Raw genomic sequence first — 72,089 nt, 5'->3', positions numbered from 1 at the left:
GGGATCTGCTCTTGGTTAACATATCTGCTTCATACTTTTGTACTGCTTTGTTATACTGGATGCTTACTTCTTTATATATGTGTCACTTAAAAGCATGATGTCATCAAAATGCACCTATATGTGCTTAAAATAAGAATACTCTGTAATCTGTATACCATGAACACTTTAAAAGACTCTGATACAGTACACAATACATCACATACATCACATCACTGTTTTTTTTCCATTGTATTGTATGGACAGCACCACCTCTGATACAGAATGCCAGCTGACTTCCATCTTCATATATATTTATATATATATATCATATATCATACCATATATCATGGTATATGTCCTTCCTTTTGGGGGGGGGGATGTAATCCTTGGGATAGTAAAGGCAAATAAAAGGTTCCATAAGAGAAGCCATAGAGGTAGATATTTTGGGATGTAATGTGTCCATTGTGATGTGTCGTTTCCTCCTTGTTATCACAAGGTAGTGCTGATTCCAGTGGGGGAGGGGGACTTCCTAAGCTATGCAGCCCCATGATCCCGAGCCCCGCCATCTGGGCTGTACAGTCACTGGCCTCTTCCTGTGTGACCTGAGGTTCAGAGTTGGAATTCTCTTGTAACTTATTGCAGCGACTATTCAGTGCGGCTCTATTCCCGATCACTGGGGATCAGCGCTGTGTCAGTCAGCGCTGGGATGTGCAGCACTAGCCCCAGGGGTAATACACTGTACATGCCACAACTACTCCATCACTGGTCCCTTCCCTACAGAGGATGCATCATCATCATCATCATCATCGTGATTAGTAGTATTAGTAGTAGTACAAGTGTTTCCTTAGAGTTCCCCAACACTCCCTATAAGCAGTCAGGTAGGCTGTAAGTATGAGTAATCTGCTGGCAGTATACTTCTTATAACATTCCAAGGAGTCCCAGTACTAGTCAGACACAATAATGCTGTCAGTCCCCATTGCCATCACTCACCCACAGCCTCTGGGAGCAGCACGGCCACCAGGAGCAGAGACAGCCCAGGCAGCCTTAAAGTGGCAGCTGCCGACATGACCCACACAGAAGCTGAGACCATCACATCACATCAGTGCTGCTGCTGCTGCTCCCCTCCTCCTGCTCGGTGTAGCCAGGGTCCCCTCTTGCTTCCTTCCTTCTCCTCCTCCTCTTCCACTTCCCCTCACTCCTCCTCTCAGTCTGGATTTCTTCCTACCCACCCCCTCTTCTCCCCCTTCATCTCTACATCCACCCTTCCTTCTCCTTAAATCCCAGTCAGTTCCAAAAGTTTGTCACAAGGCTCTTTCCCTGCATCTTACCTCTACAGCTTTTCTTATAACACAACACTTCATTTTAAAATATAACTTTTAAAACATAGGCCCTAAAAGTGATATAACCATCACTAAAATATTTAACCCCTTGAAGAGTTGTCCATTTTGGCTATAAGGACCTAAAGATTTTTTTTTCTTCGTTTTACCCTCTCAGCATGCTGGTAATCAATCAGAACAGTTTTTTTTTTTTTACATTTTTTAGAGTGACATATGTAGCATTTATATATAGATAGATAGATAATATTTTGATGGTCATCGTGAAAAGTACATAAATAAATACTATTATTATTATTATTATTATTATTATTATTATTATTATTATTATTATTATTTTCCATAGCAATCGCCTGATTTAGAAAACAGGTTGTTATGGTGTGGTGTTACCCAATCATTTGTAACTGTAATATAATAAAATGTATTTCTGCTTATGATTTTACATAAAAGTGCACTTGCATATGCCAAGTATAAAAAAAAAATGAAGTTCAGCATTCTGAGGATTCCCTATAAAAACTTGATCTCCATTATTTAAAAAATACATAAATCATGCTTGGAACAACATTATAGTCTGCATAATGCATATGTTGTTCCAAGCATGAAGAAGATCATGTTTTCATGGGCAATCAATGTGCCGGACTTTGTTTTTGCATACTTGGCATCTGGATTACTGCTGTAACTCCGAGTAGATATTTTCATGCATGGAAGAGTATGTCCACACTACGGAATCCTGGCGGATCAACCGCCACAGATTCTGCAGCTTGCCCCCGCTCACAGCCGCTGGCAGCCACACGCATCTCCGCTGGTCCCATAGGCTTCATTCTATGGTTTGGCAGATTCCGCTGTCCGCTCGAAGGATGAGTGGGATTATTGTTCGGCGGAATCTGCCAATCCATAGAAAGAAGCCTATGGGACCAGCGGAGATGTGCACAGCTGCCAGCGCCCATGAGCGGGCTGCTTCCATACCCTAAGACTTGTTTACTGTGTCTAACCTGTCATAGTTGTGTGGCTACTACATGTGTACATTCAAATATACAAATAGCAAGGAAAACTAACAGCGGGTTAGATACATCACTAACCTGCTGTTATGTCCTAACAGCGCATGGGGTTCTGAGGATGAGGGTAGCTTTTTACCTTGATCCTCAGTGCTGTTCTCTTTAAGTTTGTAGTTTGTTCTCTATGCAAATGAGTCCGTTTAATGCATTGGGAGTGGGATCATCCCCTTTAGTGCACCGAAAGGCTGCACCACCCCTACTAATGATTATTCATCTGGCGTTCTGCAGAGATGAGTGCTGGAGTGACGTCACTGCAGAGCGCCGTCCCAATATTAATTAGAAGAGGTGGTGCGGCTGGGGCAAGTAGGTGCATTGAGAGTGGTAGTTCCGAGGCAGTGCACGAAACTGCCTCATTAGCATAAGGATTAAACTACAAACTTAACACTGAGAACCAGGGTAAGGAAACGACCTTCATCCTCAGGGCACAGTACCCTATTGGGACATAACAGCAGGTTAGATGCATGTCACCTGCTGTTAGGTTCCCTTTAAGGTGGTTTTATATACACTATTTTTGGGGGGAATGTGCAACTGCAGTTTATAATACAGAGCCAAAACCAGAAGTTGATCCAGCAGGAACAAGAAGTATAAGCTCTTCCCTTCTATTGCTCATTCTAATCCACTTCTGGATACATCTGCCGGACAAACAGCACCATTTTTGTACATGCTATATATGTGGACCAACTCCTCCCTTACCCCATGATCATAGTGGCATAGAGAAAGTCCTCTGTTGTCTCCTGCCTGCAATATACTATCATTTTTTAGGGTCATGAATTGGGTCAATAAAATGCAGAGAAAATAAGAAAGTAAGAAACTACTGGTCAAAATTAAAGGGGTAGTTCACCAAAAAAATGCCAGGAAGTGCCAGAGATTTGTAATTTACTTTATTAAAAAATCTCAAGTCTTCAGTACTTATCAGCTGCTGCATGTCCTACAGAAAGTGGTGTTTTCTTTCCAGTCTGACACAACACTTTTTCAGATTTGCCCTGTTCTCAGTGGTGACATCCTGTTCAGCCAGTTACTGAGCGGGCTGTAACTGCAGAGACAGGTTCATCTACAGAAGTGTCTTCGGTGGCTGTGGTCAGTGGCAGATCCAGAGACACAACCAGAGGACACCAGAGGACCATGGGAAGGTTAGCATAACATGTTTAATATTTCTATATACAGACGCCATTGTACCTCTTTACGGGAAATGCCAAATGAGTCATTTATACAGAAGAAAATGTCAGATTTTGATGTGTAGAAGGTAAAGCCCTCCCCAATAACATCAGTTACATATTAAATATAGACGACACATAGAAACATAGAAGATTGTCCTTATATTGTTTACCTTCTTATTATCTTAGGATAGAAATATGTTTATCCCAGGCAGGTTTACATTCTGTTATTGTATATTTACCAACCACGTCTGCTGAAAGTTTGTTCCAAGCATCTACTACTCTTTCAGTAAAGTAGTATTTTCTCATGTTGCTTATGATCTTTCTTCCAACTAACCTCAGATCATGTTCTCTTGTTCTTGTGTTCAGTTTCTAATTAAAAACACTTCCCTCCTGAACTGTATTTAGCTGTTTAGCATACTTAGGTTTTGATTATTTCCCTTTTTTCTATTCTTTCCTTTCCGAGTATACAGATTTGGATTCTTAAAGGAGAATTTTTTTAATACATTGCTTTAGAAAAATTGCATTACTTTGTAATATAGTTGCATTAAAATAAATGTGTACTTTTTGGTATATAACATCCGTTGCAGTTGCCATCAAGGTAGAAAGCTACCGCCATTTTTGTAGCCCGTCTTTGGACATGTTATATTTTCTCATATCTTTATGTAGGTGAGTTCTCCAGAACTGGACACAGTATTCCAGGTGTAATCTCACTAGAGCTCTATACAGTGGGATCACAATCTTATTCTTTCTACTGGTTGTACCTATGTTTTTGTAAACAAGTTGAAAAAAAAAATGATAAAAGTAAGAATATAAAAAATATATTAGTAGATAAGTGATCAGGCAGGCTGTTTGCATCTGAAATTCACAACCCTGTTTACAATGGCCATGAAATTAAACTGTTGTGCACTTTTTAGACAAGTAATGAAAAGGAGAAATCCTGCCAGGGGCGTTTCTAATGATGAGGAGGGGAAGAAAGGAGAGGCGTTGCAGGCATAGAGCACAGACACTCTAAGCCACGTCACATTGACTTGGCTTCTGCATATTAATCCTTAGAGGACCGGGCCAATTTAAAGGAGAAGTCCGGCCAAAATTAATTTTTGATATGTTGTTACTTATGAAAAGTTATACAAATTTCTAATGTACATTAATTATGGGAAATGCACATATAGAGCTATTTCCCTTAATTTAGTAGATCAGGAAGTGTTAGAAATATCTCTGAAGAAGTGACGTCACGACCCAGGGTGTAATTCCTATGGAGTGTCCAGCAGGGGGCGCTCTCTATATAGAAGTCTATGGGACTTTATTGTTTCTATGGGTTTCTATGTAATGTAATGTAATGTAATGTAATGTAGTGTACAGTGCTTTATTGAATGAATACATCTATGGAATACTTTGGGGAGCAAGTGTCCTTGCTCCCCAAAGTATTGCATAAATGTATTCATTCAATACACAGTAAGCCCGCCGATCCGCCGCATTTCCGCCGATCCGCCACACGCTGATCCGCCGCATTCCCGCCAATCCGGACCATATACATTGAACTACAGCTCCCATCATCTGCTTATAGTATGAACAGGTGATGGGAGCTGTAGCTGGGTAATGGATATGACATGCCGCCGGGCGCAGGGGGGAGCCGCTCAGTACACAGCAGCTCTCTCCCCTCCTCCTTCCGGGATAACTTCCGCCTATACCAATGCTGAGTCCCTGCCTGGCCGCCGCTCTACTGCAGTCACGCTATCAGCACTTCACTGAAATGGAGTGCCGCTCTCCGCTCTCCCCCCCCCATACATACCGGCTCCCGATGCATCCTGGTGTCCGCGCTGATGCCGGGAGCCGGTATATGTGAGCGGAGAGCGGCGGCCAGGCAGGGAGTCAGCATTGGTATAGGCGGAAGTTATCCCGGAAGGAGGAGGAGGAGGGGGGAGCGCTCCTGTGTACTGAGCGGCTCCCCCTGCGCCCGGCGGCATGTCATATCCATTACCCAGCTACAGCTCCCATCACTTGTTCATACTAGAAGCAGATGATGGGAGCTGTAGTTCAATGTATATGGTCCGGATCGGCGGGAATGCGGCGGATCAGCGTGTGGCGGATCGGCGGGAATGCGGCGGATCGGCGGGCTTACTGTGTATTGAATGTATTGAATGAATACATTTATGCAATACTTTGGGGAGCAAGGACACTTGCTCCCCAAAGTATTCCATAGATGTATTCATTCAATAAAGCACTGTACACTACATTACATTACATTACATTACATAAAAACCCATAGAAACAATAAAGTCCCATAGACTTCTATATAGAGAGCGCCCCCTGCTGGACACTCCATAGGAATTACACCCTGGGTCGTGACGTCACTTCTTCAGAGATATTTCTAACACTTCCTGATCTACTAAATTAAGGGAAATAGCAGTATATGAGCATTTCCCATAATTAATGTACATTAGAAATTTGTATAACTTTTCATAAGTAACAACATATCAAAAATTAATTTTGGCCGGACTTCTCCTTTAAGTTTTTGTGTTTTCATTTTTTCCTCCTTATGCCTAAAAGGCCATAGCACTTGCATTTTTTCACCTAGAAACCCACATGAGCCCTTATTTTTTGCGCCACTAATTGTACTTTGCAATGACAGGCTGAATCTGATTATAAAGTACATTGCAAAAGCAGGAAAAAAATAAATGTGCGGTGAAATTGGAAAAAAACAAACAAACACTTTTTTTTTATTTGGAGTTTTTGTTTTTACACTGTTCGCCCTGGGGTAAAACTGTCTCGTTATATATGTTCCTCAAGTTGTTACGATTATAATGATATGTAACATATAACTTTTATATTATATGATGTCTTGTAAAAAAATTCAAACCATTGTTAACAAATATATGTTCCTTAAAATCGCTCTATTCCCAGGCTTATAGCGCTTTTATCCTTTGGTCTATGGGGGTGTGTGAGGTGCCATTTTTTGCGCCATGATGTGTTTCTATCGGTACCTGGATAGCGCATATTGCGATTACGCACGCGGCGATACCAAACATGTTTCTTTATTTATTTATTTTTATTTATAACATGGCAAAATAGGGGTGATTCAAACTTTTATTAGGGGAGGGGGCTTTTTATTAATAATAAAAAAAAAATTTTTACACTTATACTAGAAGCCCCCCTGGGGGACTTCTAGTATAGCCACGCTGATCTCTCATTTAGATCTATGCAGTATAGTTATACTGCATAGATCAATGAGATCGGCACTCGATTGCTTTCGGCGGCGATCCCCCCCCACTAGACACCACGAATGAGGCTGCATATAGTAATCAGATGCAGCTGTCAACTTTGACAGCTGCATCTCATTACTTAATTAGCGGGCATGGTCCCGGGCTACATGCGGCACCCGGTACCGCGGCGGTTCAGAGCGGGGACGGCGCGCGGCCCCGCTCTTAACACCCTTAGGCGTACGGGTACGCCTAGGGTCATCTAGGAGTTAAAAGAACATTTTTTACCCTAACCAAGGCAATGGGCATATTTTAAAAGACATGGCCAGGAGGAACTTACTCTCATCAAATGGATGGTACCAGCGGTTTGGGGGGGGGGGGGGCTGGTAGATACATTATAACTTTAAAAGTGCTCTATTCTGACTCCTAGCACTTTTTTTTCTGTCTTAGACTGTAGGCCTGTGTGAGGGATCATTTTTTGCACCATAATCTGTAACTCTCATTGGTATCTCACCTGTATGTATGTGACTTTTTGATCACTTTTCATTCAAATTTTTCTGGGATGCAATGTGACCAAAAATCATCAGTTGGCAGTTTTTTGCACTTAGGCCTTTTACCATGCAAGGTAGGATCAGGAATGTGATAATTTAATTGTTCAGGCGATTCTGCGTACAGCAATAGTTTACACCAGTGTATATTTTACACCCTTTAATAAATCTCCCCACACATGTTTTTTTCTTATTTACATTTTTTTAGATAGAAAAAGGAGGATTGTCTATTTATTTTGAAGGGAACTCAAAAAGTCACCACGTCCTAGATCTCAATAAATGAAATATTCCAGTTGCAAATCTATATTCATTACATAGTGGAATGCATTGAGAGCCATAAAACATTTACAATGATCATTGTAAATCAAAATGAATATTTCAAGGAGGTCTGAATTTGGAATAATACTCAAAATTAAAGTGGAATTTCAAATTACAGCCTGATTACACGTCAGTGGTAATGCCTCGTGACAAGGAAATGAGGCTCAGCAGTGTGTGTGACCTCCACATGCCTTGATGTGCTCCTGATTAAGTGGCAGGTGTTCTCCTGAGGGATCTCCTACCAGAGGTGGATTTAGGGTAGCTCCACACGTACCGGATCCGCAGCGGTCTGCAGCAAAATCCTGTAGTGTGAAGCTGAATGGGTCCCATACACGTAGTGGATCCGCTGCGTGTATGGGACCCGGCCCCTTTAACCCACTCGCCAACATACAAACATATCCATGTTTTCCACATAGTCTTAGGGCTTTATCCAACTTCAGCAGCCACTGCTAATCAAATGCCGAACGATTGGGTTCGAATGGACTCGAGCATGGTCAAGGTTCACTCATCTCTGTTCACAACTATTTTTGTTTCATAGCTGGACAGGTTGATTTCACAGAAGTGTGATTAACTTGAAGTTACATTGTGTTGTTCAAATGTTCCTTAAGTGTTGTTTAAAGGGGTTATCCAGCATTTCAAATGTTATTATATATTGCTGGCGTGTTGGTTAACATAATAAACATGTTGGGGGAGATCAAAGGGTGTAAAATTTAGACTGGTGCAAACAGCCCCCAGCAACCAATCACAGTTCAGCTTTCATTTTAGCAGAGCTGAAAGCAGAGCTGCAATTTGTTGTTGTGTGCAATTTGCACCAGTCTAAATTTTACACCCTGTGATAAATCTTCCCCGTTATGCTTACCTCTCTGTGCTCCCCTGGTGTCCCGATGTGGTGTCGCCGGTGTCCCATGCTGACTGCAGCCTGGCTTCTTCTGAGACAAACTTGTCTGAGGAGTTACAGCCCACTCACTCACTCACTCACTCACTGGCTGAGATGGGACAGCCCCATGGCCAGTGATTGGCTGAGTAGGCTGTCACTCCTGAGATGAATCTGTCTTTAGGGTGCCTTCCCACGTAACAACTCACAGCGCAAATCGAGCCAAGGTCCTGGCAGGTCCAAGTAACTACATACTCACAGCGGTCTGAAAGACCGCTGTGAGTATGTAATGCAACCGCCCCCTTAACCCCTTCATCTGCTCCCGCCCAGCTCCCACTCCGCAGCGTATATACATTACCTGTCTCTTGCTGCATGGGGTCCTGGCGTCCTGCTCTGCCGCCCAGCCAATCAGTGGCTGCGGCTGGGCAACACACTGATTGGCTGGGTGGCAGAGCAGGATGCCAGGACCCTGTGCAACAAGAGACAGGTAATGTATATACGCTGCAGAGCGGGAGCAGATGAAGGGGTTAAGGGGGTGGCTGCATTACATACTCGCAGCGGTCTTTCTGACCGCTGTGAGTATGTAGTTACTTGGACCTGCCAGGACTTCGGCTCGTAGCGGGTCTCGCTGCAAAAGTCGCAGCGAGATTTGCGCTGCGAGTCATTACGTGTGCAGGCAGCCTTAAAGTAGCGGAGCTGCAGTCAGCCGGGGACACTGCAGAGGTAAGCATAACAGGTTTATTATGTTTAACAACAGGCCAGCTGTAATGATTGTACCTGTTGGGACCCTGGCGTGGTCCTCTGTGCTTAAGGTATGACCAAGACTGCACTTTTGTCAATAATATTGTACTTTTTTTGTGTTTCTTTTGCTTTAGTCTGAGCACTGTCCTATTCTTTCTGTTGGTTAATTGGTTCCTCTGACACACCCTGCTGAATTCTGTCTGGTCACTTCAGAAGCGTAACTGTCATGTTTTTTTTTTTATTGCAGAAATCAGTAGTATAAGCGATTTTAAGAAACTCTGTAATAGGTTTTATCAGCCAAAAAAGCCTCCTTCTGTACTCAAGAAGCAATCTCCCAGCCTCCCCCCCGACTTCTTATCTGTGCATTATCAGGCAAACACGTCTTCATTACAGAGAAGCCAGTGAAGACGGGTTCTGCTCTCTCCATTGTAAGCCTATGAAGGGGGGAGGGGCTGAGGGAGATGAGGGAGCAGGAAGAGGTGACATGAAGGTCAGCTGTTTGTAGACTCTCTGGGCACCTAAAACAGGTGTCAGAAAGGTCAGTGCTTATCTATGAACTTACTGAGACAAGATTGCAGGGTGTTGTGCTTTGCAGGACTGCTCCGTACTCAGTCACTCCTAACAGCCCCTCCCCTCTCCATAGCCACATAATGGAGACAGAAATCCTGCTTCATCTGCTGTGAGGGGGGAGGCTGGGAGATTGCTTTTTCAGTCCAGAAGGAAACTCTTTTAGTTCATAAAACCTATTACAGAGTTTCTTAAAATCGCTTGTACTGTTGATATTTAATGTTTTCAGAAAAATGACCCTGAAATGACAGTTACGCTTTAACTTTGCTCTGGTTCTGTGACTGGCAGGACTTTCTGCCAGTCTGTGTGTTTTGTTGTCAGGTGTCTGTAGTTGGAAATCAAGGGGATGGTCCAATTACATTCTGGACTAGACCCCTGATCTTCTGTATAACACCCCCAGCCAGTTAACTGCTCGCTGGCTATTGAGTTTTGGCTCTAGCAAGCTTAGCATTCTTTTGCCATTATTTAGGCATTCAGCTGCGGGAATCCAATCCAGCCACTGCACTACTAATTACATGCATTTATAGCATTTACACAGAAAGATTATCTGACAGGTAATCTGCCAAAGATTTGAAGCCAAAGCCAGAAACAGACTATAAACAAAGATCAGGTCATAAAGGAAGGCCTGAGATTTCTCCTCTTTTCAAATCCATTCCTGGCTTTGACTTCAAATCTTTGGCAGATAATCTGTCAGATAACCTTTCTGTGTATTTCTGTGTGTTTGGTTCTTTGGGCCAGCTGCTACCCATACTGGGAGTATGCTGGTGGAGCAAACAGGTGTTCTAGAAGATGAAGTCTAATGGTCCTTTTACACGGGACGATTGATCGTTCGTTTTTTCACGATAACGGTCAAATTCGAACGATAATTGTACGTGTAAACGCAGCGAACGATCAAACGACGAGCAAAAAATCGTTCATTTTGATCTTTCAACATGTTCTCAAATCATCGTTGATCGTTTGCAAAAAATTCGCAGATCGTTCCGTGTAAACATTCTTTCAGCGATTTCACCTATGTGTGATAGGCTTAAATGATCGCAAAACGATCGCATAGCGAATTTTCCGTACGATGTATCGTTCCGTCTAAACGCTGATCGTTATAAAAAAAACATAGTTCATTCAAAATCGTTAATCGTGCGATCGGGCGAATTATCGCACCGTGTAAAAGTACCATAACTTTTGCATCATGGAGCGAAGAGTTGAAGAGTAAAGTCTGCTCCCTGGCATGGCCCAAAGTCAAACCAATTCGGTAGCATAGCAGCTCCACATCTCGTGCCCATTTCACTATATCTAGGTCAGTGATTTTTAACTAGTGTGCCGCGACACATGGTCGGGTGTGCCGCGGGGAAAGTTCCCTAAACTATGGTGCCCCTGTGAAACAGGAGAAAACAATGGGGGAGAGAAACCTGGGGATGGGGGAGAAACAGGGGAGAGAAGCAGGGGGGAGAGAAACATGGGGATGGGGGAGAGAAACAGCGGAGAGAAGCAGGGGGGACAGAAGCACAGGAGAGAAGCATGGGGGGGAGAAGTAGGGGGGAGAGAAGCACAGGAGAGAAGCAGGGAGGAGAGAAGCAGGGGGGAGAGAAGCACAGGAGAGAAGCAGGGGGGAGAGAAGCACAGGAGAGAAGCACAGGGGGGAGAGAAGCAGGGGGGAGAGAAGCACAGGAGAGAAGTAGGGGGGAGAAGTATGGTGGAGAGAAGCACAGGAGAGAAGCACAGGGGAGAAGAAAACAGGCCCAGGTTTCTCACTGAGTGAGTATACATACATTTAGAATCTATATTATTAACTATATGTATAATATGTACTGTTTTAGTGTCATTTTGTGCCATTTTGGTTGGTGGTGTGCCCCGGGATTTTTTAAGTATAAAAAGTGCGCCGCGGCTCAAAAAAGGTTGAAAATCACTGATCTAGGTGACCCAACCCTTTTTCCACGTGGAATCTGGGGTAGGGTGACTTCTACCTTTTTCCACGGATGTAAAGTCACAATTCTGCATCTGAAGAATCTGTCCTTTATAATCTATGATGCAGATTCCCATTGAAAACACTAAAATGGACTAAAAGGATTTAATTTTGGAATCCGTGCATAATTTTAACTGTCTAAACATATTTATAAGATATATTCATTCTTCAAATCTGCTGTACAATTTTTATATACTTCATATTAATTTATATACTGACCTGTATTGGAAATACTGCAAGCTAAATTAGAATAAACTTGTGATGCTGTAATGCCATCTTTTGGAGAAAGCTGCAAACTGAAATGTTTGTGTATTTTTGTAACACATTGACAATCTCAAGTTATTTTATGAATTGTTTACATGAATTGTAACCATTTTTATACCGGGTTTACGTTGGGATCTGTTCATGAATGTGTCTGTCCATATACACAACGGATCACCACAAATGGTCTTAAACAGAAAACCATTCTGTTCATATTTGTTACCCATGACTGTTATGTAAAAAAATTAAAACAGATATGTATTTTCGATTCGCATAGGTACAAATTTTTTTGTCCATCCAATTAAATGGAACACAAATAGGTGAAGTTAATAACTCATATTATCTTGTGACACTGGCTTCTGACAAGTTCCACTGTCACAAGCCTAAGCTAATATACTAGAAGCAGTAAAAAAAATGTACAAGAATGGCTGACTAGGGCTAAATTGGTATGCCTAAACTGGTTCAGAGCATCTCCAAACGGCAGGTTTTTAGAGGTACTGTCAGGAATGTGCAGTAGCCTGGTGTGAACTGGGCCTGGTGTTTGCTTTTGTGTGCCACACTCAATTGCTTCTCAGCTTCCGGCAATGCAGAAGTTAAGCTGAGAAGCTACTGGACTTGATTATGCAGCTGTGTTGTTGGTGTGATTGTCTGGTTTCTCTGCCTGTCTGCAACCTGGAAGATCAGAGCGCCGGTCCAATGGGGATCAGGACCGCTGGCTATTTAGGTTAATACCCTAGTCCCAGCTCCCCCTGTCTGCTTCTGTGATCCCCGTCCTAACTCCCTCTGCTTGCTCGACTGTGTTACCTGACCCCTGGCTTTGACTTTTGACTATCCAACTGTTACTTGTTTTCGTACTGCGCTGCCCGTTTGGTTCTGACCCTGCCTGTTTGACGATCCCATATTGTGTTTGTTTGTCTGTCTTGTTCTGTGTGCACATATCTAGCGCAGGGAACATCTTCATGGTTGTCCACGGCCGCCTAGGGCCAGTTGAGCCAAGTAGGTAGGGACAGTTGGTGGGTTCAGCGTCAGGGCTCACTGTGGTGTCTGGTCCCTACCTGCCCTGACAGGTACTGCTCAAAATGGTCCAAGGAAAGAAGAATGGCAAACTAGCCAAAGGTCAAAGATGCCCAAGCCTCCCTGAGGCACCTTTAGGAGGGGAAAAGGTTAAAAAAAAATCTGGTCCTATCCCATACTGTAGCGCAAATTGCTGAAAAAGTTAATAATGGCTATATTGTGCTGCATAGCCGCAGACAGGCCAGAGTGGCCATGCTGACCTTTGTACATTACCTACAATTGCCAAATCAGAGTTGTGAAGCAATGGATAAAAGTGAAATAGTTTGCTTAAATCATATTTTCCTTTACATCATGTGGATAACAGCGTGTGCATCACCTACCTGGGAAAGATATGGCATCGGGATGTCTTATGAAAAGAAAGCAGTGTGATGCTCTGTGCAGTGTGCTGAGATATCTTGGTTTCTGGAATTCATATGGATGATACTTTGACATATAGTAATGACCACTTACATCCCTTCATGGAAACAGTATCCCCTAATGGCAGTGTCTTTGATTGCAGATCAGTCCTCTGTAGGCAGTTTCTGTCTAAAAGAAACTCTCAGATGTAGCTGAATCTCTGAACCCAAATGTGTTGGAGTTGTGGTCTAAGGGTAACTCACCTGTCTAGAGATGTGCCAGCAGGTCCTTCTTTGGTTCAAATCCCCTAATTGGAATAAAATATATTTTTCTTTTTTCATTATTGTATCATTTTTAAGGCTGTTCCCACACAGTATTTTTGCTCAGCATTTTGGTCAGTATTTTGCAATCAAAACCAGGAAAGGAAACAAAACACAGGTTATGTTTACACGCTGTTTAATTTAATAGCAAATAACGGCCATTATTTCAAAACTACAGTAGTTGTTTTAAAATAACAGCAATTATTTGCAATTATTATTTTGCAACCGAAACCAAGAGTGGATTCAAAACACAGAAAGGCTATGTTCCCACATTGTTGAAATTTAGTAGATGGCCCCCATTTAATGGGAAATACAGACGTTCTTTCAAAACTACAGCCACTGTTTTAAAATAAAAGCAATTATTTGCCACTCAATTTCAACAGTGTGTGTGAGCATAGTCTTTCTTTGTTTTCAATTTACTCTGGGTTTTGGTTAAAAAATACTGACCAAAATACTGAGCAAAAATACTGTGTGGGAACATAGCCTTAGGCTATGTTCTCACACTGTTGATTTTTAGTGGAAGGCTGCCGTTTAATGGCAAATAATTGCTGTTATTTTAAAACAACAGCCGTTATTTAGCATAGCATAGATCAGTGTTATCTGCGATCTATGCATAGAGCCTGCCTGAGAGCAGACCCTATGCATGGATGGCCGATCCGAGAGCATGGAGGTAAGAGACTTAACTGCCCGTCGGTACCAGCATTCGGGACCCCCCGCACCGAGTACCTTAAACACTGCGATCGCTATAGATCGTGGTGTTTAAGGGGTTAATGAGAGGCAGCTGTGGGATCGCAGCTGTCTCTCATTATCCTCAGCCCCGGACACACTGATGTGTGTGGGACTGCTCTCATTGCAGCGGTCCCACACACATCAATAAGCCCTTGAAGTCAGGAACGTATATATACATTTCTACTGCAGATTTCTACAGATTACTGTTGTGAAGGGGTTAAGCACTGCGCCAAATGTCACTTTTGCGTTTTTTCCTCCTCGCCTTCTAAGACCCATAACTCTTTTATTTTTCCACCTACAGGGCCATGTGAGGGCTTGTTTTTTTTTCAGGAGCAGGTCTACTTTGTAATGGCATCTTTTAATCAGCCATAAAATGAATGACGGAACCCCCAAAATATCATTTATGGGGTGAATTTGGGATCAATGTTATCTGTGATCTTCTGCTAAAGCTTGCCTGTGGCAGACTCTATCAGAAGACTAAAGACCGGACTGCACAGAAGAAGGTAAGAGACGTCCGGCAGTCAGGCCATGCGATCGGGGGTCTGCGGGGGTCCCAATCGGTAAGCAACAGGAGATACTCCTGTCACTTACACTTAAACGCCATGGTCGCAATGCAGTCGTGGCATTTACGGGGTTAACCGTGGGCTGCTGCACGATTGCGGCCACCTGCTGTTAACGGTGAGGGCCTGGCTGCAGATAGCAGCCAGTCCTCACTTACTATGGAGCGAGCTCAGCTCCTGAGCCCGGTCCATAGCCGGGACCCCAGCAGGGCGTACATTTACGTCCTCCTGCGCCAAGGCCTAGGCTGCTGGGGTGTAAATGTACGCCTGTAGTCGTTAAGAGGTTAAGTTTAGGTTGAATGATGGCCGCTTTCAACACCCTATTGTTAAAGGTCCATTGAATTTTGTTGAAAAGAAGGTAAAGGGATGGTGAAAAAAAAAGTGTGTGAACAACTTAAAATAAGGGAAATTGTTTGCTAAATAATGGCCGCCAATAAATGTCGTAAACATTTATTTGATGGGTGCTGCAAACAATGGCCGATATTCTATGCATTGTGTGAACATACGGCCGTTGTTTCCAAAGACTTCAATGAGAATCATTGAAGACTAAAAATTATTTTGAGTATCAAATAACAGCCGTTAATTTACTAAAAAAGACAGTGTGTGAACATAGGCTTAAGATGTTCCAGATTTTAAACTGCCTGTCAGTTAGCGTCCCTGTCATTAGAAAAAAGACATTATTGGGCTTTGTTCACACTATTTTAAAAACAATGCCCATATTTCATAACAACTTTGTGGCATCAGTTGATTTGATTTTTTGTTCCTAGAGTACCCCTTTAAGTAAATTGGATCCATGTCAATCAGAACACTTTCTAATTCTACTGACATATTCATGTCTGTCTCAGCCAGAAATCCTGTGAAAGTTAAGAGTAAAGGTCTGCATACAAATTAGGGCTCCAGGCAGGTTTGGCTGTTAAAGGGGAACTCCAGGTAGAGAGTAAAGACAGCATAAACATCCCCTATTTATACATTTAGACACTCTTCCCATTAATTTTGATCCAGATTTGGCTGGTCTTTTTTCTTTTATTCTACTGGGAGCTAGGATGTTTTTTTAAGGTTTTCCCTCTTCTAAACGTAATTCTGGGTTTTTCGGGAATGGTAGTCTTAAGGATGGGATCCTTAAGAAGAATTTTCCAGTTGCGCTCAAGTGCTTTCCTTATCTCTCTATTATGGGAATTGAAACTCGTGATGAAATTAGACTTATAGTCAGTCTTGCTATTTTTAGTTCTTTTTTTCTCTCTTTGAAAATAAAATTTCTTTTTGTGCCTCTCTTAAGTTAGATTTATAGGCTGCGGACAAAAGGGCTTTGGGGTAGCCCTTTTGTTTGAATCTATTATTCAAGGTTTTGGCTTGTTTTTTAAAAACATTAGTGGAGCTACAATTCTTACGGATACGTCTATACTGGTTAAACGGGATATTATAGATCCACTTCTTATAATGAGCGCTATGGAAGTCAAGATAGCTATTTGTATCTACCTTTTTAAAGTAGGTGCTTGTTAGAATTTTTACGTGTTCAATTATCACCTCTATATCTAAAAACACCATTTTGGGGGGGTCTATATGGGCCGTAAATTCCAGCCCCCAATTGTTCTAGTTAGTATACTCCACAAATGATTCTGCAGATGATCTATCCCCCTTCCATATGACAAAGAGGTCATCTATATACCTCTTGTAATAGATGACATGGTCACGATACCACGGGGAACCATATAGATACAGGGAGTCAAACCCGTCCATGAAGATGTTAGCATAACTGGGGGCGGCTCGAGTCCCCATTGCGGTCCCCCGCGTTTGATGGTAAACGGCCCCTGCCTGTTTATGCTGTCTTAGCATAAAAGACCAGGAACAACATTTTAAATCCAATGTTACAGGTGAGGTTTTTCAAATCTATTCCGATTTAAACTGTGGCTTGGACTTTGTGATTTATCTCCTCGAGTGTGAGTGTGGTCTTCAATATGTTGGGAGGACAATGCAAGCGCTGAGAAGAAGACTCACAGGCCATCGTTTCTATGCTAATTCCCACTTTTTGAAACATAGTGTGTCTAGACACCTCCATGAATTCCATCAGGGGAACTTCAGTTGCATCAGTTTGATGCCCTTAGAGCAACTACAGACCAGTGAGACAAATAGATACAATCCTCTGAACAGAAGAGAAGCATTCTGGATTTTTAAGCTGAAAACGTTAGTTTCTGATGGTCTATATGAAGCTTTGGAATCAGGGATTTGAGATTTTATTATCTGCAGATAAATTTTCATATTGTGAGCATCTTAATTTATTTATTTAAGTGCAATTATTGATTCCTTATATACATTTTAATTTTTATTGTATAATTGTATGCAACATTTTAAATCCATCATTTTAGGTTCCATGAAACACTGAATTTTATGAAATTGCATTTGATTATAGACAATAGTACACATTGTCTCCCGTCACTCATCAATTAGATGTGCTTGATTTGTCCAGGTCGGCAAGTCCAGAATTCATCGGGCGGCGGCGTGGGTGGATTTCCCTTGATCAGCTGACTTGCTGTGAGATTTGATGCGGTGATGTCTGTCTGGGGATGAGCCAATGATCCAGCTGCACCCATTGGCCCAGGCTACGTGTAACCATCCAGCTCAGAGTAAGCTAACAACTCGGGATTCCACCTACTGACATCAGCAGATGTGACGTCTCGGAACTGAACGGCCCGGCGTACGGCTACCGGCACCATGTGAGGAGTCACGGAGAACAACTTGTAAGTTCTGAATATCTTTTTATCACTTGGTCTGCCATGACATGATTTTTGTAGCACTGGACAACCCTTTTAAAGTGACTGTACCACCAGGCCCAGGCTGAAGCACTGGAGGCGGCCGACCCACCCTTAGTGGGAGGAAACCCTAGCCCCTCCATGACGTGACTCCATTAGAATCAATGGAACCCTATCATAGACGGGCGGGGGTTTCCTCCCACTAAGGGTGGGTCGGCTCGCCTCCAGTGCTTCAGCCTGGGCCTGGTGGTACAGTCACTTTAAGTGGCCCTATAAGTCAAAGTAATGTGACAAGGAAAAAACCAAGGCCAGGTATCTATCCACACACAGCAGTTAAAGGAGAAGTCAGGGAAAAATAATTTGCAAGAAGGTAGAGGGGAACATATTTAACAAGGACTACTTACCTCTCCCCATGCTTCCAAAGCGCTGCATCACAGGCTCTAAGATTCCTGTCAGATCTCATTTCCCCCCCCAAGTTGCGATGACTTGGGGGAAAGTGCCTGGCCTGGCGTGATGGATTGCCTGCTCAGCCAGTCAGTGACTGCAGCAGTGTCCTGCCCCTGTCACTGATTGGCTGAGCGGGCAGTCCATTAGCCAGGTCCTGACAGGCCAAGTGGGGGTCCTGGAGCAGTGAGACAGTGCCACAGAAGCACTGGGAGAGATAAGTATTGCTTGTTTATAATGCTCCTTTCTGCTGGAAAATTGTTTACTCCAGAATTTCCCTTTACATTAAAGAAAAAAAAGGAAGTGGCTTGTGTGACTACAGCCTTACAATGCCATTCAGTCCCCGGTGACGAACAGTGAGTAAAAAGCGCACTGTGTGATCAGGGAAGGATGACAACACGGAGTCTCGTTATGTCCGCCTCTCTAAGCCTCCACAACAAAGCCACAGCCGCACAGGACTTGTCCCTCCACACAAACAGGGCGCGCTCGGCAGCAGCAGTGACGGCGGAGAGGAGACGTTGTGACGTCAGCGCAGAGGAGGCGTGTCCACACTGAGGTAAAAGAGGGGGAGGGTGTTAGGGGGGCAACAGGGCTTACGTCACGACGTGTGTTTTGGAAGGCGAGGACGGCTGGAGAGTTGGCCTGGCCCTACTCGTCCAATAGGAAACAGACCAAGAGGGAGGGGCGGCCCCAATAGCGGAAAAGTCGTGATAGGCAGTAAAACGGAGCTAGAGACGGAGACAACAGCGAGGGAGGAAGCGAGCGCAGGGGTGATGTGATGGTCACGGTTATTGTCCGGGGGATGGCTGGGGCCGCTCACTTCGTGCTGCCCGGGCTCTGCCTGCTCCTGCTGGCTCTGCGGCTTCCCGACGCTGCGGGTGAGTAGACTGGGATGTGTTGTCCCATGCCAACAACATGGCCGGGGGACAGGAAGGGATGAGCTGTGTGTCTGGGCTGCGGGGCTGGGTGCGCCGTCCGCGCTGGGCAGGGGGCTGCATCCTCCTGGGGCCGCGCTCTGCATGTGCTCCCCTGGCTGCTAGGCTGTGTGCGCTCCCCGGGCTGCTAGGCTGTGTGTGCCACCAAGGAGATGCACGCCTCTAAGGCGAAGTCTGTACAAAGTAGGAGCTGTCTCCCTAAGAACTGCCCCTCCATGAAAGTAGCGCTGGGTGGGTGACCTAGTAGGGGGCTGAGGGGGCTGGTAGCTAACTATGGGGTAATATGTCTCCACATCCTGTTCTGACTGGTTAGTGACCCTGATCTCTATGGAGGAATCAGGCTGTGATGGCTGTCATGTAGGATCAGGCTTTGCAGTATCTGCATCCCTCTCCTGACATATAAGCTCATGAGAATGACAGGCAAAGTGATTCCCCCAACTCTTTGTGCTCTATGGGTGTACCAGTTACCCAACCCCCACCACATATAATAAAGTCTTTGCTGCCTTATATCCCCCACTATATAGCCTCTTCCACCAACACTTTATCAGTGGACAAGTAGATCCTCTTCTGCCAGGCGTGAGCTGTCCTTTTATTTGTTGATGGACATTCATCTGAATAGCTGCCATGTAATGCTACATTTGACCTGCAGCCCTCAGGGTAATGCCCTGGCAACATAAGCTGCTCATCCAGGGGGCCTCATTTTAAGAGGGGTTGTCTTTAATATGACATCCCTTTTAAGCCGTTGACTTCCATTATATAAAAAATAAAAGGATCAAAACACATCCCCTTTTTACACAGTGTGGTGATACTTTTTGTGTACACTAAAAGAAATCACTACATTTTGTGTATGCTAAAAAGGGATGTTTTTTGGACTTTTTTTTTTTTTATTTGATCGAAGTCGGTGGAAAAATGGATCAAACCGAATGCACACAAATGCATCTATTCCCCCCCCCCCCCCATTAGACGGACAGCAAAAACCCAGGCTTACATAGTTAAAGGGAAGCAATCATCCCATATTTCCAAATGTAGCTCATAATCTTTCCTAATAAAGCTCCTAACATATCTTATCTGTTTGAACGGGCCAGCTATCAGGCAAAAACATACTTCGGGGTGCCTTACATGTCCCAAGTAGTCACATCTTGTGGCTGTAATCTGTTATAATCATGCCACTCAGCGTGATGCACAGAGAGGCTAGCCCGACATCAATGTTTTTACTCGACCGGACATGTGTCTCTGGAGCAGGAAGCCCCTATGCTGTATATTACGCCCAGAGGCGTGATTACAATGAAATGGGTCACTGCCCACCTGCCGTGACTATTTGGGACATGTCAGACTGCCCTGAAGCCTAAATAAAGTAAATATGCATATGGCACCAGAACTAATAAAAGTATGTTTTTTCCTGATAGCTGGCCTGGTCAAACAGAGGAAAAATATTTTGAGAGCTTTATTGGGTATGAATTTCCGCTGCAACTTGAAATATGTGGTTGTTGGTTTCCCTTTAGGTTAGCTTCACACGTACTGGATTCATAGCGGATCTTGCTGCAAACACGCATCGTGAATTATTCGAGTTTGTACTGCCAGCCCCTTTAACCCCCTGCCGCGCGCAGCAAATGTTACCTGGTCTGCGCTCTGGCTGCATCTGAGGCTCCTTGCTCCCATAGGTCCCGCTCAGCCAATCAGTGCACAGCCTCACCGCAGTCACTGAAGTGCGGACCAGGTAACATATCCTGCAGGTGGTTAAATGGGCTGGCAGTACAATCTTGCAGCGGGTATGTAACCCCATTGAAGATCACAGTACCAGGATTCGCAGTGAAATCCACTGCAAATCTGGTACGTGGGAAGCTACCCTTATGGTGCATTCACACCTACAGGATCTGCAGCAGATTTCATTTAAATAACTGTACACAGCATCAAATCTGCTGCAGATCTTCTGCAGATCCTGTAGGTGTGAATGCACCCTTAAAGTGAATCTGTCATCTGCAATTTATGTTCTAAACTGCTGACACTGAGCTGGTAGTCTAGGAGACACATAGCACCTTTCATATATCCACCTGTGCTTCCATAATGTTAAAAAAGTTCAGTTATTCTCCTGAGCAAGTGTCGGAGAGGTTTTCTCAAGCCCCTGAATTGCTTCCTTTATTCCCCTTCAATCCCCATCCATTCTGAAGTGACAGTCACCAGAAAGCTAAGGGTGGGGGGGGGGGGGGCTGGGGGGGTGTTGGTGTAGTCATTCCAGCTTGCAGCGACTTTGCACTGGGGAGTAATTTTTCTAAGTCCTGGAAGCACAGATGGATGTGTGAAAGGTGTGCCTCCTTGATTTAACAGCTATCAAACAGAGTAAGTAGTTGCAAGTGGCAGATACACTTTAAAGATGATGACCATTGGATCTTTCCCTAAAATTAGAGTATATTCCTTTAGTCATACGATCACTTAAATATATTTACTAGACACTTTTTTTTTTTCCTGTGCGTTAATTGGAGAAGCAATCACAGAGCATTCCTTCTGTCAAGGCCCTATTACACACACAGATTTATATGACACATCATTGAAGCCAAAGCCAGGAACAGACTGTGAACAGACAACAGGTCATAAAGGAAAGACTGAGATTTCTCCTTAAATCAATTTCTGGCTTTGGCTTCAAGAATCTTTCAGATAAATCTGACTGTATAAGGCTGCATTCACATGTTCCGCACGGAACACGGTCGTGGAATGCCTGTAACACACTCTTCCCCCTGTCCGGGCAGCATCTGTAATTAGATGCTGGAAGCGGGGGAACTGTACAGATATGCACCGCACTGTAATGAATCAGCCGTGCGGCTATGTCATTACAGCGCGGCGCATATCTATACAGTTCCCCCGCTCCCAGCATTTTATCACAGATGCTGCTCGGGCGGGGGGGGGGGGGGGGGTAGTCCGTTACAGGCATTCCACGTCCGTGTTCTGTACGGAACCTGTGAATGCATCCTTATTGAGTTTTATATAAGAATAGAAGATACGTGAGATGTAGTGATAGACAAAAAATGTGCTGGTATTTTTATGTAACACTGCTTTGTTGTTTGTGGAAAACTAGATTCTTAAGAATTTTTCACATCTATTTAATCTGGAGTTCCTCATTATTAAAGTGACTGTACCACCAGGCCCAGGCTGAAGCACTGAAGGCGGGCGACCCACCCTTAGTGGGAGGAAACCCTAGCCCCTCTATGATAGGGTTCCATTGATTCTAATGGAGTCACGTCATGGAGGGGCTGGGGTTTCTTCCCACTAAGGGCCCTATTCCACCGGACGATTATCGTTTGCATAATCGTTAATGATTCACAATCTCAAACGACCACTATTGCGAAAGACCTTTCGGCGTTCACTCATTTCCATGGAACGATATTTGTTACTTAAGATCGTAATTGCGATAGTTTTTCTTCGCTATTTATTCGCTATTGCGTTCATATCTATTGCAAACGACCAAACAATGTCTTATTCAATGTGAACGATTTGCGAACGAGCAACGATAAAAATAGGTCCAGGTCTTATAAAGCGATCAACGATTTCTTCTTCGGTCGTTAATCATTAACTGCATTTCAACCAAACGATTATTGTTTAGATTCGAACGATTTAACGATAATCTGAACGATAATCGTCCGGTGGAATAGGGCCTTTAGTGTGGGTGGGCCCGCCTCCAGTGCTTCAGCCTGGGCCTGGTGGTACAGTCACTTTAATAATTACTTGCTTTTTTAAATATTAGCGTGACTACTGTATATCTGGTTTTCCCTTTGTGCGTCATATCTCGCATTGTCATTTGAGATGAGGATCAGTACTTGACCAGTAAGATCTTCTCCTTTTTATGGTTGCTTTTTGCCTACAAAGCATAAAATACTGTTCTGTTTAGTTTTCCTCAGAGCTGTCTGATTTCTAGAGGAAGCTGCTCTTACTAATGTATATAGTACATCTGGTTACATACATCTGTTGTAATTTCTTTAGACTTTTTTGTTGGTGTAAGTGGTGGTAAAATGTTGATGGTTCAGTTGGTAGACTGTGGCAGACTCAATACACTGATCGCGGAACCAGTGAGGACCTGGTTGCTGCAAGCAGCCAGTCCCCATGTGCTATGAAGTTAGCTCCGCTCCTGAGTTCACTTCATCTGCCACCGGACCCACTGGCGTACTGTTATGTCATGGGTCCTTAAGGGGTTAATACATTGCATTTCATGAAAAGTATAAACAAAGGTAAATGTCTTAAAGGGGTAGTGCGGCGGTAAAAAATTATTCACAGAATAACACATTACAAAGTTATACAGCTTTGTAATGTATGTTATGTCTGTGAATGGCCCCCTTCCCCGTGTCCCACCACCCCCACCCGTGTACCCGGAAGGGTAGTGCATTATACATACCTGATCCGTGCCGACACGCGTCCGCCATCTTGTGCCAAACGTCATCAGCCGCTGAGCCGCAATTGGCCGAGCACAGTTATGCTCAGCCAATCGCGGCTGAGCAGCTGATGACGCTGCGGGCACTTGGGAAGATCGGAGGTGTTCGGGCCGGCCGGCCGAAGATGACGTTTGGCACAAGATGGCGGACTCGTGTCGGCACGGATCAGGTATGTATAATGCACTACACTTCCGGGTACACGGGTGGGGAAGGGGGCCATTCACAGACATAACATACATTACAAAGTTGTATAACTTTGTAATGTGTGTTATTCTGTGAATAATTTTTACCGCCGCACTACCCCTTTAAGACAGTAAAAAAAGCCAGTTTGGTTTTGAATGCACTGAAGGCTACAGTATTTGGCTATTAGGCTAGGTTCACACTGCTTGTTAAACATATCCCTTTTATGAAGAGAAAAAAAAATGATGCAATTGTGTGTAATCCGTTTTTCCTTTGAATTCCATAAAAAAAAAAAAAAAGAGGATCAAAACATGCTTTGACCACATTTTTGTGCATGTTAAAAGTAACCATTTAAAAACTGATAGGTTAAACAGACTGCAAAAACGCAATGGGACCCAGCCTTACTTGTAACTTTTGTAAAATCACCTTTGCCAGATTCGGCTAGTACTGTCACACTCTTCCTGTACACTAGTAATTTACATACCATCCTGTTGGTGTTGCTGTGTAGAATCAGGTGCTGTGGAGCTTTTATTAATTGGTCTCTCTGTTGCCATTAATTTCCCTGCTACAGCGATATGCTAATGAGCAGTGGGGAAACATTGGAGACCGGCCCGATTCCTGCAATTCAAACTTCTCTCCTCCTCCTATTGTGACACGCGCCTCATTTTCTCACGCTACTAATATTCTAGTTCCAGAACGCCACCTCCTGTTTTCTGCCCAGCCGCCCTGTCCTCCCACTGGGATCTCAAGCGCTGTCATCTGAGCAGGGTATAAGCCTGTGCAGCTCATACCTTGCAGGATTCATACCCCATTCTGGTGACTGCACTCGTGATTCCGGCGGGATGTGAGGGCGCCGGGCAGAAGACAAACAGGAGGTGGAGCTGTGCAGCAGGTGTTCCGGAGTTAGAATAGGAAGCGTTAAGAATTTAGAATAGTAGGCGTGCTAGCATGAGAAGAGGAGGCACGCGTCTTGAAAGGGGGAGGAGTTAAAACTGGTGGGGCAGCCTCTGGTGCTTCACCACTGCTCATTAGCATATCGATGTAGCAGTGAAAATAGCGCCGACTGATTGTATACAGCAGCTCCGACAGGATGGTATGTATATTGGAATATTACTACTTGGTACATTCTCTTTAAAGCGACTCTGTACCCACAATCTGACCCCTCCCCCAAACCACTTGTACCTTCGGATAGCTGCTTTTAATCCAAGATCTGTCCTGGGGTACGTTCGGCAGGTGATGCAGTTATTGTCATAAAAACAACTTTTAATCCGGCAGCGCTGTGTCTAACGGCCGGGGCTTATGGTGCGTTTACACAGGCAGATTTATCTGACAGATTTTTGAAGCCAAAGCCAGGCACAGGCCATAAACAGGGAACAGGTGATAGAGGAAAGACTGAGATTTCTCCTCTTTTTTGAAATCCATTCCTGGTTTTGGCTTCCAAAATCTGTCAGATAAATCTGCCTATGTAAATGCACCATTACACTTGTATATGCATTAGGCTGGCACAACCTCTCTGTCCTTCCTCCCCACCCTCCTCATCATTAGGAATACTCCAGGCAGATTGCTTCCTATTCCCCACCTGTGGCAGCCCGGCACATGGGATGGATCGTTAATACACCTGTGCAAATCTCAAACAGCAGTAAATGTTCCTGGATCATTCCTAATAATGAGGAGGGTAGAGAGGAAGGACGGAGAGGTGATGCCAGCCTAATGCATATACAAATATAAGCCCAGCTGTTAGACACAGTGCTGCCGGATTAAAAGTTGTTTTTATGACAATAACTGCTTCCCCTGCCGAACGGACCCCAGGACAGATCTTGGATTAAAAGCAGCTATCTGAAGGTACAAGTGGTTTGGGGGGGTCAGATTGTGGGTACAGAGTCGCTTTAAATTATGCTACTTTACAAGGTGTTTAATGCGTAGCTGATACAGCATGTATTTTAATAAGCAGCTTTAGCTTTCCAGGAACCTCTCTTCCAACCTACCCACAGTGTTGTGTCTTTCTGTCTGCAAGTGTTTGTGTATGCATGCTGTGGCAGATGTCCCGTATAATTTATCAACAACCCACATAGAAAATAGTTCTGCTAAACACAATATGCTAATAAGACTATATTTGCATTGCTTTAATGGACTTTATGTAACATACATGGAAGGAAAAGCCCTGTGTATGTATGTTTCACAGATGCCATAATAGAGGCATCTGTCACCCATAGACCCCCTGTTGGCCCTGTTTTTCATGTGTGTTGGGAGATTTACTAGTTTACACACTGAACACAGGCCATAAACTGTCACTACAGCCTATTACATATACACATTTTTTTCAGAACTACAAATAACAGGGTGAAGTCTTAAATTCCCTAATTACAGGTATTTTAAAATTCTTTGACTGCCCCATTCATCTACATGAAGGCTGCAGAAAGGTATCTACATAGAACCAATTGCATACAAATATATAGAACACATTTTAGTCACTGAAATCTCTGCAACAGATCTGTGTGTGAACAAAAGTTTATCACAACATAAAGAGTTAGGCTAGGTTCCCATTGCGTTTTTGCTATACGTTTTTTGTAAAAACTGATGCATTTGTGTGCATCCATCTTTCTATTGACTTCCATTATAAAAAAAAAAAAAAAAAAAAAAAAAATCAAAGCGGATCCTTTTTTTTTTTTTTTTTTTTTTTTGACACACAAAAGCAATGTTGACACTATTTTTGTGTCCGTCAAAAAAAGTATCTGTTTTGATCCGTCTTTTTTTTTTTTTATAATGGAAGTCAATGGAAAAACGGATCAGAACAGATGGAAAAAAAAAAAACAGATTGCAAAAACGCAGTGTGAACCTAGCCTTACACTTAAAAGCAATTATGGGCCTAAATTCCATAAAATATATTACTATATTGAATATGCTTTAAAAAGTTAGAAAGAGGTTTGGCACAATTCTCACATGGACAATATGGGTATTGGGTAAGCCATGCAATTTTCTATAATTGCTGTTACTTTAGGATGTTCTTTTACCCAGTGACTGCAGGGCTGTGACAATTAGCTTATGTCTGCTGAAATCATTGGGGAAGTGTCTAATGTTTATTACCTCTATTGGCAAGATGCAATAGTTTGTTATATTGGCTGATTAAGTTCCACACGGCTATCTGAGATTGCTGTATCATTTTAGAGTTTTGTCTTTGCACAGCTTTACCATCTTTGTAACTTTTTAAAGTATATGCAATAAAGTAGTATATTTTATGGAATTTAGGCCCATAATTGCTTTTTTGCTGTAGTTCTGATTTTTGGGTTTCCTTAGTATGGAAACATGCAAAGAATTGTAACAAATTAGCGGGGACAGTAATTATGATAGAAATTTCTTTGTCCGTTGTTACACAGAACAGTGTTTAATCACAACATAAAGAGGGATATGGCACGAAAAAACAATCTCACAGCGATAGTTAAAAGCATCATAAGGTTATTACCACAAAATAGGCCCAAAAAATAAAGGATTTTTTTCACTAAATAACACACATTACAAGGTTATACAACATTGTAATGTGTGTGATTTAAGTGAATGGCCCTTTCCCCATGTTTCCCACCCCCTGACCGCAGACCCAAAAGTGTAATGCACTATATTTACGGAATCACTGTCTACCCCCGGCCACCATCTTGGGACAATCACGTCATCTTCAGGAGGCTGGCCTGACTGCTCAGACAATTGTGGTCGGGGGAGGGGGGACATGGGGAAGGGGGCCATTGACTTAAATGACACATTTTACAATGTTGTTTAACTTTGTATTGTGAGTTATTTAGTGAAAAAATCCTTTAGACCGCACTACCCCTTTAAGGCTATAACAGGCTGCAAAGACAAGGGGTTAATCATTGAATTTTGTTGCTTCATTCTGTCCCAGTGCAACAGGTGTATAACATCCAGCCCCAACCTATGAACTCTGCAGCAAGTAGATTCGTGAAATTTCTTCCTATCTAGATCTTCCACCATCTACTGTGAGTGGTTTTATTGAAATATGGAAGCTTTTATTAACCACAGTTATGCTGGGTTTACACTGAGCGATAATTCGCCCGATCGTACGATTAACTATTTCAAAGCAACGTTTTTTCGTTTTTTTTAAACGTTCAGCGTTTAGACGGAACGATGTATCGTACGGAAAAATTGTTATGCAATAGCTTAAGCCTATCTCGCACATAGGTAAATCGGTTAGCGACTGTTTACACTGAACAATCTGCGAATTTTTGGCCAACGAAGATTTTAGAACATGTTCAAAGATCAAAATGAACGATTTCTCGCTCGTCACTTGATCGTTCGCGGCGTTTACACGTACGATTATCGAATTCGATCGTTATTGTGCAAATTCGCAGGATAATCGTTCAGTGTAAACACAGCATAACTTGCACACAAAGTGGAGACCATGTAATGATACAAGGACAGATTTATCAAAGAGTGTAAAATATCCACTGGTGTAAACTGCCCAGTCTAAATTTTACACCCTTTAATAAATTTCCCCCTCAGAGTGCAATTGTTGAGCGCTGAAGCACATAGTACATAAAAGTTGCTAGAGTTCTGCTGACTAATTTGGCATTGAGGGGGTGGTGTTAGGAAAAAAACTAGGTCTATACTGATGCATTATGTAAATAAAACATAAATGCATCATTAGAAAGCTATTGATTTACTAATCCCTCATGTGCCTGTTTTGATTACCTGTTGCACTTGGTAATCGTGCTCAGTTCAGTTCCAGTTTCCTAATCTGAGAAACAGATCACTGATCTCAGGGAGACCAGTGAAAGTTAACACTGCCGGCTGCTGGTTAAAGTGCTCAATGCAGTGAAATCCTAGGTGCATTGCTCCCTGGGAAACATGAATATGCAAAAAAGAGCCTGTGAAGCCTCATTTAAATGAGGCTCCACAGACTTTTTTTTTTTTTTTTTAATCACTCCCACCTATGCAGAGGCAGAATCCTGCTCCACCCCGATGAGGGTCAACACCCTGAAACAGCTGTATGTGGATGGATACTTGGCCTTGGTTTTTCCCTTGTGATTACATTGACTTATAGGGCCACTTAAAGGAGAAGTCCGGCGAAAATTTTTATTAAAGTAATGTATTGCCCCCCAAAAGTTATACAAATCCCCAATATACACTTATTACGGGAAATTCTTATAAAGTGCTTTTTTTCATTGCATTTACTACTGCATCAAGGCTTCACTTCCTGGATAAAATGGTGATGTCACGACCTGACTCCCAGAGCAGTTCGAGCTGTGGCTGCTGGAGAGGATGAGGGCAGGTGGACACTGAGGGACACAGGGTACTGGAGGGACACTGAGCATCCCTCTGCCATCATCCTCTCCAGCAGCCACAGCCCGCACAACTCTGGGAGAAGAATTTTATTCTGAATAACACAAATGAAACATTTAGAATCAGCTGAATATGTGATATTATAAGTTACTGTACATAATAGCAATCAGCATGTGGAGTATAAGGTATAGTAAGTGCATAAATCTGAAAAAACAGCAGTAGTTTGTAGATACAGAATGGAGGTGCTGAGGTATCCGGGCCCTCACCGTTAATGGCAGGCTGCAGCGAACGCGTTGCAGGCTGTCATTAAAGGGGAACTCCAGGTAAAGGTTAGAAAAGGGAAACTTCTGCAGAAGCATAAAGCATAACTTACCTGTCCATCCCAGTTTTGAAACTACCAAAAATCAATTTGTTCAGGTTTTTTTTTTTTCGTTTTTTTTTTTTGTTCTGTATTGTTTCTGTCCTTCCTAGTTGAGCAGTTCCAAAAATGCAATGCTTTCCTTTAGCTGATCATCACAGTCCCCCACCCATCTCAATCAGCAGCATTAAAGTGTAAGTGACAGTGGCAGTTTCCTGTCCCTTACCGATCGGGACCTCCACAGTGTGACTGCAGAGGTTCCGATCTCTGTGTCGGACCGCCGGAGGTCTCTTACCTTCCTCCGTACGGTCCGATCAGCGATCTGCTCATTCAGTCTGCCACAGGCCTATTACACTGATCAATGCTATGCCATGGACATAACAATAATCAGTTTATGCAATCTGATGAAATGGACTTAAAATGTGTGTTTAAAAAAAAAAAAAGTTTAAATGTTTTTATAAATACCCCAAAGCCCCTCCCCCAATAAAATCACCCCCCCTATGCCATAATATTAATCATATAAAAATAATTAAACATATTACATACAGTAGCATGTAATTGTCCGATCTATCAAAATATATTTTTAATATATTTAGTGATCAAAACTTCCGATCTACACAAATATAGTATTTTTGGTCCCGCTATTTTCATAACGAACCATGTTAAAAAAAAACACAACAGCAGCCTAGTTGTACCAGGGTGGGAAGGGCCCTTTATTTTGGCCCTCCCTAGCCTAATACTAGCCTGCTACCGCCCAGTCCAGGAGTGCTGAATTTGACACTCCGGGACTACTGGTACCTGGCTCTTCCCGCTACTAAGCCTGTAAAAAGAAATAAACACGACACAATTGAAAAAAGTGTTTTATTCAAAAGAATACCACCCACACACCACCGTTAACCATTTTATTTAAAAAAAAAAACAACAAAAAAACACACAACTCTGGTCATCGACGTAGTCCACCGAATCTGTTGCAGGCCTCTGGAGATCGATATCTGAAAAACAAAAGGGAAAAACCACACAGGCAGGAGCAAAACACCCATCATTTAGACAGGTGCTCCACACCTTACAGTATGCAGCATCTTGCCAGATTCTGCTTAATCTGGCACACAAGGTGTTAAGTAAGGATGCATTGCATCCCTTAACCCTTTGGGTGCCAGACTGACCAATGTGACCCTCAGGGGGTTAATGAGGATGCATGGCATCAACACTTAACCCCCTGGGGGCCAGATTGATCTCACACTGTACACATCCCAGCAAGGAAGGGAGTTAAAGGGGTACTCCAGACAAAATGTATTTTTAAATATGTTATTACATTAAGAAAGTAATACAAATCCCTAATATACACGAATTATGGGAAATGCAAATATATTGCGATTTTCCTCAATTTAGTAGATCAGGCAGGCTCACTTCCTCCAAAAAAGTGTGACGTCCCCCCCCCCCCCAAATATGCCTGGTCCCGTGCAGGAGCGCTCACCCGCCGCCCGGTCCCGGCGAGGTAAGCGCTCATGCACCTCCTCACAAGCAGCTGCACCTTCTCCAAAGCAGCTTGCTTCGTGTCAGCCCGTCTCCCCTGTGCCTTAGCGCTCTCCCCGACGCCTGGTCCCTTAAACGAGCGCTCACCCGCCACCCAGTCCCGGTGGGGTGAGAGCTCCTGCACCTTCTTACAAGCAGCTGCACCTTCTCCAAAGCAGCTTGCTTCATGTCAGGTGCAGAGGGGGACGGGCTGACATGAAGCATTCAGCTGCTTTGGAGAAGGTGCTGCTGCTTGTAAGATGGTGCAGGAGCGCTCACCCCGCCAGGACCGGGCGGCAGGTGAGCGCTCGTTCAAGGGACCAGGAGGCGGGGAGAGAGCTGAGGTGCAGAGGGGGGGAGGGGGGTGGGGACAGGCTGACATGAAGCAAACTGATTTGGAGAAGGTGCAGCTGCTTGTAAGAAGGTGCGGGAGCGCTCACCCCGCCGGGACCGGGGGCACTCATGAATGGGACCGGGAAGGGGGGAAAACTGGCTCAGATGAGGGGCGGCTAGTTGGGGGCGAGCATCAGATAAGGAACACTCACCCCGCCGCAGCAGCTGTATGAGGACCGGACAGAGGGACATTACCAGCACAGGGAGGGAGAATAGAAGTCTATTCTAAATCTATACTTTTACATGCGCCCCCTGCTGGACCCTACACTTGAGACGTGACGTCACACTTTTTTTGAGGAAGTGAGCCTGGCTGATCTACTAAATTGAGGGAAATGGCAATATATTTGCATTTCCCATAATTGGTGTACATTAGGGATTTGTATCACTTTCTTTACGTAATAACATATTTAAAAATACATTTTGCCCGGAGTACCCCTTTAAGTTCCCCCTTCCCTTGCTGGGATGGGCATAGTGCTGGGGTGTGAAGGGGCATCTTTATACTCACCACAGACATCTTCGTTCTTCACCAGAGCCTGGCACACTGAGCTAGAAGTGTGTACTGGGCTCTGGCTCTTCAAACGTGTCAAAAAGGAAATTGGCAGCTGCAGCCGTGACATCACTGCAGCTGCTGATTGCCTGAGATGACACCATTACGTGTGTTACATAAAGAATTATTGATTCTTTGCTTTCATGGAGACTGTTCTTAAGCGCACAGGACTGGGTGAAAACCTCTGCTTTGGGTAACCTCTTATTATCAAAATTTGGATAAACTAGTAGTATAGTTGCCAATAGCAACCAAATCTGGTGTATTGGCTGATCAACTGATATGTACAGGGTTGTCCTGATTACCTTTGTTGTTGTCAGAATTGAGTGATCTAAAAGATTTTGACATGCTGGCCTTGGTCAGTCTAGCATTGGTGACCATGCTCCATGCCTATATAAAGAGGATGCGCTTACATAAGAAATGTAGCAAATACATTTTATTCAGGTACCTAGACAAATAAAATACTTAAAAGGGGGGGGGGCATAAAGCCCTCTATCCCTGTGTATATGAAGTCGTTGTGCAACTCCCAGTGCATAAGGAAAGACACCTTTATTATGCCTGTGCAGGAATCCACCAATCTCTCGATGTATATTACGACAAATAAATGTAGTATAATGCACAATTCATAGTTAGCCAAGGCGAAGATGTGTATGTCAAATATCACATTGAGTTTATAAGGATTTGATTGTGGCAAACAATAGGATTACTAAAAATGAATATACACCTGATAGTAATATTGATTTATCACAGAAAAATTATTTTATATTTTTCGCTATGTACAATTGACTTAGGAACCTATTCCACCGGACGATTATCAATCAGATTATCTTTAAATCGTTCGAATCTAAACGATAAATCGTTCGGTTGAAATGCAGTTAACGATTAACGACTGAACGAGAAATCGTTGATCACTTTATAAGACCTGGACCTATTTTATCGTTGCTCGTTCGCATTGAATAAGACGTCGTTCGGTCGTTTGCAATAGATACGAATGCAATAGCGAAGAAAAAAACGATCTCAATTACGATCATAAGTAATGATTATCGTTTCATGGAAATGAGTGAACGTTTTCAGGTCTTTCGCAATAGCGGTCGTTTGAGATAATCGTCCGGTGGAATAGGGCCCTTACTCTGTATAGTATCATTAGTGCTCACTGAATAAATAGGCAAGATTATAACCTCAAAGCACTTTTCACATGTATAATAATGCATAACGTGAAGGTAAATAAAAAAAATCTAAGTAATAATATAGATGGTTTTTGTCATAAAAAAATAAAAGAAAATATAAAAACAATGTTCTGCTGCCTGCAGCATACTCCAGCTCGGCAGGTTTGACAGCCAGTCTGTAATGGTATGGGGAGGTATTTCTTTGGAGGGTCACACAGCCCTCTATGTGCTAGCCAGAGATACCCTGACTGCCATTAGGTATCTGGGTGAGGCCCTATACAGGTACATTCTAAGCAGGGCCGTTTTAATACATTGGTGGGCCCAGTGCACAGCCCTCAAGAGTGGGCCCCCCCTTCCCTTTCGGCACATTGTATAATGTACTGAATTTGCCCCCACACTGTATCAAGAGCCCCAATACATACAGTAGTTACCTTATAACACTATTTCCACCATACAGTGATTACATATTACATAAAAACTGCACTAAACAAAACAGAAAGATATCACCAATGATACCATTACATAATACCGCCACATCATGACCCCTAACACTACAACCCTATAACAGAGTGCAGTTACATCCAGTGACTCACCGGGGGCGTCTTCTCCGATCAGAGTCTGTCACCTTTCCTTTTTCTCTCCATCCAGCCTGGGCCACCTTGAAGTCTTCTCCTGGCTGTGAATCTTCTCTCCAGAATCTGCCAGACAAATATTTTAGGCTCCAACACATCCAGTAGTTAGGTCCCTTGTACCCCTATACAGTAGTTACACCCCTCTGTACCCCTACATAGTTACACCCCTCTGTGCCTCCATAGTTTTAAGGTGTCCCTGAAGTATATAGCCCCTCATGTGCTCCTCCAGTTATATACAGCCCTCCTGTGCGCTCCCCCATTAGTATATAGCCTCCCTGTGCACTCTCCTCAGTAGTATATATCCCCCCTGTGCTCTCCCACAATAGTATATAGCCCCCTGTGCTCTCCCACAATAGTATATAGCCCCCCTGTGCTCTCCAATAGTATATAGCCCCCCTATGCTCTCCCACAATAGTACATAGCCCCCCTGTGCTCTCCCACAATAGTATATAGCCCCCCTGTGCTCTCCCACAATAGTATATAGCCCCCCTGTGCTCTCCCACAATAGTATATAGCCCCCCTGTGCTCTCCCACAATAGTATATAGCCCCCCTGTGCTCTCCCACAATAGTATATAGCCCCCCTGTGCTCTCCCACAATAGTATATAGCCCCCCTGTGCTCTCCCACAATAGTATATAGCCCCCCTGTGCTCTCCCCCAATAGTATATAGCCCCCCTGTGCTCTCCCCAATAGTATATAGCCCCCCTGTGCTCTCCATAATATATAGCCCCCCCTGTGCTCTCCCCCATAGTATATAGACCCCTGTGCTCCCCAATAGTATATAGACCCCTGTGCTCCCCAATAGTATATAGCTCTCTGTGCTCCCCAATAGTATATAGCTCCCCTGTGCTCCCCAATAGTATATAGCCCCCTGTGCTCCCCAATAGTATATAGCCCCCTGTGCTCCCCAATAGTATATAGCTCCCCTGTGCTCCCCCATAGTATATAGCCCCCTGTGCTGCCCAGTAGTATATAGCCCCCTGTGCTCCCCAGTAGTATATAGCTCCCCTGTGCTCCCCCGTAGTATATAGCTCCCCTGTGCTCCCCAGTAGTATATAGCTCCCCTGTGCTCCCCCGTAGTATATAGCTCCCCAGTAGTATATAGCTCCCCTGTGCTCCCCCATAGTATATAGCCCCCTGTGCTCCCCCATAGTATATAGCTCCCCTGTGCTCCCCCATAGTATATAGCTCCCCTGTGCTCCCCCATAGTATATAGCCCCCTGTGCTCCCCCATAGTATATAGCCCCCTGTCCTCCCCCATAGTATATAGCTCCCCCTCCCATACAACATTGAAAAAAACAAACACTGTTACTCACCTAGGTCCACGCGGTCCTCTTCTCTTCCCTCTTGTGGCTGCACTTCCTGCGGTCACTAGAGGCTGCACTCCCCCTTACCCTCGCGCCGACGCTCTAGTGACGTCGGGCGCTAGAGGGAGAGTGCGGCCTCTTGTGACCGCAGGAAGTGCAGCCACAAGAGGGACTGACAGGGAGGGAGCCAATGGCTCTCTCTCTGTCAGTGTTGCTGCTGCTGCAGCGCTGAAGCGCCGCGGCAGCAGCGGGCGAGGGCAGCGGCGGACGGGGGGGCCCTGCAGGGGGCGCCATGGAGGGGTAAGTAGATTACCCATCCATGGCGCTCCCCCCTGACAGGCTGGTGGCCCGAGCCCTGTGCGACCGCATTGGTCGCACATAGCAACGGCCGGCCTGCTTGGGGGGGGCCCCTTTAACCAGTGGGCCCGGTGCACGTGCACCATGTGCCCTCTGGTTAAAGCGGCCCTGATTCTAAGGAACCTCATTGCCTTCTCTTGAGGCATTTCTACTGAAGTCGGATCAGCTTGTAATTTGGTTTTCCACTTTCATTTTGTGTATTGTTCCAAACTAGGATCTGGGATGTGGTATTCTAATTCTATTTGATTTTTGTACAGTGTATATTACGTAAATAAAATTAAAAAAAAATAAAGATATTAACAATATAAAAGAACTCTCACGTCTAATTGGTAGACTCTACAGTTATGGGCTGTACTCCACATGATACCTGTAGATACATGAACATATGTAACTCTTTACACAGACCCTGTCAACCCAGATGTAATTGTTGTGCATGCTACCTGCACCAATTAATTTGCCATATTTAGAGCGTCCCTTCAATTATGCATATTGTCAACCTCCAGAACACAGTGCCACCAGCCACCATTTGGTGATCTAGAAGTATCAGAAATACCCTAGAAATTATGAGCAGAGAGTCACTTTTGTAGATCACATTTTAGTCATTATGAAGTAATCGGATATCCTAGAGTCCGATATCAGACTAAAAAAAAAAAATGAAGGCCATCATTATATGCTCCTCCAATCATCTGAGGTCTTTCAAAGTCCCTTAATGATATATCTAACCAAATCCACCCAGACTTAGCAACTTAGGTCCACGAATGCAACAAACTAAGGGCCCTTTTACACCAACAGATTATCTGACAGATTTTTTTTTAAGCCAAATCCAGGAATGGACTATAAACAGAGAACTGGTTATAAAGGAAAGACTGAGATTTCTCCTCTCTTCAAACCCATTCCCGGCTTTGGCTTAAAGGGAACCAAGCCTACCCTGTGACGCCGCTGGGCATGCGCAGTACCGCCGCTTCCATTCCGGCGGTACTGCGCCTGTGCAGAATAGCCTCGAACTCCGGCTAACACTGAGTTCGAGGCTATTCTGCACAGGCGCAGTACCGCCGGAATGGAAGCGGCTGTACTGCGCATGCGCGGTGGCGTCACAACGTAGGCGCGCCGACGTCGGGCATAACTGTGCTCGGCCAATCGCGGCTCAGCGGCTGATGACGCGGCCGTGTCATCAGCCGCTGAGCCGCGATTGGCCGAGCACAGTTATGCTCAGCCAATCGCGGCTGAGCAGCTGATGACGCGGCCGGAACTCGGGAAGATCGAAGGTATTCGGGCCGGCCGGCCAAAGATGACGTTTGGCACAAGATGGCGGACGCGTGTCGGCACGGATCAGGTATGTATAATGCACTACACTTCCGGGTACACGGGTGGGGGTGGTGGGACACGGGGAAGGGGGCCATTCACAGACATAACATACATTACAAAGTTGTATAACTTTGTAATGTGTGTTATTCTGTGAATAATTTTTTACCGCCGCACTACCCCTTTAACATACCGTCCATTATTCTGTGACTTCAGTGTTCTAAGAGGGTTACCTGTACAGTGTTGCTTTGTGAATGTAGTGAGGAAAACAACCTGTGACTTTGGTCAGTGTCACAGTATGTGTGTTATACCTGTGAGCTTCCTGGTTTTATAACTTTTATTTTTTCTGTTTCCTCATGAATGTGTTTTCTTTTTTCTTTTCTTTCAGCATTAAAATGTCATTGTGAACATTGTATAAAAGACAACCAGACCTGCGAGACTGATGGATTGTGCTTAGCAAATCTAATAATACAAGATGGCAAGGAAACCCATAACAGCATGTGTGCTGCCAGTGCGGATCTTGTTCCTGCCGACAGACCATTTTTGTGTGCTTCCACCTCTAAAAATGGTGTATATAATTCTGCATATTGCTGTAACAAGGATTTTTGCAATACAAGAATACAATCTCCTACAGGTAAGTGTAGGTTAGATTGTATGTCTGAAAAGGCAACAGTCTGCCAATATTTAAAATGTGATTTTGTAGAGATGCAAAGTGACCTGGGGACTACAAAAGCAGTCTGTTGCTTGTCCTGGTTCTGTAAAGTAGTCTTACTGTTTTAAGCCTGCTGTTCACACCCTAAGGCTGGGTTCACACTACGTATATTTCAGTCAGTATTGTGGTCCTCCTATTGCAACCAAAACCAGGAGTGGATTAAAAACACAGAAAGGATCTGTTCACACAATGGTGAAATTGAGTGGATGGCTGCCATTTAATGGCAAATATTTGCTGTTATTTTAAAACAACGGCTGTTATATTGAAATAATGGCAGTTATTTACTGTTATACAGATCCTTTCTGTGTTTTTAATCCACTCCTGGTTTTCGTAGCAATATGAGGACCACAATACTGACTGAAATATACGTAGTGTGAACCCAGCCTCTGGGTGCGTTCACACGTTCAGGATCTGCAGCAGATTTGATGCGGTGTTCAGTTATTTAGATGAAATCTGCTGCTGATCCGCAGCAGAAAATCCGCTGCGGATCCTGTATGTGTGAACGCACCCTAAAATGTGACAGGTGAGTCCAACATGGGCACCATCTTTTCCCTAAAGACATTGAAAAGGGAAAGCTAGTCAGTCATTGGCGAGGCTGTGGCACTTAATGGATACTCAGATTCATCTCTTACAGCGTTGGGAAAGTGCTGCAGGTATCACACAGTAAGGGCAGCTTAAAGTGAACATTTCAACATTTATTTATTATTTGCAATTACCAGTTGTACATTGCAGTGCCATCCAGTGTAGCTATGCACTGATTTGTCTGTATAATGTATAAGTGCTACAGTGGCATTTGTGTGTAAACTTCCTAGAGCTTTACAGTATTTAAAATTGTCAAAACAACTGTTATAACCAGGGCTACGGAAGTCGGTAAGCCACAGCTCCGACTTCTGAATTTTATCAGGACCGATTTAGACTCCTGCTCCTTCATAAATGGCCGGTCATATACCAGGGGAGTTATTTATCACACTGGCTCAGCAGCTTCTCCCTAATGTCCTACATTATCCTGAGGCGACTTCTGAGGGAATAAGGAAAGATATAAAGCAGCTTCTCCTGTGTGTGCAGTGGATGCAGCCAGTCTCCAGCCTTTATGTCCTGAACAACTCAGAACTAGCCTAGATAAGCAGGTGGTCTTTTCCTGATGACAGTCTTCTATGTTTCTCACTAAATATTCATCATACACAAATAAACACTGCTAACAATACCAGACACCTGTAATAGAGAGGGGTCACTGTGGGAGCACGGGGATGGGTAAATGGTACTTCTTTATTATGAACCACCCCCTGTCCCTCCTGCATTTTTCACTGTTGCCCAGAATACCCCTTTATTTTCTGCCTCTTTCTCTCACACACAGCCTGCTGCAGCCTAGCAGACACATTCACAGCCTGCTGCAGCTATAACACACACACACACACACACACACACACACACACACACACACACACACACACACACACACACACACACACACACACACACACACACACACACACACACACACACACTTTTCCCCGACCGCCCTCATCTAATAGGGCCAGCATCCTATTAGAATACTGCTTCTAAAATATATTGATGAGCAAAACTTCATAAAACTTCAATAAAATTCATATCAAAACTCAGTTCATTTTTTTAAAGATTTTTTTTTTTTTTTTTTTTTTTTTTTTTTTTTTTAAAGCTGGAGTCGGTACATTTTTTCCGACTCCAGCCAAAACTTGCTCTGACTCCACAGCTCTGGTTATTACTTTCTAAATCAAAATTATGTGATGCAAAGCATGTCTGCAATTTACATTCTCTCTCTATCTTGAGACCAAACGCAGGAGAAGTCCGTCATCTGCACGCTCACAGAGAAGGCAGTCTTCTGATGAATGCATTGAGCTGTGACACTTTTCACTGGCCAGGGTTTCCTGTGTTTGGTGTTGTGTTTTTGTATTTTATTTTATTTTTTTTGTTCAACCAACAAAATACCAAAGAGCTGCCTACAGAAGATGGATACAAGTACCGTATTTTCCGATGTATAATCCACATCCCCACCGTGTTGCAGTGACTGTATGACAGCAGCCGACGACAGTGGGCCGTACCTGGCTAATTAGCTATTCAGATGCAGCTGTCAAAGCTGACGGCTGCATTTAAATGGCTATAAACAAGCCATCCCTGGTGTCAAGGGTGATGGATTGCTCCAGCACTGATTTCATTGATCATTGAAGTATATGTATTCTTCAATGATTTGTTGAGAAATCGGTTAAATGTATGTTGGCTCCCCCTAGTGGAGCTATGTTATACAGTTAAAGTAATTTTAATAATAAAAAATTCTACTCTTTATTTTAATCTTGTGTCTTTAGTAAAACGAGTGTCCATCCATCATCCCCTTCTCTGCTGATATTGAATTTACTTTGGCATATTAGGCTTCTAGGTTGACAAATTAGGAGCAAAATAACAATTTTTAAAAATTGAAAGGACCTGCCTTCTATTGTTGAATAGGGAACATGTGACTGTGGGGATGTTGTCAGGCACTGAGTGAAGAACCTGCAAGTTTCTATTGGCTGATTCATTTCAGCTATTGGCATGTGTGCTGTGATTGGCTGGGCTGTGTAATTTGAATATCCAAACATTCCACTATCCATTTCTTTGGGAAAATTTTTTGGTCTTTGAATTTAAATTTCTTAAAGACAAATTTGAGTGAATCCAAAAATATATAGCACGCTTGTCACGGCTGAGGGCTTTGAAACGCAGTTTGCACAGTGTCTGTATGCAAAGGGGTTTGGGCTAATAGCAATAAATCCGTCAAAGAAAAAAATGGGATTACAATATAGTACCTTTTTTCAGCACTATAAAAAACCTATTTACCTGCCCTTGTAAATTGTAATGTTTTACATGATATATATTTTTCTTACTGTTTTTGTTTTTAGATACATCACAAAAGTCTTTCACCACCTTTACCCCAGTGGAGTTGGCAGCTATTATTGCTGGTCCTGTATGTTTCATCTGTATTTTACTGATGTTTATCTTGTACGTCTGCCACAACCGTACAGTTATCCATCACCGTGTTCCAAGTGAAGAAGACCCTTCATTGGATCGCCCATTTATATCTGAAGGGACAACTCTTAAGGATTTGATATATGATATGACCACCTCAGGATCTGGCTCAGGTATAATCTGTAACATTAAAGGGGCACATTTGCCTAAACAAAGTATATATTTGGGAAATTGATATTATAATTAGCTTTACGTGTGTGTGTATGTTTGTGTGTTTCGTTTTTTGTTTTTTTGGGGGGGGAGGGGCGTGGTATTTATAAGAAATATTCACATTCACTTAGTTGAGCACCACAGTAGTCCAAAACATGCATTTTAATATAAGCTGATTTTGCTGCAGTAGACACTTTGTATGCGTCACAATTTTTTTTAAATGTAATAATTAAAAGTTAGTACATGTCCTTTTTTCCTAATGTTAAGAAAAAGTAAATAAGTTCATAACTTTTTATATTAACCGGTACAGGCCAGCAGAGGGAGCTAATATGACAAGATGCTGTGCTTGCATAATAGAGGGGTCACGTGCTGTCCCTACTTTCTTACACCCTGTTCATGCTTTGCATAAATACACAAACATACTCTATTTAAAATTAACCCCTTAACGACCGATAACATACCTCGTACGTCACAATGCCGTTAGGGGAGTTCAGAGAGCGGCTGCCCGCTCTGAACCGCTGCAATCCCGGCTGCTTTCTGCAGCCCGCTATTAGTAGGCGCAGTCCATCACTGCGCCCATTAATTAAAACTTTTAAATGCAGCTGTCAAACATCATGCATCTTCTATATCTATCCCAGAAGAGGGGAACAGCTAAACTAATGACCAACAACACAAAAGGACAGGACAGCATACATATAACGGACAGAGACAAGAACAAAAAAAAAGTGGTAGTGGGGAAATGAGAAAAGGGGAAAGAGTCACAGCATCGTATCTCACAATAGTACTTATTTTTGCTCCAATTCAGGTATTAGCTTTGTAAAGGGGCACACTAACTTCTGTTAATTAACCAGGTAGTTGTAATTGCAATACTCCCAAATTGTTACCCAGCAACATGTATCATGTAGTGTTGCAGGACAGCCTTACTAGATTATGAATTTCTTCTGTCGTGTAATGGGCGACAATATGACTTTTTTTCTTTTTTTTTTTTTTTTTTAATATGCCTCTACACCTTTTTCTTTATGCTGCTCAGCATCTGGGATTTGTATTCATTTAAATAGGTTGTTATATGTAAATTTTTTTTGTCCAAGGTCTCCCATTACTTGTGCAAAGAACTATTGCCAGAACAATAGTTTTGCAAGAGAGCATTGGCAAAGGTCGTTTTGGGGAAGTGTGGCGTGGAAAGTGGAGAGGTGAAGAAGTAGCAGTGAAAATATTCTCTTCAAGGGAAGAGCGCTCTTGGTTCCGTGAGGCAGAAATCTACCAAACTGTGATGTTGCGCCATGAAAACATACTTGGCTTTATAGCTGCAGACAACAAAGGTTTGTAAATTTTCTAAATATATTCTTAAGGGTGGGTCCACACGTACAGGATCTGCAGCAGATTTGATGGCGCAGATTTAAAGTTGCAGATTCAAAGCAAATCAAATTTGGGTCACCAAATCTGCTGCAGATTCAAAACTGCGCCAGCAAATCTGCTGCAGATCCTGTATGTGTGAACGCACCCTTAAGGAATTTTCTAACCAAATACAATTATTTCCTGTGCATCTATGACTTTCACCTGTATCCCTGCCTAGCTGGCAGGTGAAGTTTTTCCTTTTATATAATTCTGTTATACAGGGCAAATCTAACAACAAACCACTCCTCCCCCCCCCCCCCTTCAGTGTCAGGGACAGCTAGTGGACAGCTTAAGAGATGAAGAAAGCGTATGCAAGGATTAGTGAAAGGTAGATTGGGACCAATATAATGTGCAGCGCACATCATGTCAAGAGTAATGTATAGGTACACTTTCTGAGCTGTTAGACAGGAAGTGGAAGAGTTTACAGGCAAGACCGGGTTTTCTTTTGTGACAAAAGATGACAAAAAAGGAGGTCAAATGCAGTAGCGTAACTATATAACAGCATTGATATTACAAATTTTGGAAAAGCAATCTTTCTTTGTACACCTGTATTTTGCTTTAAAGTATTGAATTACTGCGCCTTGAGTTCGATAGATTTGCACTAATGTCTGCTGTTGATCAATGTCTCTTAAAGAGGGTGAATCACAAAGTTAGTAAAATTATTTGGCCTAAATATGTTATGTATGTTTGTTTTCCCTTAAATATAAATTCCTTTTTGTGTCCCTCCCCCCCAAACCACTGTTGCACCCATAGTATCACCCCACTTCCTGGTTTTCTTCTCTGGCGTCTGTGACTTGCTAGGACCATGCGCAAACCCCCAACCCCTCACCCGTGTGCTCTGAGGTTTCTCACAGATACCTCTTGTTTAGGGGCACCCTTTTTTAGATAGATAATATCACCAAACAAAGCCCTTAAAGTGCCACTGTCAAAATTTTTATTGCAGAAATCAATAGTACAGGTTTTTTTTTTTTTAAGAAACTTTTTGTAATTGGGTTTATTAGCCGAAAAATGAATTTTTATCATTAAAAAGCAGTTTGAAGCTCTCCCTCCTGTCTTTATTGTTCTCCTATGGAGAGAGAAAGTAAAAGCAGCAAAACAGGACAACAAAGAGTTTACATTCACATCGCGGGCTTTCTCCTCTGACAGTCACCTCTGACCTCTAATGAGGGCTCTGAATAGCTCCCCTGCTAAGCAATCCTTTGTTCTCAGCTCTCAGCTGCCCGCTAATCTCACTCTTTCCCCCTCCCCTCTTCATAGAACAGACAGATCCGACTGATGAAAAAACAGTCGAGATTTCCTGATTCTGAGGAGTGGATGACAAAAAGGAGAGGAGGGGGCGGCTGGGGAAAAAGGCTTTTTACATGCAGATAATGGCAGATTTGGCTAATAAACCCAATTACGAAGTTTCTTAAAATCGCCTGGACTATTAATTTCTGCAAAAAAAAAAAAATTAACAGTGACTCTTTAAATATATGCCCTCAACCTTCTTCCCTCATAGCTATATAGTGCCTCTATTCTACCACTGCAATGTGATTACGGAAGTTTAACCTCTGGGACCCTTTTCCGATGTTACGAATGAAACCTGATCTTCCAACTAAATGGAGCAGCAAGGTTGGCAACTGCACTTAGCCCCTCTATTAGCCAGATGTGGCTGTCTGGGTTCACACTATGTTTTTCTTATCAGTTTAACGTATCCGTTTTTATTTGGGTACTTTTAACGGACAGAAAAACGTGGTCAACCCTATTTTTGTGTGCGATTTAAAAAAAAAAAAAAAAAAAAACATCCGCTTCGAACCATGTTTTTTTTTTTTTTTTTTTATAATGGAAGTCAATGGAAAAACGGATCCAAACGGATGGCATACAATTGCATCTGTTTTTGCATTTTTTTTGCATCAGTTTTTTCATAAAATGTATATGTTAAACGGATAGGAAAAACGCAGTGTGAACCCAGCCTAAATGTAGAGGCAGGGTCAGCAGCTGCTCCCAGACCCTCAATTCCCTCCATATCTTGCTGCTGGAAGTAGCCAAGCACTGTACTGCTTTTTCCAGCTGTAATATTTGGGCTGATTGGAAAGGCTGAGTGCCGTTGCTCTCCCTGCCACTCCATTCAGTGAGAAGCTCAATTCTCTACATTTCAGATGGGCCACAGAGCAGGAAAAAAAGGGGCACTGAAAAAGACAATACAACCACATGGGCAACATGTAGAGAAATATCTTAAAGTAGTGGGTAAAATTATTACTATAGCGAGTACTATGTAATTAAATGCAAACTTAAAGGGGTTGGCCACTTTATAGTAAAATTGCTCAGTGTACAGTATTAGTAAGTGTACTTACTGTATATACTGACAGCAGCTCCCTGTGTACCTCATAGAGCTAATATCAGACTTCCCTCCTCCAGGCTGGGCTGCCCTGCTCTGTGGTGTTTTGGTCCATAAGATGGACGACATGGAGGAGCATGTGACCAGGCCCCTCCCCCCAGTGTCCACCACTGAGCCTGTATATGTCTATGGAGGACACAGTGGACAGGGCCTGGTCACATGCTCCTCCATGTCGGCCATTTTATGGACTGAAACAAAACAGAGCAGGGCAGCCCAGCCTGGTGAAGGGTAGTCTGATATTAGCTCTTTGAGGTACACAGGGAGCTGCTGTCAGTATATACAGTGAGTACACTTACTAATACTTTGTACTGACCTATTTTACTATAAAGTGGCCAACCCATTTAAGCTTAGTGACTTAACAGCTTTAATGGAACATGGTCTGCACTAGTATCTTAATTATGAATTTGTTTCTACAGATAATGGAACATGGACTCAGCTGTGGTTGGTGTCTGACTATCATGAGCATGGTTCACTGTTTGATTACCTAAACAGATATACAGTAACTGTGGAGGGAATGCTAAAGCTGTCATTATCCACAGCAAGTGGTCTAGCTCATCTTCACATGGAGATAGTTGGGACACAAGGTACGTTATGGTATCAAAGTTAAAAGAAGTGTGAAGAAATGTTTTCTGTATGAGATGGAGAACCTCAGATTACTGAGTGTAATAATTTTGATCTGCCCAGGTGACATAATAAAAATATATAGATAGATAGTTATAGATAGATATCTTATTTTAATTGGAGTGCGGGCACATTCAGGTGTGGCCGCACACCAATTTGCCATAGACCACAATGTAAAATGCGGCCAGGAGCTGCACTGTACACCGTGAGTACAGGCTATCTTGTACAGCCGCTGTTCACTGTGTTCATTCATTCTGTGTCAAGGAGTCCAGTGGACAGTGTTACTCAATGGACTGGACTCTTTAGCATGGAAACATCAGAGATTTTAATCAATAAATTACTATGCTAAGTCTTTAACCATAAAGATGTATATCAATTCACTCAGCTTATTTTGCTATATAACATGATGCTGATAACCTAGGTAGCATTTTCAGGGTGACATCAGGGAACACTAGAAAATTTCCTTCATGGATGCATCTAACATTAAGTGAGCTGAAAAATACAGGTTAAAAAGAGGCTAATTTTATAATATCAAAAGCCAGACATCCCATTGGATTTGTAGGGTGTAATAGGAGTAGAATCACGACAGCCATGGAGGCTTTCAAAATACCCCCAGCTGCCATGAAAACTCGACCTCTTTTAGGTTGGCAGGACCAGTATGTATCTTCCAACAACCTGTAGTCTGTATTGATCCCAGTAATACACTGCACTGGTACTGTGTTCGGAGTTATCTTTGATCTGGTTGCCAACAAAGTGTATGAAGGAGGTCTGCTCCATAGATCCCTAGCACACATCCACTGTACATGTATGTCAGGCATCACCAAGGGGTTAAACCTTGATATGAATTATCTGATCATTGGTAATTTACCAGGAACTATGGGTTCTAAATATCCCCATGCACTCTATTCTTATCAGTATACAGTGTATGCAGCTCTCTCGAAAGTCCACTAGAAAGGGGAAAAAAAAGGCAAAACAAGGGCACAGGCACCTTGTGTGATACCGTAACATAGGATATAAAACACCCAGTTGTAGGTTCACCTTGTAGCCCCTTGCGTTAACAGCATATTACCCCAATCAGTATGGAGCCTGGGTGGATACCCAACTGACAGACTGCAGAAGCTGGAGATACCTCTCAAACTGGATACTCCTGGCAAGGGGTCCCGTGTATTTGACTGTTCTCACTAGGATGCACTAATTCTATTTTTTTTTAATCTGGTGAATTATGAAGTTTGGACTACTGGTCCTGCTATTATATGTATCTCTCACACACACACACACACACACACACACACACACAAAACGTGATGGATAATCACAATCTCTGAGAGATATCCCCCAACTCCACCAGCAGAACATTGCGAAAGGAGTTGTTTCCAGCAAACAGTGCTGTGGCTGGAAATAGACTTGTGACTTTTTGCGTTGTATGTATCTCTTAACTGTGTTTTTTTGTTTTTGTTTTTTTTAATAGGAAAACCAGCTATTGCACATAGAGATCTTAAATCTAAAAATATCTTGGTTAAGAAAAATGGAACTTGCTGCATTGCAGATCTAGGGTTAGCTGTGCGACATGATTCAGCTACAGATACTATTGATATTGCACCAAATCATAGAGTTGGAACAAAAAGGTAATTTTATTGAGATGTCTCTTGACAAAAAGTGATGGTGGTTTGACAAAGATAATTGAACTAATTGCAGTCTCAGTTTTAAACTATTTGTATATGGATTTGCTTTACTCTTTTGTGCCTACTGTAAATATACTTAAGCTGTTTTCGGCTTCCTCTGACATGACAGTTTCTAAAGTGCAGAAGTTAAACAATTTGTGTAACTTCCATAATATGAGCACAAAGGGTTTAGCCTTGTGAGCTAAACTGGTTGCATAACTTCAGAGGCTACGTAAACATAGTAGCTCATGAGGCTATGCCATTTGCACAACTCCTATTAGTGTCAATGGCTGTTGCAAAAAAGTGCATAACTTCCTGACCACCCCTATTTGCTACAGACAAGCCAGATGGGGGCCTGGAAGCCATGTTTACAAGATAGGGAAAACCCATTTTGAAGGGGTTTTCTGGGACTTCTATATTGATGCCAGTGCTCAGGATAGGCCATCAGTATCTGGTAGTGTGCTGACACCCGGAATTCCTGCCAGTCAGCTGTTTGTCAGAGTCACAGCCCCCACAGTACACCGTGAAAGGGGCTGGAAGCAGACTGCTTCATGCATTGTGTATCGGCTATGCTGGCTCCTGTAGCTTGGCTCCAGCTAAAGTGAGAAGTAGCTGAGATGCAGCAAACAGCAACCCTACAGCACTGCCTGTGTCCATCTCGGTTCACTGTTGTGGTTTTTTTGTGTGTTTTAACACCAGGGAGCGTTGCCTGGCCTAATTGACAGACCTGCATGCATTTAAATACTCAATTATTCTTCTAAAAAGGTTGTGCTGGAGTAAAATAAAATTAGTGTTGTAATCTCCTGAGAGGACAAATAGGATGTCAAAGCTAAGATTCATTTATATCACTGGACTTGAGCTGCAATACCAGACACGCACATTAAGGTTTGGCGCTACTTATGAAGGAAGGCATTCATGATTGGTTATTGTTTTTTCCCCTCTTTTGGTTGGGGGGGGCATGGTGTTCACAACCTTTCTAACTTGTATTTCTATTATTTATATAGCATTTCAGGGTATGTTCACACTGACCAAAACAAGCAGAATTCCCCGGTGTGGAATCGTGCCTACCTCAGTGTCACACAGTGTCTCTATGGGATGGCTCCCGCTGCTCTCAACTCAAAGAATTGACATGTTAATGTGTCACTGAGGCAGGCGGGATTCCACAGCAGGGAGCTCCACCATAGTATTCTGTCTGTTTTAGCCATTGTGAATGGGCCCTTATGATGTACCATACAATGTGTAAGTACTTTAGGTAGTTGATCACCGTAGGTTATTTCTATTCACATAGGTACATGGCACCAGAGGTTCTTGATGATTCTATAAATATGAAACATTTTGAGTCCTTTAAGAGAGCTGATATCTATGCAATGGGATTAGTCTTCTGGGAAATAGCTCGCCGTTGTTCAATCGGTGGTAAGTCTAGATTTCTTTATCTTGGTTGTGTGATTTGAGCTTCCATTAATTCTGTCTTCACATCTCCATTTCCCTTTTAGGTCTCATTTTGATAACTGTAATGATGTGAATTTTTTTTAGAACAAAAAGGATCTCTTTTGCACATGTTTGCCTATTAGTGTATTAGGGGATAACTTTTAACAGGGTTACTAATGTAAAGTTCTTGTATTTATAGGTGTAAGTTGTGCTCTTTGCATCCTTCTTTCCTAGCTGTGACTTTGGGCATTTGTGGCCTAGCTAAGGATCTGCTAGTCAATGTATTTATTTGTTAAACATCAGCAATAAAGCTCCTAAAATTGCTTCTGTGAATACATGTAAAATGTTAGGAATAATATAATCTTTGTTTCATATTTAATAGGGATCCATGAAGATTATCAGCTACCTTACTATGACCTTGTTCCGTCTGATCCATCAGTTGAAGAAATGCGGAAAGTAGTTTGTGAACAGAAACTGAGGCCAAACATTCCAAATAGATGGCAGAGCTGTGAAGTAAGTGTGCACAGACACACACGTAAACATTCATTCTGCTGAATTGAGTCATTTACTGTAGCCAACCAGTGGAGCATAGAGCCTTTTTCAGAACAGAGACCAGTAGGTCTCAACATTAGGCCATTTCATACATTATATCCGCAATAGCATTTTAAAAGAAAAGAGCAGCAAAGATCAGCTTATGGATTTTTTTGAAGCAAATCTGTCTATTTGTCTTTTAGAACTTTTGCATTAAAGTTTGCTTGTCACATCCATTCTTAGGATATGTTCACATTACGGAATAGTCAAGGAATCTCAAGTGGAATCCGTGCTGTAGTTCTGCTTGAAATTCTGTCTGTCAGTTCTTTGGGTGGATTGTGGTTGAGAAATCCCATTGAATCAATAAGACAGGCAGAATTTCAGATTCTGCTTGAAATTCATTGCCTATTCCGTAGTGTGAACATACCAATGCTCATTGGTAAATCGTGTAGAAACTTCATACTTTTTCCTGACTTTTTTTTTTTTTTTTTTTGTCCATGTTTGTCTGTTCCCCTCTCCACTCACTGTGTTCTCTCACAGAGAGAGAAAAAAAAATTGCACCTTTGAACCCAGAGCACTGTTCACTGTATAAATGGTGGTACAAAACGGTGTAGACGTCCTCTGAATGTGACAAAATATGTTAACACCCTGGAAATCTGGTAGTGTGTAATCTTATCCATGATAATGGTCAAGGGCTGCCCTAATATAGTAAATTAGGCATCACTGCTTTTAATAAAATTCCATTTTTTTTTTCTTCTTTCTCTTCTTTACCAGGCATTACGTGTAATGGCCAAAATAATGCGGGAATGTTGGTATGCCAATGGGGCTGCAAGGCTCACTGCTTTACGGATCAAGAAAACATTGTCACAGCTTAGCCAGCAAGAAGGCATAAAAATGTAACCCACCATCCTGATCTAAAATGCACCATTTGTTTCTCTACCTGGTTTGCCTGATCTGAGAAAACAGTGTTCTACCTCGCTGAGGGAACAGTCTAACAATGCTGCCTTTTTTGAAATGTCATAGGATAAACCTGCGACCCATTGCATACATAAAAGAACTCTTCATTTGCATTGTATGCTTTGATCGCCATCTTCCCAGGACGTTTTGTATATGTGTATTCAGAGAGATTTCTAATGATACAATAGAACATGCTGGTCTTACCCTTTTTTCCTATTATTTAAAGAATTCCTCCAACTTACCCCTCTAGTTCTCCCTCCAACTTGTGGACATTTTGAAAATTGAATTTTTCTATTCCAGGTTCAGATTCTTCTAGTATGTTTTAGACGTTTTGAAAGCCTTTCAAAATCGTGTTGCTTAAAAATACCTCATGATGATTTGGGGATATTATGCAAATCGGTTTTTATACAGTACTATATTACATGCCTTCAAAAATTAATTGCATTACCGGTAAGTGCCACGCACAATATATATGTGTATATCTTATTATTTGCTTTTTTTTTATTACTTTAACCACAGTACCTAAGATCTTATGCAACAGTTTGCTTTGCATTTTACGCAAAGAAATGAACGGAATGCTGGTTGGAAAAACAAGACATTTTATAAACCAAATGATTTTTGTCAGCAAAAGGTGACAAGCATTGTTTAATTGCGTTTTACTATGCCAGCCCCATTTTAAGCATTAAAAGGTTTTATGTAAATATACTTTTATGATTGTATATTGATTTGATAACACTCTAAGGGTACTGCCACACAATGGATTTCTTTGTTGAAGAAAACAGTTATGGATCCATGGCAGACCCCCCCCCCCCCCCCCTCTTTTTTTTTTTTTTTTTTTTCCTGCCAAGGTTTTTTTACCTTCTATACTGGCGCTAACTCCATGTCCAGGCTAAACAACAGTTTCCACCCAGAATCCTCATTATAAAATCTGCAAAGGCATGCTGCATAAATTATGTTGTGGGTTCCCATTCAGTACAAAAAGATGCAGTTTTTACTTCAATTTCAACACATATGGCATCATTTTGTGCATTTGATTGCAAGGTGTGAAATTGGCAGCAAACCCACATCAAATTCTGCCTGTCAGGCATGCAGAATATGCAGCTTGTTTGTCTGTGGTATAAAATAATGCCATGGCTGAATCCACCTTGATGTTAGAGCTGGAAACAATCAGGATAGGTTTTTGACACCTCAATGAACTCTGGTCTCCAATCTGACAGCAATCTGAGATGGTGACTGCAAGGAAGAAGTGAATCCCAAAGAATATTATCCACAATACTTTTATTACACATTGGTTTAAGCTTTGTTTATATAAACCTGGAAACTAAAGATGCGCGAACCTCAAGCACGTTTGGGTTTGTCCCAACCCGAGCGTGCGGCATTTGATTACAGATGACTGAACATGTTGGATGCAGCTATAAGGCTGTCTGGAAAAGTAGAGCTATTATCTGTATCCATTTTTTTTTCCAGTACTCCCAGGGGCCACATCCAACTTCAGTCATCGGTAATCAAATGTCACACCACTAGTTCATTTTTCTGGGTGACAGTCACTGTCTAAAAGCATTACTCTTACTTTTTTTTTTACATGAGTAAAGACTACTGCATTGTGAAACCATTTTTTTTTTCTTAAAGATAAATAAAGCTATAGTAAGTTTTGACATGGTCTTGCATACTGTCTATTGGTTTATGCCGTTTACTACATCTGTTTGTAGTCAATGAATGGCAATTTACCATTTGTTTCTTGAGGATAAAAATCTCTTATGTAATGAACATACAGGTGTGCAGCCCAATAGTGTACAGCTATCAGAGCTTACTTTTGTAATGAGCCGCTCATAGTGTGTCCATCACATGACTGGCACTTATTTTCTGCTCTTCGAGGAATACACTACAGGTTCCTGTTCAGTGTTTTCAAACAGAGATCTGGACAACTTTGAGTGTTAGAAGATTATATATCTTTTCATTGTTTTATGCTGTATATGATAAAACCAGAATTCCCTTTTAAGATTGTGTACAGGTAGTCAGATTACACAATTTACATATTCTGACGAATACTTTTTATTCCTTTTTGTAGGACCAAAAACATTTTATAGTAATGACTTATGCAAGTATTTATCCTTTTGGTATAGCCAAAATTGTAGCAGTCCTGTAATAAAACCTGAAACATGGACTTGGTACTTAAAAGTTATTTTATACATGTAGTCCTATTATAATTGAAATTTAGTTAGTAGTACAGTTGTGAGTATTACTGTTTTTATACACAAACCCCTTTGGGAGAGATTCCTCAAGCTGATACAGAGTAATAGAAGCTTGTTATTGATGAACATCCTCATCTGAATATGGCAAATATTGGTTACCACACTGATTTAGCTGGACGCTCGCCTTTTATGGCTTGTGGAAGTGGTTATCCACATCTTTGCACTATTAACAAATTGTTGCTTCCTACTGGGGAAAAACAGTTGTTTCAAAGGCTACACTACGATAGTATTAGTGTACACTGTTAGCATGATTATGAATGCCTTCTGTGCTCTGTAGCGACCCATAGAAAGTAAAACAAGTTTGCATTATTTTGTGAAGAAATGGCATGCTGCAGTATTCCTTGCACGGTAGAAAAAGAAAAAAAAAGTAGTAGTTCAGATTTTATTTTTTTACATTATATTTAACAGCCCGCTGGTATCAACTACTGTAGACCTTCCTGTAGTTGTTGATTTGACCTTAAGTGTCTCATTATTTGTACCAATACACATGATTAAAGCAAATCGATCACCAAAGGTTTTGAAGCAAGTGTTATACCCTTTCACATTGGTGCCGCCTCTGTAATTTCAAAAGTGCGGGTCTTTTATTTATATGCTGGCCCATTCAGGAGATACAACAGTTTTGTTTTTTTTCCTATGCAAATGACCAGGTCTGGTCCATTGGAGGTGGGCCTGGCGCCGCCAGTGCACCAATCTCCTCTTATCGCTGTTGTGCCTCACGTGAATAGTAATGAGGTGCAACAGTGGTAGAAGGATGTGTTGGAGTACTAAGAACGCTGCAATGCTTGCGAGGGCAATCCGATCCATGAGTGGATAACACTTATTTCTCAACCTATTGGTGAGAGTTGCTTTAAAGATTCTGTATTCAAGAAAAACTTTATGCTAAAATTGTAAGTCTGTTATGAATTGTTGATCAAGATATTAGATTATAAATAATTGGAGACACAAAATGTGATCACATATTTTTAGGGGTGATTATAGTATTGTTTCAGCGCTTCATACCTTTTTCAGTTTTTCCTCCCTGCCAGGTACTGTGCTGGAAAATCTTGTGCAGTGTTTGTGACCATATCGTCAGGTCACCAGTGCTTTATCACATGCAGGGTTTCCGTGTGAAAAGCTGTCTGCCTGTCTTAAAGTACCCTTACTTTGCAGTGTAGAGTGATGCCCAATGCAGGCACCAATATAGTAGATTGATATTCATTAAAAGGGGCCTTGAAGGATGTTTTTACATGTTGCAGTACTGTTGTGGTATTGCAGCATTTTCACTGCATTGATATAGTTCTGCATTGTCTGAACACAGCACTAGACAGTCCACTTATTGTCAGTACAGGGTCACACAGATGATTGCTGGGTCGTTTGTTCAGCCCTTCCCATACATCCTGTTTTACACAGGGAGATATGTGGCCAAATAATGGTTTTTAGGGACACACCATCCCAGTAATCAGCTGATGCAACTAGCATTTGCTTATTTGTTAGCTGAACATGGGGCCTTTATATGCAGCAAATTATGTAGCGTAGTGTATGCTCAAAAATTGCTCTATTTTATGGTGGACAGTTGGACCCCCTCTCTATATTGAACAGTGTCATCGAGACATTGTTTTACAGCAGTTGGGCTCAATCTCCGTGGTGGGTAGAGGGCCTTACTGCCATGAAGGCCTGCTTAGGTGCCACTGTCCACCAATGAAATGAAGCGATTTGTAGAGCAGAAAGAAGACAGTGTCATACAGATCTATCTATCGAAGGTGCAGCGTCTAACCTTGCAGATGGTGTGGAAAACCGCACATAGAGTAAGGGGGCCTAACAATATCAGCTCAACAAGGCTGCTGTATAGGAATACTGTGGTATGCATCAACTTCTTTTTTTTTTTTTTTTTTTTTTTTTTTTTTACATAATCAGCTGGTTAATACACAAGTTAATATGCAATGTAAGATGCAGATTTGCCATTTTGGATTTACCTGCAGATTTGCTGTAGGAACTTTCTGCAATTATTCACTGTGTGATTATAACCTTACATATACATGAACTATTATAATGGAGCATAGGAGACCTGATAGAATCCCTAATATATTTACAGATTATAGGAAATGGGTGTACTGATAATCAGGACTGTTGATCTTTTTAATATGCTGTAAAATGAACTGTAACAAGGAATTGACATACCAATAGGAACTGTATTCTTTATGTGAGGGTATAAGCAGAGTTTAGGATGCAGTTTTTTTTAGTTTGAATGGAAGTGTCCAGTTGTTTTTAAAGGGAAACAATTAGCCCATTAGAAGAATCTACCTGTTGATATCTCCTTATAGGGCATGGGGTGCTAAGGATGAAGGTGAGTTTCTTACCCTTATCCTTTGTGCCGTTACTGTGATATTAGCAGTTTAATCCATATGCTGATTAGTCATTTTGGTGCACTGGGGCGGGACTACTGACCCCAGGCATTGGTTTGCCCTGCCCCCCGATTGGCCCACTCTGCTCATATTCATCAGAAGGGGCGGATCGGCACACAAAAACGCCAAATTAGGTGAATTCTGATTGGTTGTCAGGGACAACTAAGCTAATTCTACTTTACACCAATTTGATAAATCTCCCCCTATGACTATATGAATATTAGTGTTTTTTGTTTTCTCAACACAAATCCTGGAATCGCATAATAAAGAATCACTTTGCTTGTAATGCAACTACACAGGGGATGACACAAAAACACAAGAACAAACTGCAACAGTTGTCTGAGGGAGTCATCATAAAGCTAGCCAGTATTGCTTGGTTTTCTGTTTGACATCTTTGCCTTAAACTATGCAATTGAAGGTAAAGAACACTCTGGCCCAGATTTATCGAAGCGTGGAAAATATAAACTGGTGTAAACTGCCCACAGCAACCAATTGCAGATCCTCTTCAATTTTTCTAGATCTGAAAGCTGAGCTGTGATTGGTTGCTGGGGGCAGTTTATATTTAACACCCTTTAATAAATCTCCCCTTCTGTTTTTAGAAGTGCCATTAGATTATGTATACATGGGACCAATTGTGGCACATCTGTAATGCTCTTGGTTATTATTCTCACTTTTCCTTTTATTGGCCCACTATGTTTCAGATCTTATATAAGTAACAAACAATGCCTATGAGACTTCTTAACCACAATGGTATATAAAATATTTTTTAGTTTGTTCTTTTCCGCACAACAGAGTACATTTGTTGTCCCTATAGTTTGCACTTCTGAAGAACCAGCATTTTGAAACCTTTTTGTCTACATGTGTAAATCTGATCGCAGGACCAATTTACAGACCATTGCAGATTCCGGCATATTGTCTCTTGAATCCACCACAATGTATTTGTTGCAACAGCATTTTAATAGTTTTAAAACACTTTTTTTTACCTTTCTATAGACAGCTGTGCCCTATAAAATTATGAATATATTCTAGAATTTTAAAACTTTTTGAGCCCAGTTTTTATATAGCTGTCCTCTTTTTACATATACAATATTCAGGCTGGCAGAAAGAGCAAACTGATTGTATACACACATTGCTGACATGATACAGGTATCGACGTGCCATGAAACTGTGCCATCCTGGTTTTTACAAGATTGCGTTGTGCTTTAAATTCTGTAACCTCTCAAAGCCATCAATTCTGGAAATACTTTGTGGTTTCCTGTATTCTGAATGGTTAAAAAGCCCAAGGTATTTTACCTCGTGTAAATAAATATCAAGTGCATTTATTTGTTAACAGTTCTTTTCCATAAGCTGTATGTGGTACTAATTCTTCCTGTATTTGTTTCTAGAAACCTCTAAACTTTTTATGCACATTTTATTATTGTATTTTGTTTCTTTGCACAGCTTGTCGGTGGTGCACTGAAATCATCATGAGAGGACATTTTCCTAAGAGATTTGCAAATCTTGTATATTAGTGTCTTTTTTATTTTAACATCCTTTTATCAAGACGTGTGTATAATTTCAGAGTTTTTACACTTGTAGAAAAGCCTACAGATGCTTTGTAAATAGTGTACTAGCTTTGTGATTGCTGTGTGTTAACATAGTTAAGTAGAAAACAAAATAAAGCAATGCAAGTATTTTTCATGGAATGTTACGGACATTTTATGTGAAAGAGGTTTCATTAAAATGAAAAAACAAACCTTGTTTTATTCTTAAGTTGCATAAAAAGATTAACATCCATACTACCCTGTGAAAATCCATTGCCACAATCCCCATACACTTCTCAAGACAGCCTTGGCACACTAACCACACCAACCCACATACAATATCATCCCTCCACTCTTTAATAACTCAATAACTAAAGTCAAGCCATGCCTAATGGGAAACCTGGCTGACAGCTCTGTTCAGTGTTTCCTGCTGGTATAGGAATAACATAAGGCCAGGTGTATACGTAACTTAACCTATAATTATGAGCAAGTCCAACATGTAGGAAAAAATATGCAAATCTTTGTTGCCTACATACCTGGGTTCTGGTAAAAATACCAAATACTAAGGAAATACTGACTAAAATGCTGTGTAAAGTCAGCTTAACAGTTATACACTGCTGGACCATACATTCACTCTTGCTATACACCATCTGGACCCATTGACCTAGATTTATCCAGCTGCCTGAAACCTACAGTCTATTTTTCTAACAGCAACCAATCTAACAGCTCAGGTTTCAGGACAGCATAATAATTCTGGTCCATTGGGCCTCATTTACTGACAATGTGTAAATTTTAAGCTGTTATGCTGTAGTTTGCCATGATTTTTTAATATGGCAAACACCCTATGTAAACCTGGAAGGTTTTTCACAGGGCAAAACTAAAACTTTACCATCCCGTCACACTAGAAGTGGCTGGTTTTTAGAGTAGAAACCCCCTCAAAAGTCGGTTTGCTTAGTAAATCTGATGGTGGTTGCAGGTTTTAAGGGACAGATCCACTTGGAGGTTTTTTGAACAAAAATGACTGGTTTGTTAGTTTTCTTTTTGTCAAATTTGTATCGCACACAATTAGTAAATGGACACTAATAATTGTGCCTTTGCACAATAGGAGACTATCAGCAGGTTAGATTCCTCCTAACCTGCTAATAGTTCCCCTTTTAAAAGGTTTATGTATTTTGCATTTTGAGAACATGTGTTTTTTAACAAAAATATGCTCTCAAATGTTTTTTGTAAATTGTTATCATTTTCAATAAATTTTACAGAAAAACATAGAAAGTAGAAAAGTGTCAGTAACTGAAATATCACAGGTAAGCAGTCATCTCAGCATATTCAGGAGAAAAAAACAAACAAACGAGACCTTATATAGGCACATAGCATGAGCGCTCTCAGGCCCTCGGTACCGCGAAGCTCAGGTCAGTGCAAGAAAGACTACAATCATGAGGACGTGTCACATGTTACTCAGCAAAATTACGAAGTAAATATAATCAAGAAGTATAATTAAACTAAACCAGAACAAAAACAAGACAAACAGGGGGAAGACAAAAGACAAGACAGACACATCAGGGAGTCAAGGATACAGTGGAAGTCGAGGCCCTAGTGGTCGTCATGAGCTGTTCATAATATACATCCCATAAATCCCATACCTGCTTAAACTTATCAATACGATTATCGTTGGAGGCCGTAAAGTACTCATTCCTCCGAACGTCCTGTATTCTATTGACCAATTCCATGGCCGACGGAATAAGGGATTGCTTCCAGTATCTAGCTAGTAAACACTTTGACGCTGTCAGGAGATGAAGAAGCAACCTAGCCGATCTTTTGCGCATGGCTTTGGGTGGCACATTCAAAATATACGTTAATGGATCTAATGGGATGTCCTGGTGGAAAACGGAGATGCTCTCAAATGTTTGAACTCACAGGCCTGATAACACCTGAAAGTGCCTAGAACAGCCAGTTGACTGGAAGCAGTAGCATGCTCTTGGATCCAGCAGGGCCTAAACAGTCATTTGAAGGTGGCGACACCAACAGCACTCTCTTGGACCCAGCAGGACCTAGAACAGCCGGTTGATGGTGGAAGCAGAAGCAGCACACTCAGGTGCTTCACAGGGTTAACTACACACAGGAGAGTGGTGGACATTGGTGGATTACTGGCGTACAATGACACTTAGCTGACAGACACCATTTTAGGAGATCTTCTGTCTATGATATCTAATCAACCTTCTTAAACCCTCTCTAACCCCTCCCCTCCCTGCCTCTACCTACCTCTCTCTAGCTACTGTAAATGTATTTGTTCAGTTCACTTTACAGGAGCTGATTGACATGTTCCTAGAGAGAAAGTCTGAAATCACAGGGGAGTGGCTTGTAGTAAATTTGTCCAGCTGTAAGGGATTATGGATAATCTTTTGCTATAATGTAAAATAAAATGTACAGCTTCCAGCTTGGACCGGGTTCTAACAAACTTTCTGCAAAGTTCAAAAAACGGGTTAGTGGAGCCTCACTTGCAACTCTCAAAACACAGGAATAGCCAGATATCCCTCCAGCGAAGGTAAACCTTTTGTTAAGGGGCGCCTCCCAGGGGGAAGATGCCCAAATCACCCTGATAGGTAGCCCCTTAAGTCCCACTCAGTTGTGAGTATTGGAATATAGAGAAATACCAGGGTGGGCCCCTTTTCCGTCAAAGCCTAACTCTGTTACAATTATTGCAACATGACAAGGGTTTACCAAAGCCAGGTTTCCATCCACAGACAGCTGTTTCAAAGTATTTGCTCCTCATCAGTGTGAAGCAGGATTCTGGCTAACAGGGGTAATGAAAAGTAGACCAACAAAACGCAGAAATCACTGAGCTCAGGGAGATCAGTGACAAAAATCTATGAAGTACTCACTCAAGAGTCTCCACTGATACATTGCCCCCTATAAATTTAAGGGTGCCTTCATACGTACCGTATCGCTGCGTTTTTTACATGCGCGTTTTGATTTTCATGTGAAAATCAAAACTTGCATGTAAAAATCGCGATAAAAATGCAGCGATACGGTTCGTGTGAACCTACCCTAAATATGCAAAAAAGGGGTCCATGGAGCCTCAGTTGCGAGCCTCAAAACACAAGAATAGCCAGATATCCCTCCAGGGAAGGAAAACCTGTTGCCAAGGGGTGCAAAGTTCGTAATAAATCTGGGCTCGGAATGTTAGGTTTGCTCATCTCTAAACGAATGCTCTAAATGGCATGTGTCAGCATATTGTGCCCATGCCCAAGTTATTTTATGGAACTTTTCTGTGTATTCTCTGTATGCCTCAGTATCTAAGTGAACAAAAATACTACAAAATAAAGAGTGGTACTGGGCACTGGCATCGGACGATTATCATTCACATAATCGTTAACGATTAACGATCTCAAACGACCGCTATTGCGAAAGACCTGAAAACGTTCACTCATTTCCATGGAACAATAATTGTTACTTATGATCGTATTTGCGATCGATTTTTCTTCGCTATTGCGTTCGTATCTACTGCGAACGTCCGAAAGATGTCTTATTCAATGCGAACGAGCAACGATAAAAATAGGTCCAGGTCTTATAAAGCGATCAACGATTTCTCGTTCGGTCGTTAATCGTTAACTGCATTTCAACCGAACGATTATCGTTTAGAACGATTTAACGATAATCTTAACGATAATTGTCCGGTGGAATAGGGCCCTTAGTCTTTTTTTCAAAACTGGACAAGATTGAATATAGGATGGAATACATGAGTAGGGTATGTTCCCACTGAGTAAATTAGGTGGAATTACGCGTGCTCTCCCATAGACGGGCTATGGCACAGAGACAGATGGGATTCTGCCTAATTTACTCAGTGTGAACATACCCTTACTCATACTTTGCTCATTATGTAAGAGCAGTGTCCAACAAAAAAGCAAGTTTTAGGGTATAAACCCACACACCGTATATGCAGCGTATTTACTGCTGCGATACGCAGCAAACTCGCAGCAGATTAGATCTAAATAACTGAACACAGCATCAAATCTGTACCAACAAATCTGCTGCGTATTTGTTGCATATCTGCTGCGTATACGGTGTGTGGGTTTATTCCCTTAATAGGCAGATTGCTTGTACTATTTCCATCAAATCCACTAAACACTCAAAAATCATGTAAACAAGTTTCAATTTAATGAAAAAAAAACAGTTAACATTTACATAAGAAAACATACATACATAACAGTGAACATTTTCTCCTGCACTGGAACATATGTACCTGTAGACTAGGGTGTATAATGTACTGGCATTCATGGTCAACAAGAAATCGGGTTATCTGCTAATACTTCATAAATTTGTGCATTATTAATTAAAATGTTGTAAAAACACTTGGTATCAATACCACAAATAAAAGACAGTTTTCTCATCTGTATAAAACAATATATTTGATGTAACTCTTTTCGTTAACAGTTATCTCTGCTTTAGATCAATATCCAGAATACAATAATACATTTTAATGTTATCACAAAGAAAAATGTATTTGCTAATCAAAGTGAAGAACAAGGAAAAGAAACAAGAAAATAAAGAGGACACATTAGATAAGTTTTTTTTTTGTCACCTGTAATCTATTTCTTTGCAACAGAAATAGGCCCATTTGGGAAATCAGAGCCATGGTACATCATGTATTATTTGGTTTATACTGTATTATAAATGCTGTAAAGAGCATCTCCACCCCAAAAAATCTGTGTATTAGTGAATTAAAATAAGCATGTTTTTGTCTACTTGTTCTACCAATAATAAAGTGACAATTTTACATACTTTTGAGAAATTACCAATATGGCTGTACTTCCTGTTGTCACTTTAACAAAACATTTTTTTATTACTAAGTATACAAAACGCTTATATTTAAGTAAAACATAACATATCTATTTGAACTTAATAAACAATGAGTGACCATTTTTACATTGAGTGGAAATACTATTTAATTAACCTTCCAACAATGTTAAGGATATGGTCATAAGTTTATTATCGGCTGTAATTGTAAAACTATGTCCAAAAATACATGGAAAACAAATAGCCTGAAGCTCCAATTCCAGGCAAAGCGATCCGACAAGAGTAAGGATTTTTCTGGTAAAAAGCCAATGATTATTTCTAGTCCTGGACAACCCGTTTAAGAGCGCAGTCAATAAAGATTCCTTCTCATGCATACTGAGAAGTATTACTTCATCTGTACCAAATATGGAAAAGTGTAACTTATTTGTAAAAACTACTGACATGTCGGTGGAGGTCCGGGTGCTGAACCCCCCCGCCAATTACTAGAATGAAGGGGCAGAAGTGTTTAGTAGTACGTGCTTTGCCCCTTCATCTCCGTTACACGGAGATGAATTTTGTAAACTACTAATACGAGCAGTCTACAGAATTAGGGTATGTGCACACTGAGGAATTAAGACGGAACGTCCGTCGTGGAATTCCCAGCTCCCGTCTCCGCCCATGTCTTAGACTGTATTCTATACACAGTCGGATTCCTTCCTCTGTCCTAAGAATGAACTTGATCATTCTTTGGACGGAGGAAGGAACCCGCCAGTGCATAAAATGGAGTCTATGACACGGGCAGAGAGGCGCGCGCCCACCGCTATCCGCGAGTGACGGATTACGCAATAGACTTTCCATCTAAATTACTCAGTGTGCACACACCCCTATAATGGGAGCCTTTGGAACTTTCAGCCAAGTTCCATAGGCTCCATTATAATTCATTAGACCTTAGTTATAGAAGAGATAAAGTGGCAGAGCATGCACTGCTGAGCCCTTCTGCCCTTTCATTCTAGCGATCGGTGGGGGTCTCAGCACCTGAACCGCCACCTATACACATTTCCGACATGTCACTATGACACGTCAAAAGTTTTTACAAATGATAGTTACACTTTAAATACTGAGCATGTATGCTTGTTATTCCTAAAGGAACACCTAATGGAAAATATCCCTGCAGATAGATAGATCTATATGACATTCTATATTTGTTTTAGTAAATTAACCAATTTTCCTTATTTATAATTCTTTTTTTTCCTGAAAATTAATAACTGTAGAGGAAGAGTACGCCCTCTACCCCTATACCTTCAGCAATCTGCCTACATGTGGAAAATCTTGCTGACTGTCTGATCAGGTTTATCTCCTATTTACTGTTATTTATGCCTAGTAGAGATGAGCGAACTTCGAGCATGCTCGAGTCCATCCGAACCCGACCCGTGATTAGCGGTGGCTGCTGAAATTGGATAAAGCCCTAAGGCTATGTGGAAAACATGGATATAGTCATTGGCTGTATTCATGTTTTCCAGACAACCTTAGAGCTGTTAGTTCGGGTGGACTCGAGCATGCTCAAGGTTCGCTCATCTCTAATGCCCAGCATACTAGACAAGGCTGTTGATGTAATAAATTTAAAAGACAATAAAAATCCATTATATAAGTATAATGAAGAAGTACTTAGTGTGAGGCCTGAATTCTTTCATTTTTAAACAATTAATAGGAAGTACACTTTACTGGAGCTTACTAATACATGAGCAGACCAGAGCTAGTGTCTGCAGCACCATGTTTTATAATTCTGCTTAAATAGAATCTGTTGGATGGTTTCACATAGTTTAAGTAATCACACCACCAGGCAGGGGATAAATGCACCTTCACAGACATTCCTTTAGATTTGTGAATTTGTGCTTGTCAATCACTACTTATATTTGCAAATGGTCCAGAGGCACTCGCGGGGTGGGGAGCAGATGGTCTCAAATTCCCAACATTTCCATTCACTACAGCTCGCAGCACAGAGGCTGACAATCAAACTGAGATGGACGCAAGGAAAGATAGGAGATGGAAATGCTGAGCACCTAGGGTGAGGTCCTTGCTGAACTTTGTATATATGAAAAAAACACAAATTGCTTGGCTCACAAGCAGAAATTCACAAATCTTAAGATATGCATTTGAAGGTGCTTTTAACCACTTGTAATCTATGCATGGTGCTGTGGCTAGTTACACTTTAAAGCGACTCTGTACCCACAATCTGTCCCCCCCCCCCCAAACCACTTGTACCTTCGGATAGCTGCTTTTAATCCAAGATCTGTACTGGGGTTTGTACGGGAGCGGTGCTGTTCAGAGCAGGGTCCCGGCGGTCACTAAGGGGTTAAAAGTTGTTTTTATGACAATAACTGCATCCCCTGCCGAACGGACCCCAGAACAGTTCTTGGAGTAAAAGCAGCTATCTGAAGGTACAAGCGGTTTGGGGGGGGGGGGGTCAGATTGTGGGTACACAGTTGCTTTAAGATAACAGAATTTTGGCTACCATGTGTCCCAGTGTGACTAAATGGCACTTACCATGTAAACAACTCTCTTAACAGAGGAATACATTTACAAGCAGGCAAAGCCAGCTACTTTCTTTTACCAATTGTAAACGTGCCCAATTTGATCTAGAGTTGATAAATACAATAAATTATTACATTGGTGAACACTTTGTTCACTTGGTCCAAATATATCTAATATTATTATTCCTTATAACATTCTTAAGAACATTAGCAGTGAAAACAGCGAAATCTTTATATATATTAATAGATTTATTTTTATTAGGTATTTGAAAGCTGTTGTTTCCTGATTCAGCCTGTTTTTATACAAAGTGGCAAATTTGCAGTCAGGCATAATAGTGGGTAGACATTGCTGAATCACTGACAAAATATTTGAATGATGGCTGACTCTTTTTTTTTTTTTTGTTCCAAAGTAGTTACCCAGATGCGCACTGTATGTCAATTTGTGTACAAAATGATGGTGATTAAGATGGTAATGATGATGTGTGTATAGATGGAGTAAGATATAACTTTCCTCTGAGATATACTTCATCCTCTGGTATATATTTACAATACCACAATCAGACTACAATGTTGCTAGAGCAATAAGACTTAAATATGAAAGCAAATCCTGACCATAACAGGAAAATTTAGCAAGTCACATATATAATACAGATTTGACACACTATCATTATGACTTCTATTTGTAACAGAGCCATTTATGCATGACACTTTGGCAATATTTCATTATTAGGGTAGCTTCACACACACCGTATCGCAGCGGATTTTCTGCTGCGGATCCGCAGCGGATTTGATCTAAATAACTGAACACAGCATCAACTCTGCACCATCAAATCTACTGCAGATCCTGTAAGTATGAACGCACCCTCAGGCTGGGTTCACACTATGTATATTTCAGTCAGTATTGTGGTCCTCATATTGCAACCAAAACCAGGAGTGGATTAAAAACACAGAAAGGCTATGTTCACACAATGGTGAAATTGAGTGGATGGCCGCCATTTAATGGCAAATATTTGCTGTTATTATAAAACATTATTTTGAAATAATGGCCGTTTATTGAAATAATGGCCGTTATTTACTGTTATATGGCGGCCATCCACTCAATTTCAACATTGTGTGAACAGAGCCTTTCTGTGTTTTTAATCCACTCCTGGTTTTGGTTGCAATATGAGGACCACAATACTGACTGAAATATGCGTAGTGTGAACCCAACCTAAAACAGATTCAATTGACTCATAATAGGATCTCTTAGGTTCCTCTTGGGGTTTCGGTATTTGAGATAGTATGAATATTGCTGCATAATGCACTATTCTGGCTTACCAGGACCCCTAATACAAAGGGAAAGACAGTAATGTGAAATAAGTCTTATAAGACTTAAAATGTACTCAAAATAAATGAATATGCAAATGTGTATCATAAACTCAATTAACATAGCTGTTGTGTATATACAGTACATTAGGGCTGTATGTTTGTTCTGTATATACTTCCTTATTAGTTCTACAGCAACTTTGTAAACACTCAAAAGCTTATCTTTCAAACCCTTGTTTTTTTATAGTGCACTGTAGGGGTAACCAGTAGAATATATTGTCACAAAGGTAGGAAAACTAAAGACATGCAGTTCAATAAGTATTTGTAAAGATTTGTTTTGCACCCTCTTTTATGCTTCTTTTTAATTGTACATTCAAACATTCAGTTTTTAGAAGAAAACGTCACCCTCACTTGAATACTTAGGAATTAAATTGCAGTGTATTGGGCTATATAGTTTTCTAGCCCATGGCAAAAAAACACTACCTGATCTTCTATCAATCTAAAATTCCTTCTTAAAAGTAGCACCAAAATACAGACTGGAATCTATGTTCCACCACAATTCTGTATACAATAAATGAGGTATGTTTTCTTTGGCTATAAAAGTGTGCAATTTGTTAAAAAGTTCAATATTTACATTGGGAATTTCAGTGTCTTCTTAATTTATTTCTTTTCCTTCTGTTAGGATTTTTTATTTCCTTACTTCCACGTTATGGCTGTTTTCGATACATAGCACAATAAATTTATTAGAGCAGCTGTAAGATTTCTGATCTATTAGCTTTCCACTTCGAAGTGAAGATGCCTGTCCGCTGACTGCCATATCTGCTGTTCTCCACGCCTCACAGTAATTGTGGACCAGTCGAATGCCATTCTGACTTGAGCCATGCCACAGTATTTTTTGAGGCCTGTTAAAAGTAAAACAGCAAAAAAATATTAATATATCTAAAGGTCTTTTATAAAATGTTATCTTTCTAGTTGACCAAGTCTTGGTTTACAAGTACTGAAAGTAAACCTGTCAGGTCTGTGGGAACTCACAAAGTAGTCCTGGGATCTGACATGTCAGGAGAACAGTGTTCTGATGCTGTTCTCCTCTGCAATTCCGCCAAAATGTGTTTTATTCACTGCAATGGCAACTATATTTTCCAGTCATGGCCTCACCCCTACCATCTCTGTGACTGTTAATCACCTGCCATGACTGGAAAATACAGTCTACAGGCCTAAGTGAATACAAATTCAGGAGGAGTGCTCAGGAGAATAATGCCAGAACACTGTTTGCCTGACCTGCCAGGTCCTAGGGCCGGTTTGTGAAGCTCCTTAGAGCTAATATTTACTGTTAAATGCTAAAAAAAAAATGGGAATAGCATTTCCCCAGATGGTGAAAATTGCTTTGTCCACTAAATGTGTGCCAAAGCCAGAGAAGTTACATGTACTTATATATCATTTTGTAACTCAACTAGGATATTATTAGTATTATTTATTTTTTAAGCAATCAGTGATTCCAGAATGCTGTACATATGATAATGGGTTGACGCATAGAACGTAACATACACAATGTAACATAAAATCAAGGAAAAAAAAACAATGAATAAAGTAAAATGACAGACAAGGGGAGAGAAGACCCCGCCCGTGAGGGTTTACAGTTTGCAAATGGCTGAAATGTCAGAGCTCTGGTAGTGGAAGGGGTTGCAATTAGGGATGGTCCGAACCTGGTTCGGGTCGGGTTCGTACCCGAACCCTCGGAAATTATTCCCGCTGTCTGCCCTCCACCTGCACGGAATCTGATGCTAAGTGTTCGGGTTCAGACCATCCTAGTTGCAATCCAAAAAAATGAGTGGTACCTTTTGAGGAAAGAAAAACCCTTTAAGAACAACCCATTTGAGGGAATCATTGAATTTGTTTTTAACCTTTTTTGTAAACAAGGTCTTTAATTTTTTTTCTTATCCTATATTATATTCTATGCAAATATTTTAACACTTTTTTTTTTTGCATGATGATTGGGGGTTTAGGATTTTCTCACAACCAAACCAAAATATTTTTAATTAAAATTTTAACCACTTAAAGACCAAGCTAGCAACACTGCAATTTAACACTGAGGTTTTATTGCCGAAAAATACAACTCATACCTTAACATCTCTTTTCTAGTAAAAGAATAAAACAACAACAACATAGCTTTCAGTTATACAAGCAACTTTGTACAATGGTCCATAAAGTTACAATATTAATTGGTTCCAAATATTGTAGACCTGTTGACTCATTATTACTCTTGGCTCACCATTTCCAAGAATTTAAGAATCTATGTCTCAGCTAATGGTGCGTTTACACAGGCAGATTTATCTGACCAATTTTGGAAGCCAAAGCCAGGAATGGATTTGAAAAGAGGAGAAATCACAATCTTTTCTATATGGCCTGTTCTCTATTTATAGTCTGTTCCTGGTTTTGGCCTTAAAAATCTGTCAAATAAATCTGTCTGTGTAAACACACCATAAGTCTCAGCAGTAAACCTTCCGGTTTCCTAAAACCCTTACCAAGTCTAGACTCTCCCTGGTAACACACAGTATTGCCTTTACTTTGCTCTGTCCACTAGAATATGTGCAGGCAGCTCTCTTTGATTTAAAGGGCCAATGTGTCTCTCCATACTCTTTCTCAAGCTAACCTGGCTCTCCATTACCTATTTAAGGCTGTTTTTTTCCATGCCAACTTGCCTGAGTCTCATTCATTTCCTGTGTTCCTGAGCAAAGGGTTTGTTCCTGTATCTACTATTTCGTGTATCCTTGAGCATGGGATGGGAGTTATTCTCCAGCATGGAGCTCACTGTGGACAATATCCTTCTGTCACCCACCACCTGCACTGGTTCGAGGGGGCTCCCCAGGACAGAGCTGGCCCTTTAACTACGGAGAGGTAAAGATTTGAAAGCTGATTCAATGTTCTACTCCCCCAGCAGGCCACTCCAAAGAAGATGGCTTTTGCCACTACAGAGTTAAAAATGGCCCTAAAACTCTATATACTGCCAGGAGTAGGTTGAAGCTAGCAGGATGTCAGGGAGCGTGGACAGGAATGTATCCATTTATTTTTTTCATTGTGTTCCATTTGCTCTTCCATCCTTCTCCTTGGTCTTTCACTGTATCTTGAGAATTTAACCTTATTACACATCCAATTGCTTTCCTGTTTTTTAGGAGTAAGATCAGAACTAAATAGAACAAATGTATTATTTGTGATTTCTGTGCCACCAGGGAGACTGTCAGGAAAATTGATACTTGTCCCTATGATAGAACTTAGTTGTCGGAGCTTGGGAGTGAGGAAATACACTATAACCATCTGGTTTATTGGTTTAGTAGAATTGATGTGGCATATTAAAAGGGTATTCCCCCCAAAATTATTTTTGCATTAATACGCTGCCCACCCGTAGCTTTCCATCTTTCCAATATAAACTTATTACGGATTCTGCACAGTTTTGCTGTTATCCAGCTGCATTCACCCTCATGGATTGCATAGAATCATCAGACCTCAGTCCACTCCGACACGCTCCCTGCTCCTGGCCCGCACCCTCCGAGACGGCATCACGTGTCCTCCTTCTCTTCAATGGGCCGGGTTAGCGCTTCTAACCGAGCCAAACTGAAGTGAAGGAGGACGGCGGTGGCTGCTGTTAGAGAGGGAGACAGTGATCAGTGAAGCTGTCACTGTCTCCTCTAACAGCAGCCACCCCAGTCACCGGTACCGTGTGTGCCCCCAGCCCCAGAGCTCACCCCCTGACTGTGACCCCTCGCTGGCGGCACCCTGTCACCCTTGTCACCCGCAGCACCCTGCGCAATTCCCCCCCCCCCCCCGTGGCTCACTGTCCCCCGTCTACCCCTCGATCGCGGCACCCGCCACCCGTGCTGCTCGCCCGCGGCACAGCCGCTGCGCTTACCGGCGCCACCGCGGCTCACAGTCCCCCCCCCCCCCCCGTCCGTCTGTCACTGGCGATGCTGGCCCGGCGGTGCCGCTTACCGGCGGCACCCCTCCCCCCCCCCCCCCATCGTCTGTCACTCACTTGCTGTCAGCCGCTCGGCCGCGGCGCTTACCGGCGGCCCCGCGGCTCACTGTGCTCCTGTCACCTGCGGCTGGGCCGCGCTGTCACTCTCGATTGGCGGCGGCATCCTCCTCCCGTCACCCGTGGCTCACTGTCCCCCCGGTTCACCTGCGGCTCCATCACCTCCGTGACCGTGGCCCCGTCAACCACCCCCCACCGGCACCCGCATCTGACTGTTACCCGCAACCCGACAGCTCCCCCCGTCACCCGCGGCTCACTGTACTCCCCCCCCCCCCCCCCGCCCGTCACCCGCGGCTCCATCACCTCCATGAGCGCGGCCCCGTCAGCCCCCCCACCCGTCTCTTACTGTCAGCCGCGGCCCACTAGCGTACGCCCGCGGCGCCGCGGCTCATCTCAGCTCTGCTATGCCATCACCATCTCAGCTCTGCTATGCCATCACCATCTCAGCTCTGCTATGCCATCACCATCTCAGCTCTGCTATGCCATCACCATCTCAGCTCTGCTATGCCATCACCATCTCAGCTCTGCTATGCTATCACCATCTCAGCTCTGCTATGCCATCACCATCTCAGCTCTGCTATGCCATCACCATCTCAGCTCTGCTATGCCATCACAATCTCAGCTCTGCTATGCCATCACCATCTCAGCTCTGCTATGCCCTTACCATCTCAGCTCTGCTATGCCATCACCATCTCAGCTCTGCTGCACCATCTCACCATCTCAGCTCTGCTATGCCGCCATCATCATCTCAGCTCTGCTACTTCATCATCAAACATAAGCATTGCATGATGGGAAATGTAGTTTCCTATCTTGATTATAGACCATGTTTTAGAAAAACTTGTAACTCAGGAACGGCAGCAGCTAGAAAGATAGGAGACGGCTCAAAATACTCGGGGAGACTTGTTGAGTAAGAATAGCTAGGTTTGGGGGCATTACATTTTTTTTGCTTCTGGGGGGAATACCCCTTTAAAGGTTGATATAGCATCAGCATAATTCATCACTTAAAGGGTCACTGCCATGATGCAGTCACTTGTGCTCTCCTCAGTTTGGTGTGGTGAGACACAGCTCACATGTTGTTTAGGGTTTTAAGGGTTTGCTGAGGCAACTGTTTGATGCCCGGCAAGTACTATGCATGAAACCTAATAATTAGAATAGGGCCTGTGTATGAAAGTCACTGGGATTGGGACAGTGGGCAACCAGATACCACTCACTGTATCTTTCCAAGCTAAATTGTGGAGAGCAGGTCTGATCACATCATGGCAGTGGCCCTTTAAAGGTGAATATATATTTCTGCATGACACAGTTGATGCATATATATATATATATATATATATATATATATATATACACACACACACACGTTTAGTTGTTTTTTTTTACATTGAATAACCCTTTGCAATGTCCTTGACATAGGATAAGCTGTACAAGCAGTAACAGCTAGCTGTAGCTTTTTATATGCATAATAGCATTTAAAAGGTCACAATCAAATATACTTTTTTTTTTCCCCTAAAAGATGAACTGAGAAACTTTTCCTTTTATTTAAAATAGTAAAGTATGAAACCTACCAGGTTGAATCAGTCAAAACATTTCTTCCATCAAAAGAATAGATTGGAATTTGAGCATTAAAACGCCCCCCATTTCCAGAAAATATAGATTCCCAGCTTTCAAAAAGAACTTCACCCTAACAGAATAAAACACGGATGTTATGAGTAACACAAATATAGAAAAGAACAATGTCTAAATCTAATGAAACTTAACATTCCAGGTTATAGGGAATAAAGAATTCTTGTTTTAGGAATGCAACATTACAAAATTGTATTATTACTGGCACAACAGAAAATTATTAGATTCAATTGGAAATGTGGTTATTTATACTGTGAGGCTATGTTCACACAACGTATATTTTTGTAAAAGTATGGCTGTTGTTGCCGATTGCAACAACGGCTGTACTTTTTACGAAAATATACGTTGCCTTGTCTTCTATGGAATCCCGGCCGGAGCGTATACACATAGTGTACACTCCGGCCAGGATCTCTTGCAGTGCCATAGAATACTGACATGTCAGTTTTCTGCGGCCGCTATTCAGTGAATATCGGCTGCAGAAAACCGTGTCAGTGTACACTATGGAGCAGTGAGCAGTGGGGAGTTCTGATGTGGGAGCGCACGGATGCGCCCACATCAGAACTCTACGGCCCTAAAGATCATCCGCCCGGTACTGCAGTACCAGCCAGGATGATTTTTTTTAGAGACCATCCGTTCCATGACCCGGTCAGGTCACGGAATGGCCGGTCTCTTATGTAGTCAGCATATGGTCTGAGAAAGGTTATTCGTACTTAATTACGCACTTTTCAGTAGTTAATTTTTTTAAAATAGCTTGTTATACCTTTGTAGAGCTTTAAACCTGGGATTCAATCCTTAGGCTGTGGTGAGGTATGCACACAGAAAAACCAGTAGTGGTTTACTGTGAGTTTTTCAATCTGTTCAGCAAGCACAGGTAAAGCATATAAAACATGGTGTTTTATTGATACTTGCTGCAAAAACACAACTTTCATGCGCTAGACTACTACCACAAATCCGCAATGTGTGGACCCAGCCTTATATTAATGAGGTTTTGCAAGGCTTTTGCCTAGGGGCACAGGAGGACAAAGAAAAGAAACTATACATACCCATCTTGATACCCCTGGCCCAGCGCTGCTGCCATTCTAGAGTAACTCATTGTCAAAATGGACACTCTGCATGGAACGCTACAGCTAATCACTGGCTTCAGTGGTCTTGTGCATTTGTTCTCATGTTGAGTGTATACTTTATTGGTTGATTAGGCATTTGGCATAGCAGTTTAGACATACAGATATTTTTCTTACCTTTAAATTGACAATAGGGAGGTTGAATCTATCTGCTCTTCTCACTATACTGTGAAGATCTTGGAGGTGCGAAGAGAGAAAAGCTCGGTAGGTGGACGTTAAACCAACTGCACGAGCCTGCTGAAAGCATTGTAAATCAGCACGCACATCACCTGCAAAGGGGGAGTTCAAAGCCACAAGGTGCAGCTAAAAAAAATAAAAAAAAGATACATTATTGACAAAAGTTTAAACATTTTACATTTAAAATGTTATTTTCCATAAACCTTTTTTATTTTATTTTGGCACACGTTGCCCTAATAAGAACTTTTCTGTTGTATTTCACAAGGTGCACACATTTCATTCTAAATTCTGAATTCTCATGTTGTCATTTGTAATGTTATAGTTGTGAGTGAATGTGCAGATCTGTGATCTGAATATGCTGTTGTTTTCTGGGTTGTATTTACTTCTCATGCTGCCCTAGGCACTAAGGCTAAATACTACTTTGTTTTTTTTTTTAGGTTTTTTTTTCTTCATCTGGCATTGTTTTTTGGAGGCACTCAGCTTGCATTTTTATGGGAAGCATTTAGCTGGTATTACTTATATAGGGCACTCTGCCGGTAGTTATGGGGGGAACTCTTCTAGTGGTGTTTTAAAGGACACTGCATAATTTATTTATGGATGTTCCTCTCTCTCTTATTTATGTTGGCTGTGCCATTGACTATGTTGTGGGGGCAACATTTAGCTGGTACTGTTTATAGAGGTTATTTTGTCTTTATGATAATGGGGGACGTTTGTTTGTTTTTGTTTTTTTATGGGGGACTCTTTGTTTTAGGGGTTAATGGCCGTTCAGCTCGCATTTTTTTTTCCAGACGCTTTGACCAGTAAGGAAGCATCCATACTCATAACAGCACCGCTGCTCGCGTCTGTGGACTGTGGACCCTGGTTTGGCAGTGCCAACTGCTTTGTCTTTGTTTCTGGAGAGTGTTCTTTCTGACTGTTTTTGA

At 42.0% G+C, this 72,089-nt stretch overlaps 3 protein-coding genes across 5 annotated transcripts in view; 1 reads left to right on the top strand and 2 right to left on the bottom strand.

Annotated features, from left to right (window-relative positions):
* RECK (reversion inducing cysteine rich protein with kazal motifs) overlaps nt 1-1,131 on the bottom strand; it is an 86,550-nt gene extending 85,419 nt beyond the window's left edge. The window contains exon 1 of the mRNA XM_069958281.1: nt 970-1,131. Coding sequence (XP_069814382.1) covers nt 970-1,069 — 100 coding nt within the window. The 5' untranslated portion in view covers nt 1,070-1,131. The remainder of the gene's footprint in view (nt 1-969) is intronic.
* Nucleotides 1,132-18,697: 17,566 nt separating this feature from the next.
* Nucleotides 18,698-50,255, top strand: TGFBR1 (transforming growth factor beta receptor 1). 2 transcript variants are annotated; one of them, XM_069958280.1, is made up of 9 exons: nt 18,698-18,754; nt 36,977-37,222; nt 40,207-40,446; nt 41,572-41,802; nt 44,672-44,839; nt 46,345-46,501; nt 47,826-47,950; nt 48,348-48,478; nt 49,271-50,255. In XM_069958280.1, exons 2-9 carry the CDS (start codon nt 37,087-37,089, stop codon nt 49,394-49,396), a joined length of 1,314 nt encoding a protein of 437 aa, XP_069814381.1. In that variant the 5' UTR covers nt 18,698-18,754; nt 36,977-37,086; the 3' UTR covers nt 49,397-50,255. The 2 variants fall into 2 exon arrangements, with proteins under 2 accessions (XP_069814381.1, XP_069814380.1); XM_069958279.1 differs by lacking the exon at nt 18,698-18,754 and adding an exon at nt 18,802-19,076.
* Nucleotides 50,256-64,089: 13,834 nt separating this feature from the next.
* COL15A1 (collagen type XV alpha 1 chain) overlaps nt 64,090-72,089 on the bottom strand; it is a 226,451-nt gene continuing 218,451 nt past the window's right edge. For both annotated transcript variants that reach the window (XM_069958271.1, XM_069958272.1), the window contains 3 exons: nt 71,107-71,292; nt 69,811-69,926; nt 64,090-65,120 (listed from right to left, as the gene is read on the bottom strand). In XM_069958271.1, coding sequence (XP_069814372.1) covers nt 64,907-65,120; nt 69,811-69,926; nt 71,107-71,292 — 516 coding nt within the window. In that variant the 3' untranslated portion in view covers nt 64,090-64,906. The remainder of the gene's footprint in view (nt 65,121-69,810; nt 69,927-71,106; nt 71,293-72,089) is intronic.

The sequence above is a fragment of the Dendropsophus ebraccatus genome, chromosome 2 (assembly GCF_027789765.1).
Source record: "Dendropsophus ebraccatus isolate aDenEbr1 chromosome 2, aDenEbr1.pat, whole genome shotgun sequence".
Lineage (NCBI taxonomy): Eukaryota > Metazoa > Chordata > Amphibia > Anura > Hylidae > Dendropsophus > Dendropsophus ebraccatus.
The sequence above is the reverse complement of the archived record's forward strand: the minus strand, read 5'-3'. Positions and strand labels throughout refer to the sequence as shown.

Bases quoted from the DNA above. Each gene is read 5' to 3' on its own strand.
- TGFBR1 (XM_069958279.1), top strand. From the start codon at position 18,977: ATGGTCACGGTTATTGTCCGGGGGATGGCTGGGGCCGCTCACTTCGTG. The intron at 19,077-36,976 runs GTGAGTAGACTG...CTTTTCTTTCAG, and splicing joins GCGGCTTCCCGACGCTGCGG to CATTAAAATGTCATTGTGAA. The intron at 46,502-47,825 runs GTAATTTTATTG...CTATTCACATAG, and splicing joins CATAGAGTTGGAACAAAAAG to GTACATGGCACCAGAGGTTC.